We start from the raw sequence: 72,089 nt of genomic DNA on the forward strand, positions 1-72,089 counted from the left end.
GCCAAAAATGTACCAAATCGTAAAGAGCATTGACACAATGAAGAAACTGCATCAACTAACGGTCAAAACAACCAGCTGGCATCAAAATGGCAGGATCAAATTCACACATAACAATATTAATCTTAAATGTAAATGGGCTAAATGCCCCAATCAAAAGACACAGACTGCAAATTGGATGAAATGTCAAAACCCATCAGTGTGCTGTATTCAGGAGATGCTACTCACCTACAAAGAGACACATAGGCTCAAAATAAAGGGATGGAGGAAGATTTACCAAGTTGAAGATTTACCAACTCAAGAAAAAAATGCAGGAGTTGCAATCCTAGCCTCTGATAGAACAGACTTTAAACCAACAAAGATCAAAAGAGACAAAGAAGGGCATTACATAATGGTAAAAGAATCAATGCAACAAGAAAAGCTAACAATCCTAAATATATGCACACTTAATACAGGAACACCCAGATACATAAAGTAAGTTCTTAATGACCTACAAAGAGACTTAGACTCCCACACAATAATAGTGGGAGACTTCACGTGGTAAAATAAATGAACATTATTAGTTAATTAATTAAAGGCTTGAAAGTTGATGGGATTTCCCTCTTTCTGGTTTTTTTTTTTTTTTTTTTTTTGGACAGTCTTACTCTGTCACCCAGGCTGGAGTGCAGTGACATGATCTCAGCTCACTGCAAACTCCACCTCCCAGATTTGAGTGATTCTCCTGCCTCAGCCCCTGAGTAGCTGGGACTATAGGCATGCTCCTCCATGCCTGGCTAAATTTTGTATTTGTAGTAGAGATAGGATTTCACCACAATGGCCAGGCTGGTCTTGAACTCCTGACCTCAGATGATCTACCTGCCTTGACCTCTCAAAGTGCTGGGATTACAGGCATGAACCACTGTGTTGGGCCAGTATTCATCTTTTTAAACAAAATAGATTGTTAATTTTCTGAACTTTTAGGTAGATCTAACATTTTAAATAATAGCACAGAAATGAGCTACATATGGGCCAGTAACTACAGTTTCAGTCTTGTTATTTTAACTCCTGTGTTAGCATTAACCCTCATCTATGCACACATATGAGTATGGTTGTACTATACATACACAGAGCAAATATCAAGAAAATAAGTAAACTTACTCAAATAAAATGCTTATAACCTTTTTTTAAGATTTCAGCATTCTATTTTTTTTTCTTCAGAAACATCTAATAATGAAAGGAGGTGCTTTTTTAAAAATATGAAAACTATCTTTGTAATAAAAATAGTACTTCCAACACTTTCAAGTATGGAATTTGATGTCTAATCTCAAAGTTATACTAATAATTTCCCTTCAAAAGTTATTTGAATTAGTTGAAATCATTATAAACAAAGAAATACTACATATCCTTGATACACTTCCTCAATCACACATTATGTAAAAGAGGGCATTTTCTTAGAGATTTAATGCTTTACATATTCGTATTTTCTTTATTAGTTAGCAAGATAGCATTAGATTGATTTTTAATGTTATTTATATTTAGATAACTAACACATTTTATAAGATTTTAAATAATATCTGTGAAACAAAATCTTATCTTTATCTTTTAGAGGCATAAGGTCAATATTCTATAATAAAAAAAGTCAGTGGAAAAATTTTCACAATATATCCCCCAAATTTTCTCCAGACAAGCTTCGATGTCGTAATACTGTGACTCCTTTTGAATAAACATGTAGGTTCTATGTCGGCCTCTACCACTCCCGGTTACATTCTATCATATTAAAATAACATATGGTTTCAAAATGTTAAGATAAAATACATATTAGAAACTGTGACCAAGAACTTTGTCAAATGGGATTTTGGTTTACTTGACATTAAACTGCAGATTATTAATGCCGCAAAGATAATTTTTAGGTGGATTATTTGAGCATATATTTGTTTGGGTCTTCATGAGAGTGAGGAGAATGGTAAAATAATCAAAGACTGACATCTTTAGCTTTCTCCATTTTATGAAGCAGTGTATTTCATGTGTTTATAGCTGGATCTAACAAAAAGCTTTCTTTTTTTCACTTGATTTGAGCATTTGTTTGTTTATCTTTTCTCAGGCTGCTTCTACAAACACAAAGTTGCAATGACCTAACATATTACAGAACTAGCCTGTGTTTACTTTCCCCAGATTTGACCACCCACAAGTTGAGTCAGAGTTGTACTTTACATTTTCCTAAACCAAAACCACATGGAGGAAATGCACTTCCTTGGGTCTCTTTAAAATCATGAAATTAAGCCTTTCTTGGATTCTGTCTCCAACGAGCAATAGATAATCTTCTGTTTGTGAATACCTCTAAGTTATTAATCAGGGAGTGTTGTTGCAGCTGATCTAGAAAACTGCAGCCCCAGAAACACAGTCACAGAACTTAGAGCTGAAAAGAGTAACAGAAATCAATTAAATTCAAGTGCTTCTTATAGGTGGGGAAACTGTGGCTCAAAGAGGCTGAACTCTTGTGCATAGTTATTATAAAAACCAAGATGAAACTTGGTGACTGCGTTTCCAGCCAGAGCCTACTCTAATTAACCTTTCTATTCCAACTGAGCCCACTGCTATAACATTTAACTAAGCAAGGAATCAATTTGCTGATTTGAACAATTGCATCTTTTCTCATTTCATATCATCTGCTGAAGGTGCCCAGTAATGTTAGAATTAAATTTAATGATTGAACATTAGCATAAATTCTAAAATCTTTCTGACCCTTTATATTTTTCTCTAACCCTTTTCCTCCCTGAGGAAATGGTATTCTTGCAAGTCATTTGTGTCTTGAGCCCATTTATTTCTTCATCCTCTGATCTGAAATGGCTACAGGGATGTTGCCTTGTCCTGGAAATAAAGCAACTTCACGCTGACCTATTTTGTTAGATGTAACATTGTTCTCCTAGGCTTCAAAGAGTCTCTTAGTCCTTAACAATACATGAATTAATCTTCTGGACACAACTATATATTTCAGTTATTTCTACATAATGTTTCTGAATAATAAGAGTTTTCATTATATATTCAATTTATCATGAAAATCCTTACAGGTAATGACATTGAGAATTATCAGGCTTTCTGAAATTTAAAGCTGCAACACCTTAAAGTTTGGTTTTCCTAAAAGAACTCAAAGTCTGGTTCAGATTTTAGCATCATATCTAGAGCACTCCAAACTATGTATGTAAAACATTCTTCTTTTAAGAGGAAAATAATTATTCTTCATTATTTTAATCCTTAGAATGCAATGAAATAATTGATTGGAGACCACATAGGCAATTTCTCAAGGGTCTCAGAAGTTAGAGAGAAAATTATAGCCGGATTAGCTTGACTACATCATTAATTCAAAGGATCTCAGCCTATCATGCCAACGTATGATTTTCCTTTTGAGTAGTAACATTGAGAGCCATGTCTAAAAATGTTTCACTAAGAAACAATGCAAATTGAGTGAATTTTCTACCTCTTGCCTTTTTGAAAATCTTCCTCAATTACTACACTCTTCATCCAGCAAGTTACACTGCCTGTGGGTAGTAATGCTGTTATCATTTTCTTTTTCTCCTCTCATATGATAAATTGAGAAAGAAATTCTGTCCTAAAGATATCACTTAGTAGGCTTTCAAGTACTCAACTGGTGCACTTTTACTTACTGTTTCTCAGCAGACTAAGACACACTAAATTATTCTACCTTGCACTATTATTGCTTATTTAGATCACACCAAATTCTATTTTAACTAATACCAATTTGGTTTAAGTTATAGCTAATAGATAGTTATCTTGATCAGCCAGATGTGGCGTTATGATCTATGGTCATAACAACTCTCTTATGAGGCTCCTCTATCGTGTCCAAATCCAACCTCCAGCTCATTTCTTCGTGTCCTTCTTTATCCAGCCTAAAGTCCATAAAACACAGTTTTCTACCAATATTCTCAAACTCTCTTGCCCTACTGTCTCTAGGTGTTAACAGTCTATCTGGCAAAACTCAATCTAATTGTATTCAGATACCTACTTTCTCTGCTTCTGTTTCCAAATGGCTAAGCACTGCTGGAAAATTCACGTGATAGAACAACCTGAGTCTATGACAAATTCACAATCCCAGCCTTGAAAGAACATTCAATATTGCTGGAGAATTCAACTACAGCATCTCTGGACTACTTTCCTACTCTCAGCATTTCCTTTCTCTAACCCTCTCTACCTATATCAAACCCTAATCCCCACCCCCATTCACCCTCACTATGAGCAGATTATCTGGCCTCTAGTTCAGAGGGACAGTAATAATAGTAATGATAAATATGTACATAATGCTTATGATATGCCAGGCACTACTTTTTAAAGTTTACATATGTCAACTACCCTAGGAAAATGGTGCTATTTCTATCACCATTTTATAGAGGCACAGATAATATAAATATTTTGCCCACAGTCACACAGCTAACAAGTGGTGGTCAGGTTTTCATTCAGATAGTCAAGATTCTAATTAGAGTCTATGCCTTTGACCACTACATATTGCCTTCTGAAACTTCATGTCCAAGCTGCCTACAGCTCATAATGCAGCTCCCCCTCTTACTTGGGGCCAATCCTTCCCATCACCTGTGACTTGAGTTTTATGTTTTTATTCTCAGCAACTCCACATGATTTATTAGCTTTCTTATTTTGTGTGTAGATTCACCCTCTTCTCATTCACTCAACCATCTCTTCCTATCTGCCCACCCACACATACATTTTTTGGACAAGATGACTGTTCTTCCTTTTTACATTTTATCACTTTTTACCTTCTACTCAGTACTTTCTTCAGTCTTGACTCTCTACCCATCCAGCTTTTACCCAGCTTACAACTGGCGTCCATGGCACCAATTCCAACACAAAATTTTCACCCCTTATTTCATTTGAGCTCTCACCAGTGTTCCATTCTGTTGACTACTGCCTCATCTCTGAAACACTATCTTCCCTTGGCATATGTGAAACAATTTTCTATCTATCTATCTGTGTATCTATGTATGTATGTATCTATCTATCTATCTATCTATCTATCTATCTATCTATCTATCTATCCAATCTAGCTCCTGTTCTGTTTCTCTTGAGAACACTGACTGATTCATTTGTCTCTACTTCAAGTGTCTGTTTTGAACAACAGACCCACACATTACATGGGATATAAGCTTCATGGGGTCAGTGACTGCTGCTGTCTTTGTCTCTATTCTATCCTGGTGCCTAGAAGTGTCCAATAACAGTGGGTGAACAATGAATATTTTTTAATTAAAGAAAAAAATGATCTGCTTAACCTTGATCCTCTTTTGGTATTTCCTATTAAAGCAAGGCATCACTATTGATTCAGTGAAATTAAACAGCCTAGCAAAAATTATTGATATTTCTATTTCCCTCAATCCTCAGAGGTAACAGTTGCATTTGTTGGCTAAGACTCCTATAACAAAGTACCACAGAATGGGCAGCTTAAACATCAGGAATTTATGTTGTCACAGTTATAGAGGCTAGAAGTCAAATCTCAAGGTGTCTCAGTTTGGTTTCTCCTGAACCCCTCTCTCCTTGGCTTGTGGATGGTCAACATAACATCTCACTATGTCCTCACAAGATCTTTCCTGTCTATACACACAGTCCTGGTGTCTCTTTGTGTGTGTGAATTTCCTCTTTTTATAAGTATGTCAATCTGATTAGATTAGATCCCACCCTAACAGCTTCAAACAATTTAATTATCCTTTTAAAGTTTTTATCACCAAATACAGTCACATTCTGGGGCACTGGGGTTTGGGAGTTTAAAATATGAATTTTGGTGGGGATAAAATGTATCCAACAATCATCTATCAACAAACTCATTTGATGTTTTTCTAAACATATACTTCTTGAAACCACATACTTTTCTGTATCCCTTCTTAATCCAAGGTACCATTATATTTTAAGATCTCCAAAGGGTCTCTGATTTCTAGTATTCAAATACTTGTATAATATCCTACTTTCTAGTGCCAGCTGGACCTAAATACTAATAAATAGAATATGATCAAAGTTATGGAATGGTCTTTTTGAGAGTAGGTTACAAAAAGACTTGGGTCACTGCCACGTTCTCATTCCCTTCCTCTCTTCTTGCTTGTTCTGATGAAAGCCGGCTGTCACATTGTGAGCCTTTGAAGAGGCCCAGGTGGCAAGGAGCTGAGGGAGACCTCTGGCTATGGCCCACCAGGAAACTGAGACTCTCATCCAAGAACCCACAAGGAACTGAATGCTGCCACTACCACTTGACTGAGCATGGAAATGGATCCTTCTCCAGTCAAGCCTTGAGATAACAGCAGCTCTGGACAACACCTTGAATGTAAACTTGAGAGATAGCTACAGCCAGAGAACCCAATTAAGCCCTGGCCAGAGTGATGAGCCACAGAATCTGTGAGATAATAAGCGTTTATTGGCTTCAACCATTAAGTTTTGGGGTGATTTGGTATGCAGATATAAATAACTAACACATGTACTTACTACAGGAGTATACTAGCTTGTCTACCTACATTTATTCTGGCCTCCTTCAAATCACTTCTTCAAATGGCAGTCAGAGTGAGCTTTTCATAACACACATCAGTTTATTTTTCACCTAAATTCTTCAGTAGCTTTCTTTTTGTTGCAGACCAGCTGTCTAACATGGCAAACAAAGTCTTGCATAGCCTGGCTCCTCTCCACATCCCAGGCGTCATCTCACACTTAGTTTTGCACTCTGTCCAGCTATAATGAAATTCTTTAGTCCCTTCATATTCACTATGTTGCATCTCACTACAGGCCCTCCATATATGCTGTTTTCTCTGCCTAACATATTCACCTCTCATTTGTTTACTTAGTTAACACCTATTCTTCCTTTCAGATTTCAAAACCTCATTTTCTGAAGGAGTCCACTTCCCTCCAGGTCAAATATCCATAGCATTTGCCAGAGAATATTTTTACATATGATTCTGTAGAGGTTTTCCCTTCCACTCAAGTGCAAGCTGCCTGAGAAAAAGGATAATGTCTAGATTTTTTTTTTTTTTAAATATGGTTTGTAACATACCTGGACCAGTGTCTATCACAGAGTAAGCACACAGTAAATATTTATTAAACAAATAAATATATAAAATATCAGCAAAATACTATATATTATTCCTTTTGTCTTTTTATGAGTGTCCCAATCAACAATTTTCCCTCTTAAAAACTATGCAAGCTCAATAAGTATGATGCTATGATCTCTTACAACTGTACTTTTCTGACAAGTATTTATGAGATTAACTTATCTTTTTACAAAGACTATTAGAGAAATACTGAAAAACAACATTTCTTAATATATATGGCATTTAACCCTTTTGGATTCATGATAAAACCATGACAGACTGAAAGGATAAGACTTGGCATCTGATATGGAATTTGTCAGATTCAAAACATTTGTCTCAAAAATTGATGATAAGCTTTTTGTATTTGAAAATACCACCTCTTATTTTTAGCAAATTTGGATTACACAGCTGGATGACAGATGTATACATGTCATAACCTTATAGTGGAGCAAGAGCATGTTGGCTCTGTGATCACATTTTTTTGAATAGAAAGATTTCCATCTTTTAGATCATGATATGTATTCCATCTGGATGTTGTGGCAAAAACACTGCCCATGTGTCACATTTTTTTGGTGTCTAAATCATGTCATGTCCTTGATACGTTTGCCTCACCACTTACATGAATGTTAATTTGAGCACAGTTATTTCTCCAGCAGACTGAAAATCATAGATAACTTTCTATTCAAGACTAAAGAGAGATTCTCACCGTATTCATCAACTTAATGGTAAATAAGTGAATGCCTCATTTAAATTTGCTTATTTTTTCAACTCTGGGTTCCTCTCCCACATTTGTTGTAATATTTAGGTGTTTTCACATGCATATAAATGAGGCCATGCATGTTATTTAAATATGCTAATTAGACTGGGTACTAAATCACTGGTATACTCTAGTGATTTAGTGGCATAATATTCAGTATTTGCCTACAACAATAGTCATTTATACACATTAATAGGAATGTGATAGGGAATGCTGAAGACTCGTGCCAATGGGATAGTATATGCCTATTTTGCCAGAGGCAGCTACAACTTATTTTTAACTCACTAATTGTTGGTTCAGTGTTGCTAGGTATTGCAAGTTTTTCTAGAGAAGTTGGAAATTTGGATTTTATATAAAATGTCCCAATGTCAAAATAATCTTTTATAACTTTGTAAAACAGTTCAAATAACTCTTTGGGTTTTGTGTGAGATAATACCCCTTTTTGATATAGCAACAATATTGCATATTGGAAAACACATAGATTTTGGAGGGAGGCCAGGGTTTGAATTCTGGTTCATATAGTTTCTTGTATGCCTGGAAAATTTCTTCTAAAACTCTGTGTCTTCAGTTTTGAAATGAAGATACTATTTTGTTTGTTAATGTCAATAATATAAGTAGGTAATTAACAATAGCAGTTTTTCTTACTATGACGTACCATAACTAAACTTTCTTCCCACTTCCAAAGAGTCTCTGTTCATAATTATTTTTATCCAAGTTTCCTCCAACAACCTTAAAGCCATATGATTATACAATCAAAATTATTCATTTTATTCTGTTTATTCCACCTAACATACTCTACATTTTGACGATGGCAAAATAAGTTCTGAGTTGAAAATAAAGCAGATCCTCTACACAGCTCATCTGGAAGATGACATCCTGAAGGGGAGCATCTTTAAGTACTTCAGTTATTTTTATAAGAAGGATGGTGACCAAATGTGCTTCATCACCACTAAGGAATGATCAAGGGAAATGAACAAACTGTGCCTCTAAGGAATAAGGGTGGATATGAACGTATATGGAAGATGAACACTATGAATTATGGGATAACAAATAGAATTACAGTAGCATTGGAATTATTCTTCCAAGGATTCCAAAATCCAAATCAAAGCTCCTGTAAAAAGGGCTGTCTTATCTTCAAGATCAAGATAGGATATTCATAGGATCATTCAACAAGATGAACCTTTGTGTAAAGTAGGTTCACCAAGCTTCTATTTTATTCAAATTTCAATCAACTCTTGAGAAGTGAGAAAATATTTGCAAATCAAACACAGATATTGTATATAATTACCTGATTTACATATCGAAATGCTTACTGGAAACTAGATACAATCAATTCAATTAATATATTCATTGGCTGGTCCTACACAGTGGTGCTTAAAATGTCAGGTCAAATCAGTCCAAGATCCGGGTTTTCCAGATGTTTGGTGTTTTGAAAACAAAACATCTGGATGATGGGCTAAATGTTTTTTATTAAATCAGTTTAATATTTGGCATCATGTAGACACAGCCTAAAGTAATTATGTTCTATGTTAAATGTAAATAGCAAGCTCAACAAGCCTAATCAAGAATTCTTAATATGGAGTAAATTTTAGAAATGTTCTAGTTTAATCTCTTTGTTTTCTGGTAAGGAAACTGAGTCCTAGAAAAATGAAATGATTTAGCCAACATCAAATTACTTTTTGGAATCTCCATCTCTTATTTTAATATTCTTTATGTCATAGTTTTGCTTATAACATTGACAGAACAGGGCAGAGCATTAATGAAGAAAAATAGCCCTCACCAGAAGAAACTAATTAAATAATTTGAAAAGGATAACATAAACATGGAGAGAACAGAAATCAAAATGAATGAGTTGAAAGAATGGAGAAAATGAGAAAGAAAATGCAATGGTAAGTGGAACAACAAAAAGACAGGCTACCCAAAGTTAATCATTATATTAAGAGTCTCCATTTCATAACTTAAATGAATGTCCTCAGTTAAAACATGCAATGAGTAAACAGGGCAACAAAGCCACTGGAATTCCAGCAGAGGAATTTCTAGCTCGTTTAGTCCAGGTAAGTGCAATATTCCTTTAATGTCATGTAGAAACAACCCAAAATCTATTTGCCATGTTAGAATGTGGACATTAGCAACTCAGTAAAAAATCGTTCTATTTATCCAGACGTTTCTCTACTTGGTGCCAAGCAACACATTGCCCACAAATGTAGATAAAAGTGAACAGTGTAATAAAATCATTGAGTCTCATAGCCAGTGATTTAAAAAGAAAGCTTTGGAGTCAGAATGCCTGGGTTGAAATCCTGGCTCTACAATCTTTCACAAATGATATAACCATTCTCTGTGGGGTTTTTTTTTTTCCATCTGTAAAGATGGAAATAATAAGACTACCCTAACCAGCTTATTGTGAAGAATAAATGAAAATAACATGTAATTAATTTGGGAACATACTTTAAAAAAGTGATGATAGCCATGTGTTATTATTAGTAATTATTATTTTATTTTATGTATGGATAAAGAACACAAATGTTGTGTAGCAGTAGATTTAAATTTAGAGTCATGTCATACATCTCCCTAAACTAATATACTGAAGACATAATTTACACACAATACCACTCAGATATGCAGAACTGCTTTTGCATTTTTCTTTGGCCAAAAATGGATATTGTCTTCCTCATGTGTTGGTAAACAAGAGATAAACAAAACTATCTAATTTTTAGTCCTATTGGCAAACTCAGTCTCATTAGTTAATTTAAATGGTTTTCTTCATACCTCCTTCCCCAACCCTGCTCTATCTTAAGTCAAAATTTTGATATGGGAGCAAGAGACTTATGTAAACTTTTGACATTGACAGGGAGGGGTCCTCAGGTCTTCATTGTGTCCTCTGGATCTTCTGGGTTCTAAATGGCTCTGGCTTGCCTGACATTTACTTCAACAAGTCAGTGTCTGCTGTGAATTGTGTTTTGATCTCTCTTGTCTTAACCAGGGACACATAGTCCTCCTTAGCTGAGTAGGCTTTACTTCAGCTTTTCCAGCCTGCAGAACTTAAGCCTGGCTGTGACTCCCATTTGACTTTGATTCAGATAATCCCCTTCTTGACTTCTGTCTCTCACTCTGCCGAAGGTCGCCTCTTGCAATCTGTCCTTCCAGACTATCATCTGCTTCTTGCTCCCATTCATTCCATTCAAGAAGGCTAGTATCAGAGTCTTTCCTGTCTAACCACACAAATCATTACTAAGTTTAATGTTCGACCTGGCTTCAACTATGCAGGAAGCCATTTTACTGTGAAGCTTGAATACAGCAAAAGCCTTCTACCTTTCATTTTCCCTTATCTTGATATTTGTAAACATCTTACCTACCATCAACCCTAGGGTCACCAAGAAGGAAGGAGAAACAAAATAAGAACTTCACATCTACTCTCTTTCTTCTTGTTCTCATTCCTTTCCCAGGATTCCTTAGGGCTGGTAGAAAATAGATAGCCCTCATTTCTCTTACTTTCTGAAACTCCCTTGTATATAATTCTAAGAGATAATCAAACAAGTCTTACTCTTGAGAGGTATGCAGTTGGGGAGGCATAGATGGAGGAGGAATTTAGAAAATCCTTTCTCTGCCAACAATGCTTTACTGCAAAATTCTTACTTTTAATGTAAGAAACAACAAATTAACATTATCTTAGAGCATTCTTGCTCTAAGAATCTTATCTGTTTAAGGGATAAGGTTAAATACAATCAATATGTAAAGGAGAAAAACATTAATATTTTAAAAAATGCATTCCCTTGCATTGGAAAACTTACATGTGGAAATTTGTCAGTTTAACCCATACTTGAATTCCATACAGTAGCTCACTCATTTCTAGGAACATAGAATTCTGGAAAACAGCTGCTTTCTTATCCAAGATGAACTCTATTTTTTATACTCTGAGAAGAATGTATTTACATTTAATGTACTCACTTTGTGGCCAGCTGCTCTGATAATATAATTTTTTTAATCCTAGAAACAGATGAATAAAAATTATATATAATTATGTCATATTATTTATTATTTTTATTTATTTATTTTTTGAGACTGAGTCTTGCTCTGTCACTCAGGCTCCTGAGTAGCTGGGATTACAGGTTCATGCCACCACACCTGGCTATTTTTTTATATTTTTGGTAGAGACAGGGTTTCACCATGTTGGCCAGGTTGGTCTCAAACTCTTGACTTAAGTGATTCTCCACCTCAGCCTCTCAAAGTGCTGGGATTACAGGTGTGAGCCACTGTGCCATTATTATATAGTTTTTTAAATGGCATGGAAAACAAGTGAGGAAAAGTGAGTCTCATTCAATTAAGAATCCAGTGAAAAGACTGGCTTACAGAGCACTCCACATGTAGTTATGCTTAATGAATTTGTGCTAGTTGATGGAATAAATAAGACATTTATATATATATATATATATATTTATATATTTTACTATAAGTGAATGCTTCATGAAAGAATTGTAAAATTCACAACTGGGAAATACTGTAAATGATTCATTGTGGACTTGTTTTAGGGGTAAAATAGTAAAATATCCAACCCATTTTCATTAGCACCATCATAATAAACAATGTCAAATGATAGTACTAATTAGTATAACTAGTGACTAAATTGCCATTGAATAGTAACATAATTTAATTTTCTTCTTGTGAGCTGTAGATGTAACAAATCATTACCTGTGGCTTGAGCAAGTTCCTTGACCACTTTTGCCTCCATTTGCTCATCTGTAAAATGGAGATAACAATAGTATATAGCTCAAAGGGGATTTTTTTTTTTTTGGTTTTTGTTTGCTTTTAATAAAGCTTAAATATAAAGAATTAAATAGTACTTGGAACATACTAAATATGACTTGTTTATTATTATCATTGTTATTAATTAGTCACTGAGTTATAATGAACATTGACTCCTTGGACACAGCTTATGATTGTTTTCACTTTGGTTTACTAATGATCCAAGAAGTAAGCTGAGCAACCTATACTTGGAACATACACCATATCAAGGATACAAGTGGATACTTCAGCTCCTTGTTTTATCTTTTGTTGTTCATAGAGGAACACCTAACAATTATTTATCAATTTTAAACCATGAGATGTGAGAAATCTCCCACACGAGAGGATTCTAGTCTATTGGATTATGTGTTTTATGAGTGGTATAGAAAGGGCCATGTGACACCTTCTCCTTGTAGCAAACAATTTCCTGCTCCACAAAATACTTTCATAATGTGTTTCTTATTTCATCATTGAGCCTGCACATTTTTTTACCACAATAACCAAGAGAGGTGACTCAATCTCCACTTTACTGAGTACTTCCTGGCAGAGGTAACTCATTCGTGTATGGCTTAAACAGATGTAAGAAAACTGTAGAGGACTCAGTGAGTTGACTCACGTAATTTTGAGAGCCTCCTTTGGCTGTGGCCATAGCTCTCTGTATAACTTGCTCTGATATATGAAGATAAGTATTATGCTTAAATTATGAAAATCTGTTGGGGAGAGAGAAGTACTGGAGATGAGAAAATCCAGGGTCTAGATATTTACTTGCTTGTTTGTTTTCTTGGGCATTCAGAGACTATGTATAGGACTTAAAACTTAGAAAATTCTCAATATATACTCAAAAACCTTTCTGTAACCTACTTTTCACCTCTCAAATTCTAGTAGTTTTCTTACTTCCAGTTCAGATGTTGGTTCACCTCTCAAATTCTAGTAGTTTTCTTACTTCCAGTTCAGATGTTGGAAGTTGCAAGATTTCATTATTTCACCCTTTCAACCAAAACATTGGAAAAGCTACATAATCATAGATCAAAAAATATATATATCTATTAGGGAGAAAAGAATGCAAAGCAAATTAAATAAACTAAAATCCATAAAGTGACAAGCTCTTCCTAAGAAAGACGGGCCAAGGAGACTTCTTGTAACTGATATGAAAGGAGGAGGAGCAATCCTCCTAAGGTGGGGGCAGGGGAAACCAGCCCAACCTGAAATTTCTAATGACTGTGTGTGGGCTGGCATGACACACCAAATTCCACTGGAGCCCTAGACACAGAACAAAACTTTGCTACTGCCAATTCTTTCCCTCTGATCTGTACTGAGTGCTGAAAATAGAGATGGGGAAAAATTGAGAGAAACTTCCAGAAGTTACACAACATTGGAGGAGGAGTAGAAGAGCTGAGAAAACCACACTCTTCTTTGGCACTCCATGCTTAATTCAGAAGTCAAGATCAGGTGGAAGAACTGAGTGAAACCCCTCGGAGACGATCTCTGCCTTCAGAGTGGAGAGAGTTTTTATCTGTCTTCTAAAGGACCAGGGCAAGGCAGAAGAGCAAACAGAGATTTTCTAAGATGAGAGACAGCACTGGAGAGAAAAGAGAATTCTTCTACAACACAAAAGTTCGGCTGTGGGAGTAAAGCAAGGAGAAATCTCTCATGGTTTAGAAAGTGAGCTTACTATTCAGCTATGAGGAGCAAACAGAACTTTGAAATCTCATCAATGATTGAAGACCATAGTGAAGACGAAGTGCCAGTACTGCCCTCAAAACATTTGAATCCATAGTACACTTACTAAACCTAAAGCTGCAGCTAAACCCACACCCAGCTCAACTGAAAGCATACTGACTCATCTTTTACTCTAGAGGCCTGACAAGAGGGGAATCCTCCTTTATGAAGATGAATGTAAATTTACTTCAGTTTCTATTGTATTTTCTAACAACTTTATTGAGATTTAATTTATATGCCATACAAATTACCCATTGAAAGTGTTATAGTTCAATGGTTTTTAACTTATTTACAGAACTATATAACCATCATCACAATCAGTTTTAGAACATTTTTATCATATTAAAAAGAACCCAGTACTACTTGGTTATCACCCTCTTCCCCCACCTCACATTTCCTTAAGAAAACTCTAATATACTTTCTGTCTCTATTGATTTTCCTGCTATAGATATTTAATATGACTGAAATCATAATACATTTTTTGTGACTGGCTTCATTCACTTAGAATAGTGGTTTCAAGATTCATTCCTGTTGTATGCATCAATACTTCCTTGCTTTTTATAATACTGATGAATAATACTCCGTTGTGTGGATATCCCTCATTTATTTATCCATTCATCCACTGATATAAATTTGAGTTGTTTGGATATTATGAATAATGCCTCTATAAACATCTGTGTACAGGTTTTAGTTTCAACATATATTTGTACTTCTTTTGGGTATTTACCTAGGATAAAAATTGCCATGTCATATGGTAACTCTCTGTTTAATCATTTGAAGAACTGCCAAACTATTTTCCAAAATGATTACTCCATTTTGCAATCCCTCCAGCAGTGTATGGATACATAATTTCTTCCTCTCCAACACTTATTATTATCTGACTTTCTTTTTTTTTCTTATTTTTTTTCTTTTTTTAAAATTTTATTTTAAGTTCTGAAATACATGTCCAGAACATGCAGGTTTGTTGCATAGGTATACGTATATCATGGTGGTTTACAGCACCTATTGATCTGTTCACTAAGTACCTTCCCTTCACCCCCCATTCCCCAATGGGCCCCAGTGTGTGTTGTTTACCTCCCTCTATTCATGTGTTCTCATTGTTCAACTCCAACTTATGAATGAGAACATGTGGTATTTAGTTTTCTGTTCCTGTGTTAGTTTGCTGAGGAGGATGGCTTCCAGCTTCATCTATGTCCCTGCAAAGGGCATGATCTCATTTTTTATGGCTGCATAGTATTCCATAGTATATATGTATCACTTTTTCTTTAACCAGTCTATCAATGATGGGCATTTCGGTTAATTCTATGTCTTTGCTATTGCAAATAGTGCTGCAATAAACATACGTGTGCAAGAGTCCTTATAGTAGAATGATACATATTTCTTTGGTATATACCCAGTAATGGGATTGCTGGGTCAAATGGTATTTCTGGTTCTAAATCCTTGACAAATCACTATACTGTCTTCCACAGTGGTTGAACTAATTTACATTCCCACCAACAGTGTAAAAGCATTCCTATCTCTCCACAGCCTCTCCAGCGTCTGTTCTTAATCATTGCCAGTCTGACTGCTGTCAGATGGTATTTCATTGTGGTTTTAATTTGCATTCCTCTAATAATAAGTGATGTTGAACTTTTTGTCATATGTTTGTCGGCTACATAAATATCTTCTTTTGAGAAGTGTCTGTTCATATCCTTTGCCTACTTTTTGATTTTTTTTCTTGTAAATTTAAGTTTCTTCTAGATTCTTTGTCAGATGGACAGATTGCAAAAATATTCTCTCATTCTATGCCTGTTCATTCCAGTGATAGTTTCTTTTGCTGTGCAGAAGCTCTTAAAGTTAATTATATCCCATTTTTCAATTTTGGCTTTCATTGCAATTGCTTTTGGTGTTTTTGTCAAGAAGTGTTTGCCCATGCCTATGTCCTAAATGGTACTGCTTGGACTTTCTTCTAAAGTTCTTATAGTTTTGAGTTTTACATTTAAGTCTTTAATCCATCTGGAGTTAATTTTTGTATAAGATGTAAGGAAGGGATCCAGTTTCAGCTTTCTGCATATGGCTAGCCAGTTTTCCCAGCACCATTTGTTGAATAGGAGATCCCTTCCCCATTGCTTGTTTTTGTCAGTTTTGTCAGAGGTCAGATGGTTGTAGATGTGCAATGTTCCTTCTAAGGTCTCTGTTCTGTTCCATTGGTCTATATGTCTGTTTTGGTACAGTACCATGTTGTTTTGATTACTGTAGTCTTGTAGTATAGTTTGAGGTCTGGTAGCATGATGCCTCCAGCTTTGTTCTTTTTGCTTAGGATTGTCTTTGCTCGAGCTCTTCTTGAATCTACATAAAATTTAAATTAGTTTTTTCAAATTCTGTGAAGAATATCAATGGTAGTTTGATGGGAATAGCATCAAATCTATAAATTACTTTGGTCAGCTGCTAACTTTTGTGATACTGATTCTTCCTGTTCATGAGGTTGAAATTTTTCAATTTGTTTGTGTCCTCTTTTATTTCCTTGAGCAGTGGTTTGTAGTCCTTCTTGAAGAGGTTCTTCACATTCCTTGTAAGCTGTATTCCTAGGTATCTTATTCTCTTTGTGGCCATTGTGAATGGGAATTTATTCTTGATTTGGCTCTCTGCCTGTCTATTTTTGGTGTAAAGCAATGCTTGTGATTTTTGCACATTGATTTTGTATCCTGAGACTTTGCTGAAGTTGCTTATCAGCTTAAGGAGTTTTGGAGCTGAGGTGATAGGGTTTTCTATATATAGAATCATGTCATCTGTAAACAAAGACAATTTGACTTCCTCTTTTCCTATTTGAATACACTTTATTTCTTTTTCTTGCCTGATTGCCCTGGCCAAAACTTCCAATACTGTGTTGAATAGGAGTGGTGAGAGAGGGCATCCTTGTCTTGTACCAGTTTTCAAAAGGAATGCTTCCAGCTTTTGCCCATTCAACGTATTCAACGTTATTGGCTGTGGGTTTGTCATAAGTAGCTCTTATTATTTTGAGATATGTTCCATCAATACCTAATTTATTGAGTGTTTTTAACATGAAGGGATGTTGAATTTTATCAAAGACCTTTTCTGTGTCTATTGAGATAATCATGTGGCATTTGTCACTGGTTCTGTTTATTTGATAGATTATGTTTATTGATTTGTGCATTTTGAACCAGCCTTGCATCCCAGGTGGATAAGTTTTTGATGTTCTGCTGGATTTAGTTTGCTAGTATTTTATTGAGGATTTTCACATCTGTGTTCATCAGGGATATTGGCCTGAAGTTTTTTTGTTGCTGCTGTGTCTCTGCCAGTTTTTGGTGTCAGGATGATGCTGGCTTCATAAAATGAGTTAAGGAGGAATCCCTTCTTTTCTATTGTTTGTAATAGTTTCAGAAGCAATGGTGCCAGCTCCATTTTATACCTCTGGTAGAATTCGACTGTGAATCTACCTGGTCCTGGGCTTTTTTTTTTTTCTTTTTTGAATTTTTGTTTTTTTGGTTGGTGGGCTTTTAATTGTTGCCTAGATTTCAGAACTTTTTATTAGTATATTCAGTGATTCGACTTCTTCCAGTGTAGTCTTGGGAGAGTATATGCACCCAGGAATTTATTGATTTGTTTTAGATTTTCTAGTTTATTTGCATAGAGGCATTTATAGTATTCTCTGATGGTAGTTTGTATTTCTGTGAAGTCAGTAATGATATCCTCTTTATCATTTTTTATTGTGTCTAATTCTTCTCTCTCTTCTTTATTAGTCTAGCTAGTGATCTATTTTGTTTTTTCCAAAAAAAAAAAAAATCTCCTGGATTTATTGATTTTTTGGAGAATTTTTTCTGTTTCTGTCTCCATCAATTCTGCTCTAATCTCAGTTATTTCTTGTCTTCTGCTAGCTTTTGGATTAATTTGCTCTTTCTACTCTAGCTCTTTTAATTGTGATGTTAGAGTGTCAATTTCAGATTTTTCTAGCTTTCTCTTGTGGGCATTTAGTGCCATAAATTTCCCTCTTAACCATGCTTTAGCTGTGTCCCAGAGATTCTGGTACACTATCTCTTTGTTCTCATTGGTTTCAAATAACTTCTTGATTTCTGCCTTAATTTCATTATTTACCTAGGAGTCATTCAAGAGTAGATTGTTCAATTTCCATGTAATTTTGTGGTTTTGAGTGAGTTGCTTAATCCTAAATTCTAATTTGATTGAACTGTGTTCTGAGAGACTGTTATAATTTCAAATCTTTTGCATTTGCTGAGGAGTGTTTTACTTGCAACTATGTGGCCAATTTTAGAATAAGTGCCATGTAGCTCTGAGAAGAATGTATTTTCTGTTGACTTGGGGTAGAGAGTTCTGTAGATGTCTATTAGGTCCACTTGATCCAGAGCTGTGATGAAGTCCTGAATATCCATATTAATTTTCTGCCTCATTGATCCATCTAATATTAACAGTGGGGTGTTAAAGTCTCCCACTATTATTGTGTGGGAGTCTATGTATCCTTGTAGTTATCTAAGAATTTGTTTTATGAATCTTACTGCTCCTGTATTGGGTGCATATACATTTATGATAGTTAGCTCTTCTTGTTGAATTCGTTCCTTTGCCATTAGGTAATGCCCTTCTTTGTCTTTTTTAAAAAAATCTTTGTTGGTTTAAAGTCTGTTTTGTCAGAGACTAGGATTGCAACCCCTTCTTTTTTAACTTTCCATTTGCTTTGTAAATTTTCCCTGTATCCCTTCATTTTGATCTTTGTGTGTCTTTGCACATGAGATGGGTCTCTTGAATGCAGAACGCCAGTGGGTCTTGGCATTTCATCCAATTTAGCAGCCTGTGTCTTATAATGGGGGCATTTAGCCCATTTACATTTATGGCTAGTATTGCTATGTGTGAATGTGATTCTGTCCTCATGATGCTGTCTGGTTATTTTGCACACTAGTTAACGCAGTTTCTTCATAATGTCATTGATCTCTATATTTTGGTATGTTTTTGCAATGGCTGGTACTGGTTTTTCCTTTCCGTATTTAGTGCTTCCTTCAGGAGCTCTTTGAAGGCAGTTCTGGTGGTGACGAAATCCCTCAGAATTTGCTTGTCTGTAAAGGATTTTATTTCTCCTTCATGTATGAAGCTTAGTTTGGCTGAATATGAAATTCTGGGTGGAAAATTCTTTTCTTTAATAATGTTGAATATGGCCCCCAATTTATTCTGGCTTGTAGGGTTTCTGCTGAAAGGTCTGCTGTTAGTCTGAGGGGCTTCCCTTTGTAGATAATCTGGCCTTTCTCTCTCTGATTGTCCTTAGCATTTTTTTCCTTCATTTTGACCTTGGAGATCTGATAATTATGTGTCCTGGGGTTGATCTTCTCATGGAGTATCTTAGTGGTTTTCTCTGTATTTCCTGAATTTCCATGTTGACCTGACCTGCCTTGCTAGGTTGCAGAAGTTCTGGATAATATCCTGAAGTGTGTTTTCCAGCATGTTTCCATTCTCCCTGTTACCTTCAGGTACTCCAATAAATTGTGCATTTGTTCTTTTTATGTAGTCTCATATTTCTCAAAGGCTTCATTTAGTCCCTTTCATTCTTTTGTCTCTAATCTTGTCTGCATGCCTTATTTCAGCAAGGTGGTTTCAAACTCTGATATCTTTTCTATGGCTTGGTCAATTTGGCTATTGATACTTATGTATGCTTCACAAAGTGTTCATGCTGTGTTTTTCAGCTCCATCAGGTCATTTATGTTCTTTTCTACACTGGTTATTCTAGTTAGCAGCTCCTTTAACCTTTTTTCAAAGTTCTTAGCTTCTTTGCATTAGGTTAGAACATGCTCCTTTAGGTTAACCTTTTTTCAAGGTTCTTAGCTTCTTTGCATCAGGTTAGAACATGCTCCTTTAGCTCAGCAGAGTTTTTTTAATCCATCTCTGAAGTCTACTTCTATCAATTTGTCCATCCCATTCTCTGTCCAGTTTGGCGTCCTTGCTGGAGAGACATTGCAATCATTTGGAGAAGAAGAGGTATTTTGGCATTTTGAGATTTCAGCGTTTTTCATTGATTCTTTTTCATCTTCATGAGTTTGTCTAGTTTTGATCTTTGAGGCTGTTGACCCTTGGTGGGGATTTTGTGGGGACTTTTTTGTTGTTGATGCTGTTGTTGTTGTCTCTTTGTTTTTCTTTCAATGGTCAGGTCCCTTTACTGTAAGGCTGCTGTGGTTTGCTGGGGGTTCACTTCAGGCCCTGTTCATCTGGTTCATTCCTACACCTGGAGATGCCACTCAAGGAGGCTGGAGAACAGCAAATATGGTACCTGTCCTTCTGGGATCTCTGACCTTGAGGGGTAGTTCCATGCTACATTACCTAATATGTCATCTGTGTCTTACCTTAAGCCTCTCCTCTCTTTGATAACAGCACCATGAAATCTCCTAAATTATCAATTCAAAGTGTTTGTAGTAAAGTTTAACGATGGTTTAACGATGGTTTGCACATAAATGAAGGTACTATGCTACAAAGTAACCTGGAAATTCCCTGAACTTTAAATAGATCTAAGTACTTGGACAAAGGAGTTTACCTCCTGAGGCCTCAGTGACTTCATTGCAAAGTGAGATTAAATTTAATTGTCCCAAGTTCCTTCCTATTACTAAGATTTATCTGAATATTTATTATATGTCCATTTCACTTTTACAAATGCACAAAGGAAGATCAACTGAAATTTCAAAGATGTTCTCAAGCTCTAGGTATACAACATTTAAAAGAATTATGCCTGCAAAAGCAATGCTTTTCAAAAAATACTAACTGTATCATGACATTTGTAAACTTGGTCTGAACAATTAAGGAATTGACAGGCTTACAGAGAAAAATATCAAACAATTAAACTGTGTATTAAATCTCTCTTCATCATTCAAAATCACAGTCCATAAATCAGAGTTCTCTTACAATGAGGAAAATAATGGTACCATAAAAATGCCACACATACTCAATTTTATTTAGAAGTATGGCAAAAGCAATGCTAGATGCTAGAAGTTAGAAAATATTTAAATATTTATAGATTGACTTAAAAACTAGATAATTGTTTGTCCTCTTACATGTCTGTATGGTCCATTGACCAAAAGAGAAAATTGTGCTTCCCCTCACCCCCCAAAAAATTTCTTTCTGTTAAGTGCAAGGTTTACTAAATACTTTCCCTTTATGGAAAGAACTTTCTTTACCTCTTCTAGACATGAACTTTTTCATTTTCTATCCTGAGGTTTGCACATTTAAAAGCCTACAGCAGCCAGGCAGATGACTGAGATGAGTTTAGCATGCTAGGTGCATGATGTGGTGAAAGAGGCACCATACACTCTAATTAAAAGAGTAAAGGCTACTCACCTCTAGCCTGCTGTCTTGTGGCAGGCATTGGCTAATTGTTCATAAGCCATTTCTTTACCTCCCAAATATGCAGCTACAACATATTTCCCAGGCTTCATTGCAATTAGGTGAGCCATGTGACTGATTTCTGGTTCATAGGACTGACAAACACCCTATCTAGGCCTGAACCATAACACCTGCCCATGCATAATTCTCTGTTCTCTTTCTTTCCTCTACTGAATTGAGATGTCCAAGGTCCCAGAGGAAGATGCAATGATAAGATAAATGAGCTTGTGCTTGTCATACATCATTTGGTAGAGAGCCCATACAGGAAAGGCAGCAGATGAAGTACACCTTGGTTTAAATTGATAAGGTTTGGCTGTGTCCCCACTCAAATCTCACCTTAAATTGTAATAATCCCCAAGTATCAAGGGCAGGCCCAAAGGTAAAAAATCAAATCATGGGGGTAGTTTCCTCCATATTGTTCTCATGGCAGTGAATAAGTGCCATGAGATCTAATAGTTTTACAAATGGGAGTTCCCCTGTACAAGCTTTCTTGCCTGCCACCATGTAAGACGTCCCTTTGTTCTTCCTTCATCTTCCGCCATGATTGTGAGGTCTCCCCAGCCATGTGGGACCATGAGTCCATTAAACTACTTTCCTGTATAAATTACCCAGTCTCAGATATGTCTTTATTAGCAGCATGAGAATGAACTAATACAGAACACTTGCTTTGGAAAATTTTTAAAAATGTGTGTGTCTGTGTGTGTGTGTGTGTGTGTGTGTGTGTGTATATATATATATATATATATATATATATATATATATATGTAGTTAATGCTAAGTGTTAGCATGATTGGATGAAAGGATACAAAGTATTCATCCTGGATTTGTCTGTGTGGGTGTTGCCAAAAGAGATGAACATTTGAGTCAGTGGCCTGGGAAGGTAGATCCACCCTTAATATGGTGGGCACAATCTAATGAGCTTCCAGAGAATATAAAGCAGGCAGAAAAATATGAAGAAGCAAGAAGAGCCTAGCCTCCCAGCCTACATCTTTCTCCTGTTCTAGATACTTCCTGCCCTCTCACATCCAAATGCTTCAGTTTTGGGACTTGGACTGGCTCTTCTTACTCCTCAGCTTGCAGGTGGCCTATTGTGGGACCCAGTGATTACCTAATAAACTCATATATATATATATATGGGACATATATATAATAGAACATATATATGTGTGTGTATATATATAATAGAACATATATATGTGTGTATATATATATAATAGAACATATATATGTGTGTATATATATATGCGTATATATATGTGTGTGTGTGTGTGTGTCCTATTAGTTCTGTCTCTCTAGAGAACCCTAATATATATATATATATATATATATAGTGTCAAGCCAGTGAAAATTTGCAGCTGCTTATTATAGAATTTAGCCTAGTCTAATTAATTTATATTACTAATTTATATTACTATGCAGAAAAAAAGAGTTCATGGTTTCCATCTCAGTTTTTCAAGACAAATCAAGAATCTGAAAGGTCATGTAAAATTTCCCATGTAGTAAATATTAACAAGGAATTCAAATATTTTAAAACACTACTCAGCCTTAGCAAACATACTGTAAATTGAAACTGATCTTCAAGCTGTATGTACACCTGCTTTAGTCATAAAAGATCACTCACCATTTCCTGGACATTTCTTACATTTTCCTGCCTCATACTTTTGTTCACATTGTTCCCTAAGCCTGGAATGTCCTTCTCCTTCTGTTTCTTCCAGAAAAACATATTGATCCTTTAATTAGTAGGAATAGTTAAGGCTTTACTTGGTATAGATATTAAATTTATTGCTATATTATTAAATGTATTTATTATATAAAGAGATTCATTTACATAAGTAAACTTTCAGCAAGGAAAGATACAGCTTGGGAAACGTGTGAACAGTATAAAGAGAAGTAGAGGAAGGTTGATATGAGAGATTAAGAAGGATAGAGTAAATAAAATCTGAAAATAAGATACAGCTTTTCAGATTAAAAATTAACACCTATCTCTTTGTATTTTCTTCCCTCAAAGTTAGACAGGTACATGAAACTTTATACTTTACAGTCATTTGGCAGGAGGGAGCCATAACTTAAAGACATTTTGCAGTCAAGATTTACATCTTTTCACAAAAGTGATATACCTGGTTTTCATTGGAAGAAGGCAACGTCTTCTAGATTTATTGTATTTAATGGTCTTGTGTGAGAGATATTAGGTAGAGAAATATTAGAGCAATAAAGTGTAAGCGTTTGAACTGTGGTTAGAAAGAAGATACATTTTGTGTAGTAAAGCCTAAGTTTTGAGCAATTTTGCTGATGGAGATAGTTAATGTGTTATCCTTAATCTAAGGATTTCACAAGTACCTGTCTGAACCAACATGAACTGCAGAAATAGGGCAGAAGATAACATATAATATATGACAAAAAAGAAAGACTTAGAACAAAATAATCAAGTCTTTGTTGTTCTTGATTGAGGATTTCATCACTGTATAGAGAAAGATGATTGGTAGTTCAAGATAGAACCATACTTTTATTTGTCTAACCTAAATATAAACGATTAATTCACACAAGTAATTAGCTACAAATTAGTCACCAACAATTTCTCTCACACCTAAATGCATATTGCCCTTCTTCCTTCAAAGTACAAAGCCTGTATGCCATCCTCAGATCTGAGTGGTCTTATGACTTGCTATGATCAATAGAATACAGAGGAAGTAACCCTTGTCAGTCCTAAGCCTAGAACTTAGTAGACCCAACAGTGCTTGCTTTCACTTACCTGAAAGTTAACTACCATGAAAAGAAGTCTAGACTATTCACATGGAAAGAGTGGGGCCACCTGGAGGAAAATCAAGATCCCAGATGGGTATATATGTGAGCCCATACTCAGAATCCAGCACTGGAATAGAAAAGCCCAGCCATCCCAGAGAGGCCTGAGTCATTATACCACCTCAGCTGAGGTGCCAGGCACATGATTAAAGCCGTCTTAGAATGTTCTGCCTCTGCTAGATCCCACTTCTCCCACCCTCCACTCCCACCCCAACACTAACTACCAACAATAACACCACTTGGAGCACAGAAAAACCATACCCAATGAACCTTGACCTGCTCCCATTATCATGAGTAGATAGATGAATGATCATTGTTTTAGTATACAAAGTTTCAGAGTGGTGTGTTGTGCAGCAATAGATAAATGTTACCAGAAGTTTATGAACTCAGTATTCTTAGCAAAAACAAATAAAACAACATCAAAATAAAATATTACTATGTTCTATGTTGATAGGTATTTTATAAATATGCTGCTAAATGAGACAATTGAGTTCATGTCCTTTGTAGGGACATGGATGAACCCGGAAACTGTCATTCTCAGCAAACTGACACAAGAACAGAAAATCAAACACCGCATGTTCTCACTTTTTGGTGGGTGTTGAACAATGAGAACTCATGGACACAGGGAGGGGAGCATCACATACTGGGGTCTGTCGGGGGAAATAGGGGAGGGACAGTAGGGGGTGGGGAGTTGGGGAGAGATAGCATGGGGAGAAATGCCAGATATAGGTGATGGGGAAGAAGGCAGCAAATCACACTGCCATGTGTGTACCTATGCAACAATCTTGCATGTTCTTCACAGGCACCCCAAAACCTAAAATGCAATAAAAAATAAAAAATAAAAATTAAAAAAAAAGAAATTCTTTTTCAATGAGCTTTTATGAATGTACCACATAAATGAGAAAGGAGAGTAACAGATTTTAATTTTTTAATTATGTCATAAGTCTGTACAGTTATTCTTAGTCCACTTAGGTTGTAGCTTTGTGATGAGATTAGAAACAGTGATTTGAGAGAGTTGGTGAGAGAGGAAATTCTGAGGTTAGTGCTGGTTCAATTTCCTTTCTATGTTGAGGTAGCACATTACATGGAAGGAAAGCTTCACATAAAAAGGGGCAAGACGGGGGTCTAAAGAGAGAAGGAACTAGAAATAGGTCCCCCTTAAAGCCCTCAAAAAAGGCAGAAGTTACATTAATTTTGTTCCTCAGAAAATAATAATTTCCATATAGTTTTAATGGTCCATTCACATTCTTGTTACAGGATATTTTATATGATGCAGTAAATTAATGAAAATAATACTTGGATATATTAATGAAATCATAGGTTCAAATTGGGCTTAGCTACTGCCACGCCATGTGCATTGGACAAATCATGTCACTTTTATGAATCATAATTTCCTTTATATCAAGTTGTACATTAAAAAATACAATTAAAAAATATTTCTTGCAATAAAGGTCTGTAAGGTTTAAAACAATAAAAAATAAGAAGTAAATTAAGTGATTACTGCCCTTCCTTTGAACTGAAAATTTTTGATCCACAATTAGGGCTTAAAATAAATGCTTTACCTAGATGTTTAATTTATGTTTCTGTGGCAGTTGTTTTCATGGATTATTAATATATTTAGTTCAACAAAAAATACTGCATCTGTGATTCTGATAGTTTCAGGCTAAAAATTAATAGGAAAATGGCAGGCCCTTCTAGAAGGCATATAGTTTTGGAAAAGGCATTTTATAGATTTAATAAAGATATGAAAATTATATTTAAATTGCATATTTTAAAAATACATAAAGCTTTTAAAAGACTATGTTTAACCCTGGTATTTCTTGCAACACTAAAATCTGTCTGTTCTACTTGACAAAGATATTTACATGCCTAAGAGTAGTCAGTCATTCTCTTAGGAAATCCTCAACCAGCCATATGTGTGCTATTAAGCATTTTCATTTGGCTCTTCACTGCAATTAGCATTCCAAAGGTTATGCTGACTGGTTGTGGATACCATATGTTTGGCATCAGTCTTTAAAGTCCTGCCACATGTTCGTTTTGATAGCACAAGCACTATGGTGAAGGGAAACAAAAGCTTACCAAACATTTCACATCAACATCCAAGCCCTACTTTTAAAAATCAAGTATAAATACTATGTCCCTATTGTTTTCAATGTTCATGTTCCAAAATATATATTTAAAACAAATAACAATGAAAGTTGGAATTTAAAAATCTACCTTACATTTTCTAATCAGTTGGAAAACACTTAAGGTCGAAGTTTTAACTTTATCTAGAATTGAAAAATTGCTCTAAACTTTATCTAGAATTTTCTAATTAGTTGGAAAACACTAAAGTTAAAGTTTTAACTTTATCCAGAATTGATAACCACTGGGGTCTTTAAATCTCTTCTATCACGTCTTTACAGAAAGTGTGTGTAAGAACACTACTTTGTGAATATACAATAAGCAGTAGCTTCTAAATTGGGAAATCAAGTGAGAGTTTGGTTTAGTCTGCTTCCAGTAAAGAAAAGGAAGATTGCCATCAAAATGGTTCTTCAGTGCCTAATAAGATGGCTCAAAGGATTTGCTGTCCTTGTATTTGCCTTTTATTCAGTCATTTCCTGTTTGGCAAGCAAGTGGTCTCAGTTGATGACTGCCTTGTAGAGTTGAGTAATCAGAAAGAATGTAAAATTCTTAATAGGCATAGTGGGACCTAAAAGAAGCACAGGTGTTGGTAGTCTCTCTAGAAATGGTAAAATGAGAATTTTTAAAATGCTTCATTCTTTATATTTGCAGCCATTTATTGCCAGCCTGTAAGAACAATGAGAACGGCATTTCTCCATCTCTGTCTTTGCATCTGTAGAAAAGAAATAGTGAATTTACCTCACTTTATAATGGTTGAACGGAATGAGCATGGAGAATACCACCCACGTCTTAGGACTAGATTCTAAAGCTATTTGACTTACAGTTGGCAGGTGTTTCATCAAAGGTACAAAATACAGACCCTCCTTTGCAAAACTTCTGATTCTGTAAAAGCTTGAAGATTGAGAGAATTAATATGCCATGAAAACTTTGTCAACTGAAGCAAGAATCAGAGAGTTTATCTTTTACACCTGGTCAACCAGTGGACATAGATTTCCTGAATTTTCTCCAGGTTTCATCGGGATTACAGATGTTATGTTCATTAGGAATTGTGTTCCAGAGAGATGTTGATTTGTTTATTCTACACTTACACAAAAATATTTTTGAGCTACTACTAAGTGCCAGCTACTCTACTAGAAAAAGAAAATTCAGAAGAGTTCAAGACAAGCACAGTGTCTGCTCTCCTGGAGCTTATAGTCCAGAGGTGAAGCCATTAGACCTAAAAAAAAAAACAGTTATACAAATTGGTATGTAATAAAAATGGCATAAAGTAATGCAAACCTAAGGTGCTAGGAACTATGTGAATGTATTACTGGAGGATCTAAACTCATTCTAGGACTTAGGGGAGATTCCCCTAAGGAAGGAACATTTATTTCACTTAAGGTCTGAAAGATGAATAAAAAACAGCAAGACAAGGAGCATGAGAGTGGGAAGCTGGAATGTGTTTAGCTTGAGCACTGACTTTGGTAGTAGGGGAAGTTATTTTTCTCAGATTATCTCATTTAAATACAAATTTCAAAGGCCAAAATGCTATTTAGAAAAAGTACAATTTGAAAATCTACCTGTAGTGGCACAAACATATGCAAAGGAAAATAGTATGAAATAACTAGAAAAATGTTAAAATTGGAACAAGAAAAATATTGAAAATATTTTGAGGCATTCTGAAATTAAAATATGGATATTACATGAAACATTCAGTAGTCACATAAGACAATGTGTTGATTAAAATGAGCAACCTGACACATTTTGGTGTTTTTCCACCAGTGAACTAATGGAAATTGATGTTAATGTAGAAAGGCTGCTGCCAAGACCAACGTGGGGAATTGGAAGCACTCCTCAGCGATCCCTGGCGGCAGTACTGTTAAGCTATTTCTCTGCTGGCTCAGTATATTATCACACCCTCCTGAGAAGGCAAGGGAAAATCGTGCCCAATATGTTACTAGTGATATTCTGGGCAATCATTCTGCATCCCTCCTTTCTCGTTATTGCCAATACTCCACAGGCAATTTTCACCACTACTCTCTGAATACAGGAATCACCTGATATTAGCATTGGAAATATAATTTAGAATTATATGAAGTCTACCTTAATAATAAATGCATGATATGTTAATAATTTTTTAAAGAGGCCAGTGTGTCCCATTTTGCTATATAAATCCTCTTGACTGGTTTAGGAAACCCTCAAGTAGAACAACTGGACCAAACAATTGTCCTGCCACACGAAGGCACATGTGATTCAGGATGCTTCTGACATCATTCAGGCTGTATTTCAGAACTGTGATTGTGGGATAGACCAACTTACAGAGAACTATGGACTGTAGCTTCTTTGGTAATGATGCTGGCAACTGGTCAGGGAGATCCTAAGGTACATAGAAAACACTCTGAGGAATCCAAATGGTCATTGTGACCTAGGACAGATGAGTCAGCCTACTTTAAACATTTAAGAGCATTCCCATAACTTTTCTTTATCCTTGTGTCTCCAAGTCCAATAGATGGAAAAAATTGTTTGAAACATTCAAAAGCAGCCACTGGGGGAAGGATCAGGCTGTGTTTGCCTTTTGGAAACCTCAAAGCTTTGGCAGGTAGAGGCAAATGAAGAGGGGTGGGGAGCACCACTACAGTCTGAAAAAGGGAGAGCTGGAAGAATGGTGCCCACTAGCAATGGAGCCAAATTGTAAGGTCATAGGGAAAAAGAACTGGAAGTTACTTAGGAGTAACTGTACTAGAGCCAGTGTCTTCCCACACATGGCCTTGGGTGGCCCCTTGGTAGCACATTTGCCAGGCCTAGCCCCTCTGCTCTAATCTAGTACATTTAAATACATAGAGATGATCAGCAATTTCAACTATAGGAAATGCCTCCTCTGCCTTCTTGTTTGTTTCTCTTTAATTCTATTACTATCTAAAATGAACAATTTGGTAGCATTCGCACATCATTTCCACAACATAAGGCAGATGCTTTCTTTAGTCTCTAAAGCTTTAAATATTCCCTGCAAGTTACAAAATTGGATAGATTCTAAACATTTCCAAGTTCAACAAAAAATAATCCAGTGTAAGTCAAATGGCTGAGTCAAGCACAGATATACCATCTTAGAAATTTAGTTCCAATAATTCTTTTTAAAATAGTAGTAGTATTAGCAACACCTTACATTTATGTAATAGGTTTTTACAGAGCTTTCAGATGTACTGCACTTGTTCAAAACAACCAGTGAGGTAAGTGGAACAAGAGTTGTTATCCACATTTTACAAATGAGGAAACTGAGACTCAGAAAGACTGATGTGCCCAAAGAAATGCTGAGGGGGTAATGCCAGGTCTAGAAGCCAAGATCCAGATTCCAAGTTTATTCTTTGTTCCATTACTCAACACTGCCTCTTTTTCCATTTTACAGGAATCATCCAGACTTATTTTTAATTTGAAAGAAGAAGATAGATATTTGAGAAATGGCTTTAAGGTTGTAAAGAAAATTTTCAAGAAAGTAAAACTAGTGCAAACCATTATATAATGAGGTAGTACTTGGCTTATCCATATGTGTTACTATCTAATGCCTGGGAATCATTGAATGAAAAACACCTTTATATAGTTTACACCCAAGAGACTACCATAATTGACTTTTTTTTTTTTTTCTGAAAATAGCCATATATAGTCTAATGCTCTAAATCTATGAGACATTTCTAATAGTCTGTTTTCCATAGCCCCTAATCATAAATACAGCTTTCACTTCTCGTTTTAATTTCAAAATACAAGTTAAAAGACTGGTGATTTTTGGATCATTTAGTTTTTATTAACTGATTTTATTTTCTGTAGGAATAAAATATCTTTATAAATTAACACATTCAATGTACATAATTTATTTCCTTTTCATAATTTAAAGATGGACTTGACAGTTGTTAGTTAACTAAAAAGGTCAAATTTTTAAAAAATAGATCAGTTTGTTTCAAAAATAATTTAAAATATTCTTGTTAGAATTCAAAATCTGAGCTTAGATTCAAGTGACAGTGCATTAATCAAGAGTGAAATTTGTTGTGTGGCTACTTAAATAAAATGTTTTAATTATAATAAATTAGTAAACTTGCCTCTTTAGTTGCTTTACCATGAAAAATCAATAACATCTATCAAATTGCAACTTTACTTAAAATTCTATACCTTCTCATTTTCTTTGCAGATTTGAAAGAAAAAAGAACACCTTTATCTTAAGTTTAAAAAATAGTCAAGCTGTATTAATGCACTAAGGAGAATGAAATACACCAGTAGGCAGAAACATAAACTAAATGGCTAAGCTAGCAGCTCTGAGGGCTATGGTCCTGAGCTTGCAATCGAATATGAATCCAAGGACAGAAATTGCTCCTTTTCCTGACTTTGGAGGAAACATCAGTAACCCTGAAAAGAAACTGAAAGCCTAAAAAGAATTTTACAGAAGAATGTTTTTCTAATACTGTAGAGGACATAGAGAAGTCATTTATTATTGAAACAAGGAACTTTCCTCTCTTGGACAGGAAATTACATAATTCCTTGGAATGCAAGCCAAACTTTCAAAATGAGCAACTTAATTTTATCCTACTGAAAAGTAAGAATCTGTTAAAACAGGCCTTTAAATATTTTTCAACTTTATTTTTAATTGACAACAATTGTACATATTCATGGGGTACAGTATGATGTTTTGATGCATATAAGCATTGTGAAATAATCAAATCAAGGTAATTAGCATATCCATCATCTTAAATAGTTATCCTTTCTTTGTGGTGAGGACATTTAAAATCCTTTATTTTAGTTATTTTAAAATATACGATGCATTATTATTAACTATAGTCACCTTGCTGTGTAATAGAATACCAGAACTTATCCCTCCTACCTAACTATAACTTTGTACCCAGTAACCAATGTGTTCCCTTTCCCAGTTCACCTCCCCTAAAACCTCCAGCCTCTGGTAACCACCATTCTATTCTCTACTTGTATGAGTTCAACTATTTTATATTCCACATATAAATAAGATTATGCAATATTTGTTTTTTTGTGTCTGGAAGCTCTTTAAACATTTTAAGACCATATGAATGTCTTAGATGCAGAGATTAAAAGTACATGGGTGGTATGAAGTCATAAGCCCTGGAACAAGAAGGACTATATTCCACAGCATGGAATTTGGTGTTTTATCTTCAGTTTTATAAGTAAACATTTTTATTGAAATGAAGCCTGCTTATGGAAAAGTACATAAAACCACAGTGTACAGGTTGGTGAATTGTCACAAATAAACATAATCATATAACCACCACAAGTCGAGAAATAAAACATCACCAGCTTCTCCGAAATTCCCTTTATGCTCCCACTCCTGCCACTAGCCAATTTTCCACCACACAGATAACAAGTATTCTGACTTCTAACACCAATACTTATATATATGTCTTTCTGAATTTTTCATAAATGGACTCATAATCACACCATACAGTTTAAATTAATTGGGGGTCAAGTCTTTTATGCAGGTTTCTGATTGTGAGATTCAGTCATGCTGTTGTAAGTAACATGTTTCTTTATTTTATATGCTAATTGTGTCCATTGTATTATTATGTCACAATTTAGTTATGCTTTCTATTATTGGTGAGTGTCTAGATTATGTCTTGGTTTATGCATTATGAACAATGCTGTGAACATTCTTGTACTGTTTCTTGGTGGCTCATTATATTCCTAGGAGAGAATGTCTTGGGTCATAGCAAATGCATATGTTCAGATGCTGTCAGTTTTCCAAAGTTGTTTTACCAGTTTACACTTTTATTTAATTGCCCACATCCTTTTCACCACCTAGAATTGCCACTTTTAAAATTCCATGCTTTTTAATTTACAGTTCCCTGATGTCTAATATGTTAAGCAGCTTTTTACATATTTACAAGCTATTTGGAAATCTTTTCTCATGAACTCTGTTTTTTTCCCCACTTCTTTAAATTTGTCTTTCATTTTTTTTATTTATGGGGGTTCTTTTTTAAGGAAATAGTCTTATTTTATTTTAAATAAATCGTATTGTGTGTATTTAAGATATACAGCATGACATTATGGGATAAATACAGGCAGCAAAAAAATTACCATAATAAAGCAAATTAACACAACTGTCATCACATATAGTTACACATATTTTCGTTTGCTTTGAAGGCAAGAGCAGTTAAAATCTAATCATTTAGCATATGTCTCATATACAGTACAATTATATTGCTTGCAGTCTTCATGTTGTACATTAGATCCTAAACTTGTTCTTCCTACATATTTGCTACTTGTATGCTCTGAATTGTACCTCTCCACTTCCTCTTTATCCCCACTCCTCCTAACCACTATTTTGTCCTCTATCTGTATATATGAAATAACTGATATCATGCAATATTTTTATTTTAGCATCTGACTTATCTCACTTAGCATAGTGTTCTACAGGCTTATCCATATTGTGGCAAATGGCAAGATCTCATTATTTTTCAGAGCTGAGTAATATTCTATTATGTATACATACCACAATCTCTTTATCCATTTATCTAACAACAAACAATTAGGTTGTTTTCATATCTTAGCTATTATGAATAATGCTGCAAAAACATAGGAGTGCAGATATCTTTACAAGATGGTGATCTTATTTTCTTTGGGTATATTCCTAGAAGAGGGATTGCTGGGTCATATGGTAGTTCTATTTTTGATTTTTTAGAAACTGCCATACTATTTTCATAATGGCTATACCAATCTACAGTCCCACCTACAATGTGTAACAGTTCCCTTTTCTTCACATCCTCACCAACATTTGTTATCTTTTGACTTTTTGAAAATAGTCATCATAACGGGTGTGTTGTGTTAAGAATGGTCTTTCATAGTGGCACTGATTTTCATTTCCCTGATGATTAAGGTTATTCAACACCTTTTCATATACCAGATAGCCATTTTTATATCTTCTTTGGAAAAAATTCTATTTAAGCCTTTTGCCTGTTTTTGAATCAGGTTATTTGTTTTTCCACTATTAAGTAGTCTAAGTTCTCTATAAATTTTGAGTATAAACCTCTTACATAAATGGCTTATAGATTTTTTTTTTTCACAACCCATAAACTGGTATTTTTTTCAGAGTTATCTGTCTTTTTTATTATTTATTTACTTAAATTGACATAATTGCATGTATTTACTGTGTACAAAACGATGCTTAAAGTATATATACATTGTTGAATAACTAAATCTACCTAATAAATATATGCATTAACTTACAGGCTTGTCAATTTTGTAGTGCCAGTGGTAATGTTTACTCTTTTAGCATGTTTCAAGAATACAATATATTATTAACTATAGTCACTATGTTGCACAACATATCTCTTAAACTTATTTCTCCTATGTATCTTTTTTTTTTTTTTTTGAGATAGTCTTGCACTGTCACATGAGCTCGAGTGCAATGGTGGGATCTCGGCTCACTGCAACTTCCACCTCCTGGGTTCAGGAGATTCTCCTGCCTCAGTTTCCTGAGTAGCTGGGACTAGAGGCACACAACAACACACCCGGCTAATTTTTTAAAATTTTTAGTTGAGACAGGGTTTCACTATGTTGGCCAGACTGGTACCAAGCTCCTGACCTCATGATCAGCCTGCCTCGGTCTCCCAAAGTGCTGGGATTACAAGGCATGAGTCACCGTGCCTGGCCAAATATTGTATTCTTTAACCTACATCTCCTCAACCTCCTCCTGTTTTCAGTCCATAGTGACCACCATTGTACTCTACTTTTATGAAATAAAGATTGTAACTTCCACATATGAGTGAGATCATTTAGTATTTGTCTTTATGTGCCTGGTTTATTTAACTTCACATAATATCCTACAGGTTTATTCATGTTGTTGAAAAATAACAGAACTTTCTTCTTTTTATGGCTGAGTACTGAGTAATATTCAATTGCATATGTACCCCATAATTTATTTATGCATTCTTCCTTTGAGAGATACTTGGGTGGATTTCATACCTTAGCTATTCTGAATAATTCTATAACAAACATGAAGGGTATAGATATCTCTTTGATATACTGATTTCATTTCCTTTGGCTATACAAACAGTATACTGTTTTCCATAATGGCTATACTAATTTACATTTCCACCAATAGTGTATAAGAGTTCTCTTTTCTCCACATTCTTGCCAGCATTTGTTATTTCCCTGTCTTCTTGGGAGAAATGTGTATTGAGGGCTTCTGATCATTTTTTAAAATGAGGTTACTTGTTTTTCCACTATTGAGTGGTATGAGTTCTTTACAAATTTTGAATATTAATCCTTTATCAGTTACGTGATTTGTGACTATGTTTTCTTTCATACTCTGTAAGCTACCATTTAATTTTGTTGATTGTTTTCTTTGCTGTGCAGAATGTTTTCGGTTTGATACAGTTCTCCTTATTTATTTTTGCTTTTGTGGCCTGAACTTCTGTGTGATATCCAAAAAAATCATTGCCAAGGCCAACGTCAAGGAACTTTTAATATTTTGCTTTATAGGAGGCTTTTTTTTCAGTTTTTGGTCTTATATTTGGTCTTTTAACCATTTTGATTTGATTTTTTTATGTAAGCTATGGAACAATTTCATTCCTTTGCATTTGGAAATCCAATTTTCCTGGAACCATTTAGTGAAGATGCTGTTCTTTCCCCTTGTGTCCTATTGGAGCCCATCTCAAAAATTAGTTAACTGTAAATGCTTGCATTTATTTCTGGGTTCTCTAGTCAGTTCCACTAGTCTGTATATCTGTATTTATGTCAGTATCAGAATGTTTTTATTATGATAGTTTGTAATATAATTTTAAGTCAGAAATTGGAATGTCTCTAACTTTGTTTTTTTTGTTTTTTTTTTTTTTTCGGAATTGACTTGGCAGTTTGGGGTCTTTTGTGGTTCTATATGTATTTCAGGATATATTTTTCTGTTTCTGTGATGAATGTTATTGGGATTTTAATGGGGATTTTGTTGGATCTGTATATTGCTTTGGGTAGTGTGGACAGTTTAACAATATTAAATCTTCCCATACATAAGAATGGGATTTCTTTCCAATTGTTTGTATCCTCTTCAGTTTCTTTTGTCAGTGTTTTCTGTATTTTCTTGTAGAGGCCTTTCATCTTCTTAGTTAAATTTATTTCCAGGTTTTTTTTTTTTTATAGCTATCATAAAAGAAATTGCTTTCTTTATTTCATTTGCAGCTAGGTTCTTGTTTGTATATAGAAACACTACTTATTTTTTATGTTGATTTTGTATTCTGCAACTCTCGTGAATTCATTCATTAATTCTAAGAGTTTTGTGGAAACTTTGTGTGTGTGTTTTACATATGGCACTATGCTATATGCAAGTAGACATATGCTTCTTCCTTTGCTTCTTCCTTTCTGATTTGGATGCCTTTCATTTCTTTTTCTTGTCTGAGTGTTCTTGCTAGTACTTCCAGTACTATGTTAAATAGAAGTAGTGAGAGTAGGCTTCCTTGCCTTGTACTGAATCTTAGTGGAAAAGATTTCAGTTTTTTTTCCCATTGATTATAATGGGAAATGATATCTGTGAACTTTTCACAAGTGGTCTTTATCACTTCGAGGAAATTTTCTTCTATACCTGAACTGTTAATGGTTTGTAACAAGAAACAATGCTGAACTTTGTCATGTGTTTTCTGTGTGTCAATTGAGATGATCATGTGATTTTTACCTTCCATTCTGTTAATGTGATGAATGACATTGATTGATTTGCATGTGTTAAAACAGTCTTTAATGCCAAAGATAAATCACACATGGCCATGATGTATAATCTTTCTGATGTGTTGTTGGATTTGACTTGCTGATATTTTATTGAGAATTTCTACATAAATTTTCATCAAAAAATTAGCCTATATGTTTTTTTTCTTAAGATGTCTTTGGCTTAGGTATCAAAGCAAAATTAGTGTCATAAAATGTGTTTGAAAATATTCCCTCTATCTCTATTTTTTGAAATAGTTTAAGATGCATTACACATATGTATACTGTGGCACTGTTCACAATAGCAAAGACTTGGAACCAACCCAAAAAGCCATCAATGATAGATTGGATAAAGAAAATGTGGCACATATACACCATGGAATACTATGCAGCCATAAAAAAGTATAAGCTCATGTCCTTTGCAGGGACATGGATAAAGCTGGAAACCATCATTCTCAGCAAACTGACACAAGAACAGAAAATCAAACACCACATGTTCTCACTCATAAGTGGGTATTGAACAATGAGAACATATGGATACATGGAGGGGAACATCACACACTGGGGCCTGTTGGAGGGTAGGGAGCTAGGGTAGTGATAGCAGGGGGTTTGGGGGATAGGAATGGGATAGCATTAGGAGAAATACCTAATATAGATGACGGGGTGATGGATGCAGCAAACCACTAAGGCATGTGTATACCTATGAAACAAACCTGCATGTTCTGCATATGTACCCAGAGCTTAAAGCATAATAATAAATAATAATAAAAGAATTCATTAATATTAATTTTTCTGAATGTTTGATGGAATTCAGCTGTCAAGCTATATGGCTGTAGTCTTTTTTTTTGTTAGGAGGTTTTTGACTACTTATTCAATCTATTTATTAATATGTTTTATTGGTCTATTTAGACTTTGCTCCTGACTTCATCTTGGTAGGTTGTATTTTTCCAGGAATTTATCTCTTTTCTCTACATTTTTCAATTAGTAGGCATACAATTTTTCATAATTGTCTCTTGTGATTCTTTTTATTTCTGAGGCATCTATTGCAATGTCTTTACTTGCATTTTTTATTTTATTTACTTAAGTCTTATCTCTTGTTTCTTAGGCTAGTTAAGAGTTTGTCAATATTTAAAATAAACTCTTAGTTTTATTGATTCTTTATATGGTTGTTCTGTTCTCTATTTGACTTAAATATCTTATTTTTGTCATTTATTTCTTTTTTCTGATTTTGAGTTTAATTTATTCTTCTTGTAGTTCCTTGAGGTTTAAGTTTAATGTTATACTATTTAGTTGAGATCTCTTATATCTTTTCATTTATAACGTAGGTATTTGCTGTTGTTATAAACTTTTTTTTTTTTTGAGATGGATTCTCTCTTTGTCACCCAGGCCTGAGTGTAGTGGTATAATCTTGGCTCACTGCAACCTCCATCTCCTGGGTTCATGCAATTCTTGTGCCTTAGCCTCCTGAGTAGCTGGGGTTACAGACACCCGCCACCACACCTGGTTAATTGTTTTGAGTTTTTAGTAGTGATGTGGTTTCACCATGTTGGCCAGGCTGATCTTGAACTCTTGACTTTAGGTGATACACCTACCTCAGCCTCTCAAAGTGCTGGGAGTACAGGTGTGAGTCACTATCCCCAGCCCGTTGTTATAAACTTACTTTTTAGATCTGCTTTTCATCTACTTCGTGGGTTTTGGTATGTTGTGTTTCCATTGCAATTTGTCTAAAGACATTTGAATCAATTTCCTCTTTGAGCCATTGGTTGTTTAGGAGCATATTGTTTAATTTCAAAATATTTGTAATTTTCTAAGGTTCCTACAGTCATTGATTTCCAGTTTTATACTATTGTATTCTGAAATGATAATAGATATTATTTTAATCTTCTTAAATATTTATGGCCTAACATATGGTCTATACTGGAGAATACTTCACATGTGCTAGAGAAAAATGTGTATTCTGCTGCTGTTGGATGAAAAGTTGTGTATGTATGTGCTATGTATCAAATATGTCCCACCAAAGTTTTTAGGTTTTTGTTTTGGAAATCTAATTCCCAACGTAACAGTGTTGGGACCTTTAAATGATGATTAAGTCACAAAGGCTTTGCCCTCATGAATTGGGTTAATGTTGTAATCAGGGTAGTCAGAGGCTTATTGTGGGTCTGGGCTCCTGATAAAAGAATGAATTGAGCCCCTTTCCTCTCTAATACATGCACGTATTCTCTTGCCCTTCTGCCTTCTGCCATGGAATGATGTAACAAGAAGGCTCTAATCAGATTCATGCCCATCAGCCTTATACTTTCCAGCCTTAGAACGGTAAGAAATAGATCTCTGTTCTTTCTAACTTACCCCATCTCAGATAGTCAGTTATAGGAGCAAAAAATGGACTAGGACATCCTGTTAGGTCCATTTGGTCAAAGGGAAATTCAAAATCAGAATTTTCTTATTGATTTTTTGTCTTGTTGATGTATTTATCTTTGAAAGTGGGACACCAAAACCCACTAGTATTATTTTATTTCTGTTTCTCCCTTTATATCCATTAATATTTGTTTTACGTATTTAGGTGCTCCTCTGCTGGGTGCATAGATATTTATAATGATTATTTCCTTTTGACAAATTGACCTCTTTATCATTAAATAAGGACCTTATTTGTTTCTTGCAATAATTTTTGATTTCAATTCTTGAAATCAAAATTTTTTATCAGATGTAAGTATAGCCACCCCTGTTCCCTTTCGGTTACGATTTACATGGAATATCTCCTTCCATCCTTTCCCTTTCAGCTTATGTGTACCCTTAAAGCTTAAGTAGGTCTCTAATTGACAGCATATAGCTAGATCTCTTTAAAAAAAAATTCGTTGAGTCATTCTGTCTTTTGATTGGGGAATTTAATTCATTCAACTCAAGGTTACCTTTGATGGGTGAAGATTTACTACTGCCATTTTATTATTTGTTTTCCAGTTGTTTTGTAGCTGCTTTGTTTCCTTTTTTCTCTCTTGTCTGTGTTTATGATGTGATTACTTTCTGTAGTGCTAACCTCTTATTCTTTCCTCTTTATTACTAGCTGTTGTAGGTTTTTTGTCATTGTTTTGTGGTTAGCATGAAACTTCTATAATGCTCATGATTATAATCTATTATTTTAAGCTGATAATTTAACATTCATTGCATACAAAATCTCTAGGCTTTTACGCTGCCCTTCCACAGTGTATGATTTGATGTCACAATTTGCATCTTTTTATATTAAACATTTCTTAACAAGTAATTGTAGCTTTAGTTATTTTTGGCCATTTTGACTCTAATAAGAGTCAAAACTTATCTTCATACTAGAGATATGTATGACTTATTCACCACCATTACACTATTTAAGTATGCTGGATTTGATCACGTGTTTACTGGTATTTGTGAGTTTTGTACTTTGTGATAAACTCATATATGTGTTTAAGATTTAATTATGTATAATTCACATGTATTTATATGTATTTGTGTTTATTATCCTTTTTTTCCTACCTGAAGAATTCCCTTAAGCACTTCTTGTAAGTTAAGTCTAATGGTAATGAATTTCCTCAGTTTTTGCTTGTCTGTGAAAGGCTTTATTTCTCCTTCATTTTGGATAGATAATTTTGCTGGGTATAGTATTCTTGGCTGATAATTTTTTTTTCTAAGAGCACTTTGAATATTTATCTCATTCTCTCTTGACGTTTAAGGTTTCTGTTGAGAAATCTGTTTATAGTCCAATTGAAATTTCCTTATATGTGAAAAGGAAAAGCATTAGTACTTAATTATTTTCCCTTGCTGCTTTTAAAGCTGTCTTTGTCTTTGACTTCTGAAAATTTGAAAATAATAGGCTTTGGACAGTGCATCTTTGAGTTGAATCTGTTTAGAAACTTTTGAGCTTCATGAACCTAAATATTCATAACTCTTTCAAGATTTAGAAGGTTTTCATCTTTTTTATGTTAAATAAGCTTTCTGGATCTTTGTCTCTTCTCCTTCTGTAATTTTCATAATGTGAATATCTGTTTGCTCAGTGCTGTCTCATAAGTCCTCTAGGATTTCTTCACTCTTTATCATTCTTTTTTCTTTTTTCCCTTCTGATGAAGTTATTTCAAAAGACCTACCTTCAAGTTCACAATCTTTCCTTGCTTAATCTAGTCTGCTCTTGAAGCTCTCAATTGTTTATTTATTTTATTAATTACATTATTTAGCTCTAAGATTTCTGCTTTAAAAAAAAAAAAGTACCTCTTTTTTGAGTTTATCATTCAGATGATGAGTTATTTTCCTGATTTTAATGAATTATGTTTTTGTGTCCTTTTATAACTCACTGAGTTTCCTTAAGATTATTAATTTGAACTTATTTCAGACAATTCAAAATTTCTATTTTTGGGAGGTAGGCTACTAAAGAATTATGTGTTTCTTTGATGGTGTCAGGTTTCTTTGCTTTTTTTATATTTCTCATATCTCTTTTTTGATGTTTGCACATCTGCTGGTGCAGTCATCACCTCCTTTATAGAGTGGCTTTCATACAAGAAGACTTTCACCAGCAGTTGGCCCTGAAGGTGCCAGCTGGGCAAGGTATGGTTGCTCTGGTTCCATGTGGACACAGTGATATACCCCTGTGTAGCTTCTTCAGTTGAGATCAATGTTAATAATGCACACAGGTGCTTCAATGATCTAGGCTTCAGGAGTTCGTGGCAGTGGCAGTGGCTGCATAGGTTACAAGGTCAGGGGCTTTAGAGATACTCCTATTCTTGTCATCCTAATGTGTGGAGTCTTAGCTGAGAGGGTCTTTCTTGGTATTGGATCTGACACAGCCTATAGGCAGCCATAATGGCACTGGGATTGAAGGCACATGTGCTCAAAGCAGCTGTGGAGTGGGTTCTTAGGCTGTCTTGAAAATTACTATAGCACCTGTGTCCCAAGGCACACAAGTACTCTTTAAGGCATGAGTGAATACAGTTCTCCCACTAAGCTAGGGGTCTATTGTTCTGAGGCACACTTCAGCAGCTCAGGCCCGGGGGCTGAAATGTAGCTGTGGTTCTGACCTGCAGGGGGAGGCACAGCACAGGCACAGTTCTGGGGAAGAAGGAGTACACTGGAGGCTAGGTCCCTGGGAGCAGGGTTAAAACTGCAGTTTGGGACCCAGAGCCATCAGAACATAGTGGCAGCTCAGGCTCTGGCGGATGAGTGGTGACTTTGCATCCTAGGATGGTGGTACATGACAGTAGATATGCTACTGGTGGGACCAGGTACTATCGTGTCCCACCATCCCAGGATCCAAAGTGAGGCCAGGTTCAGGAGCAGCAAGGACCCAGGGATAACAAAATGCTACTCTGGCTTATGCCCTGGGAGTGTGAAGAGCAACACAGCAACCACTCCACTCCCTAAAAAGGCCGAGTGCTTCTGCAGCTTGGCCTGTGAGATACTAGTCCAGTTTTAGATAGGTGGGGCACTGCAGCAATTCAGCCTAAGCTGAGTGGCATAGCTCAGTCTAGGCTCTCATTCTGAGGCATAAAGCACAATGTCTTTTCAGTCACTAGAAAGCACATCTACGTGCATCAGCAGAGCTTCTGGATCCCTGGAAGTGGGGCAACTGTGCTGCTGGGAGTTTCAACTCCTCCAGTGTGCCAGAGGCTCAGAGCTCCTGAGTGGAAGTTGCTGCCTCACCTATGGTGTGGGAATGTGTGACTACTCTGGTGTGCCAGAAGCTTGAGGTCTTTTAGGAGTGGGGCATTGCATTTGTTTTAACCCAAGAGGAAGGTGTGCCAGTGACTGGAAGGATGGACTGGCTCTGCAGTACCTTGGCTCTAGGATGTAGGGGATAGCAGCAGATATGCTTAGGGATGGCAGGCTACCAGATGCATGTGGTGCAGTGGCACTGAGCCTCAGGGATGGAGTGGTGCAAAGCTACCTGACCTGGAGCAAGATGCATTCTAACAGTAGCTCCATTTCCAAGATGGTGCAGAGCAGTAGCAGGGCAGACCATAGCAGGGTGCGAGGGGTGGGGGTGTTGGGGCAAGTTACAGTATCAGCTCCTTCTCTGGGGCTAACTCAGAATGTAGACTCTAGAGATCTCCCTCAAGTGGGCCTCAGAGCCTGTGAGGACTACAGGTGTTTCCAGTAGCAAAGACTGTAAGTGTCCATGGTGGTGCTTGGGGCTGGTGGGGTCTTCTTGCTTATCAGAATGTCCCTCCTTGTTCTGAACTAATTCCAATTGGGAGAATGAGGTGATGGAAGCAAGGTGTTTCATTTCTTCTCTATGGAACCGCTGTGGGTTTCTGTGCTCTACAGGATTTCGGCTGCTTCTTTGCTATTCTCTAGTGCTCTCCTTTAGTGTTTTTGGTAAAATGTAGTTTATTTGTTGTTTGAATTTTTTCATGGGGAGAAAGAGTGCTAAAAAGTTTTAGTCAGCCATCTGGCTATTGTCACTCCAATGGGCCTTTTAAAATTTCTCTGGAGATTTCTTTATCCATGGGTTATTTAGCAGTATTTTGTTTGACTTCCAAGAATTTAGGATTCTTTTTTCAGTTACTTTTCTGTTATTGATTTCTAGTTTAATTCCATTGTGGTCAGAGAAAATAATTTGTATGATTTCTGTTCTTTTTTTGTTCAGATGTGTTTCATTGTCCATGTGGAAGGAAGTTCTATGTGAGCTTGATGAAGAACATGTATCCTGCTATTGTTGGATGAAGCATTCTGTAAAGGTCAAGTACGTCAAGTTGAGTAATGGTGCTATTCAGGTCACCTACATCCCTATTGATTTTCTGCCTGCTGGTCTGTCAATTACTGATAGAGGAGTGCAGAAGTCTCCACCTATAATAGTACATTTGTCTATTTCTCTTTTGAGTTCTATCATGATTTGCCTCATACATTTGGGTCTGTTTATAGATGTATGTATATTTCTATTGACCTTATCTTCAAAATCACTGACTTGTTTACTTAGTTTTGTCAAATCTATTGAGGAGTGCATCAAAACCAAAATCATTTCTGGTTTTGATTTGTGGTATTTTCTATTCTGGCATATTGTTTACTTTTTCCCACCCAAAGGACGTTAGAGCCTTTAACATCCTGTGTTGGGCCATTCTTGCATTGCTATACAGAAATACCTGAGAATTAGTAACTTATAAAGAAAGGAGATTTAATTGGTAGACAGTTCTGCAGACTGTACAAGCATGGCATGGATATCTGCTTGGCTTCTGGTGAGACCTCAGAGAGCTTTTCTCTTGGCAGAAGGTGAAGCAGGAGTAGGCACAACACATGGTAAGACCAGAAGCAAGAGTGAGCATAGGGGAAGGTGTTACATACTTTTAAACAAACAGATCTCATAAGAACAAACTTACTATCATAAGGACAGCACCAAGGGAGATGCTGCTAAACCATTCATGTGAATTCTATCCCCATTATCCAATTACCTTCCACTGGGCCCCACTTCCAACATTGGGGATTACAATTCAACATGAGATTTGGGGCCAAATATCCAAATTATATCACATTCTAATTATAGTTCTTTAAAATTTCCTGTCATAATTCTAACAGCTGTGTCATATTCTAGTCTGTTTGGAAAATGTTTTGTCTCTTCAGAGTGTGTTTTCTTCTTGCCTTTAGGAGTGCCTTGTAAATTTTGCTGAATCTCTCACATGTTTGTCAGGCAACAGGAACTGAATAAATAGATCTTTATAGTGACAATTTATATTAATCTGGCTGGTAATTGGGCTGTGTTTAATGTTTGCTTCAGTTAATATCTTAGTTTTTGCCTTATTTCTTGACTTTAGTCTTCCTCAAGTACTTCCCCTCAGAGAATCTGTCTTTTGCAGCTTTTATAGTACTAATCACTGAGATTATACTAGAACCCTGCTGACATGGTGGTAAGGCATGGATGGAGAAAACATTCTATAATTTTCCAATTAAATCTCAATCAAGATAGGCACATGACTTTCATAAATTGTGTCTCCAGTGACATACCTTTTCCTTTCTATTTTATCTTCTTTATTAACTCCCTCTCTTAGCTGCAGCATTCTTGACCTATTTACTCAAACCACTAACACCTTTGACTGTGACTATATTTGCGTCACTACCACCACCACTCCAATACCCCGGAGAGACATAAATGCTAGCGGGAGATAGTGCAGAAGGAATTTTCTTCCCTCAATTAGCAGAAGGCTCTGACAAAGTACTTTTCCCTAGAAAATAGGCCTTTTTGTGGAAAAGTCTCTTAGTGCATTTCATAATTATTACTCTTCTCCTTTTCTTCCAGAGCCAAGAGAGGATCTTTCTCAGGTGTTCACAATTTTCACAAAAGTGGGCTTCCTAGAGGTAAGGCCCACAAAATAGTGGAGACTGGCTGAAATTTCTCACTCTAATGTTATTCCTCACTCAGCCTTTGACAGTTTACCAAATTTACCATTTAAGTGTTCCAACCAGTTTATGGCTCCTGTGGCTTCTACTCCAAGTAATCAGACCTTGACGCTGATGCTCTGGCTTTGCCTGTGTCTTCAGATTTTGGCATAGTGTTTTTTCCTGCAACCTCAAATATCTGAGGAGACAAAGAAAAGCCACTGATTTTCAGTTTGTCTAGCTTTTTATTATAAGGATGGAAGTTACAATTTACAAACTCTTTACATATCAAAGCTGAAACTAGAAATCTAATGTGTGTTTTTTATATAATCTAGGTAAGTATCATTTGTTGATTACATTTATACATATATTCTTTAATTTTTAGCTAAACATTTTATTTTTTAATGTGGTTGGAATGAAGAAAACTTCTAATTTTAATGTCATACAATTAGTCTTTCCTTTATTAGTATTTTGTGCCTTTTCCACTATGAATAAATTTTACAAAGATATTCTTCTATATTCTCATCTAAAGCTTTTTTTGTTTAACATTTCATATTTAAATTTACAATGCCCCTGAAATTGGTATTAGTATATGGCATGGGATAGGGTCAAGACTATTATTTTTTCCATATGCTATGTAGTTGACATGGCACCTTCATTGAAAGCACAGTGCTGTCCCCACTGGTCTGGTCTTAAGTCAATTGTCCATATAAGTGAGAGTGTCTTTCTAAACTCTAATCTGTGATGTTGATGTGTCTATTTGTGTTTGTCTAGCATATTATTTTAACTACTCTTATAATAAAGGTAGTTAACTGTTTAACTATGCTTAACTACTTTATAGTGCCTTGATATTCAGTAGTATATGTCCCCCAATTTTGTTCTCCTTTAACAAAACTGTCTAGATCCAGAGTTGCCGAAGCTTTTTAAATAAAGGGACAAATAGTAAATAAACGTGACATTATGGGACGCATAGTGCAATTATTATGTCATAGTTTTTCAACTCTGCCATTGTAGCTCAAAAGCAGCCATAGACAATATGCAAAATATGGATCTGATAGATTTACAAAATGAGCAGCAGGTCCAAATTTGGCTCACAGACCGTGATCTGCATAAACCTGCTCTAGACCTTTTTCAATCCTGTTGCCGTTTTAAACGGCATTGTAATGAAGCCATTTAAAAAAAGTTAAGGAGAGGGTTGAATATTCCAATCCATGAATGTGGAATATCTCCATTTATTTATATATTTTAAATTTAAATTTGCCATAATATTTTGTGATTTTTCTGTCTAGAAATTGTGCATATCTTTTATTGGACTTTATGCTAGGGATTTAAATAGTTATAAATAACTTTCTGTATCTCTTGAGATTACTATAATTTTTCTCATACTACATCAGACTATAATGACTGATTTGAAAAAATGATTTACCTGTGGTGTTTGGAAATTTCTTTGAGGAAGAGTTTTTAATTACAGAATCAATTTCTTTAATACCATATTAGTATATTTTCATGCTGCTGATATAGACACACCTGAGACTGGGCAATTTATACAGAAAAAAGGGTTTAATAAACTTACAGTTCCACATGGCTGAGGATGCCTCACAATCATGGCAGAATGCAAGGAGAAAGTCACATCTTATGTGGATGGCAGCAGGCAAAGGGAGCCTGTGCAGGAAAACTCCCATTTTTAAAATCATTGGATCTCATGAGACTTATTCACTATCATGAGAACAGCATAGGAAAGATGCACCCCCATGATTCAATTACCTCCCACTGAGTTCCTCCCGCAAAATGTGGGAATCATGGGAGTTGCAATTCAAGATGAGATTTGGGTGGGAACACAGCCAAACCATATCATTTTGTCCCTGGCTACTCCAAAATCTCATGTTCTCACATTTCAAAACCAATCATGCCTTCCCAATAGTCCCCCAAAGTCTTAACTCATTTCAGCATTAACTGAAAAGTCCACAGTCCAAAGTCTCAACTGAGACAAGGCAAGTCCCTTCTGCCTACAAGCCTGCAAAATCAAACGCAAGTTAGTTACTTCCTAGATACAATGGGGGTACAAACATTGAGTAAATATAGCCATTCCATTTGTCCAAAAAAAGGGGCTACAGGCCCCATGCAAGTCTGAAATTTAGCAGGGCGGTCAAATCTTAAAGCTTCACAGTGATCTCCTTTGACTTCTTATGTCACATCCAGGTCACACTGATGCAAGAAGTGGGCTCCCATAGCCTTGGGAAGTTCACCCCTGCAGCTTTGCAGGGTAAAACTCCCCACCCCCCGACTGCTTTCATGGGCTGGTGTTGAGTGCCTGTGTCTTTTCCAGGCACATGGTGCAAGCTGTTGGTGGATCTACCATTCTGAGGTCTGGAGTCTGTGAAAAGAGGCCACCCTCTTCTCACAGCTCCACTGGGTGGTGCCTCAGTAGGGATTCTGTGTGGGGGCTCTGACCCTACATTTCCCTTCTGCACTGCCATAGCAGAGGTTCTCCATGAGGGCCCCACACCTGTAGCAAACATCTCCCTGGGCATCCAGGTGTTTCCATACATTCTCTGAAATCTAGGTGGAGGTTCCCAAATTCCAGTTCTTGACTTCCGTGCACTCACAGGCTCAACACCATGTGGAAGCTGCCAAGGCTTGAGGCCTGCACCCTTTGAAGCCATGGCCCAAGTTCTATGTTGGTTCCTTTCAGCTACAGCTGGAGTGGCTGGGATGCAGGCCACCAAGTTCCTAGGCTGCACACAGAACAGGGACCCTGGGCCCAGCCCATGAAACCACTTTTTCTTCCTAGGTCTCCAGGACTGTGATGAGAGAAAACTCTGTGAAGACCTCTGACATGCCGTGGAGACATTTCCCCTATTGTCTTAGTGATTAACATTCGGCTCCTTGACAGTTACGCAAAATTCTGCAGCCAGTTTGTATTTTCCCTCAGAAAATGGGATTTTCTTTTCTATTGCATTATTGCAAATTTTCCAAACTTTTATACTGTTTCCCTTTTAAAACGGCATTCTTTAACAGCACCCAAGTCACCTCTTGAATGCTTTGCTTCCTAGAAATGTCTTCTGCCAGATACTCTAAATCATCTCTCTCAAGTTGAAAGTACCACAAATCTCTAGGGCAGGGGATAAATGCCTCCAGTCTCTTTGCTAAAACATAACAAGAGTTACCTTTGCTCCTCATCTCCATCTGAGACCACCTCAGACTGGATTTCATTGTCCATATCACTATCAGCATTTTGGTCAAAGCCATTCAACAAGTCTTTAGGAAGTTTCAAACTTTCCCACATTTTCCTGTCGTCTTCTGAACCCTCCAAACTGCTCCAACCTCTGCCTGTTACCCAGTTACAAAGTCACTTCCACATTTTTGGTATCTTTTCAGCAGTGCCCTGCTGAATAGTACCAATTTGAATACTTATAAGACTATTCAATTTTTTATTCCTTCTTGTGTGCTATATTTTTTCATTCTAGAAATATATACATTTCATCTAAATCTTCTGTGTTCAATAAGAAAGTATTAGATATTTAAATATAAATTACTTAAAGTTAATAATTTAGAAATTGTGTTTTTTAGTCATGTTAGTCATATTTCAAGTGCTCATTAGCTAGCTACAGGTGGGCAGTGGCTACCATATTGAATGATGTAAATTATAATATATTTCTTCATTGTGGAGGTTTCTATTGGTTAATACTGATTTAAATGTTCAAATTCAATGACATTTAAAATATAACGTCTTCATCTTATTTCGGTGATATGCACCAGTTTAATTAAAAACTACTTTGGAGAACAGTTTCTATTGCTGGACCTTGTTATGAAATTTCTGCAGAATTCAAGATACATCATTATAGATATCACTGACCTTAAAATAGGTAAGTGAGATACCCTTTCTAAAATGTCAATGGCATCTATGATGATATATCTTATATGCTACTGATACTACAAATTTATTCATTATCATTCATATCAGGATTGGTGTTTATTCTAAGCAGTCAACTCTCAGCTTTGTTTTATTTTCCTGTCTCATCATGTATGCTTGTTTTCCATAATTCTGTTAACTTATCTTTGTAATTATCAATATCTCTATTTTTCTTGGGTTTCATTAGTGTTTGCTTCCTAACTTCTTCAGGGTCAACAATTAGATCATTATTTTTCAGCTTTTGTTATTTTCTTACATATGGATTTGAAACTATACTTTTTCCTCTAAAACGAGTTAGCCATATTTCACAAGTTATAACATACTATATTTTCTCATAAGCACTTACTTTCAAATATTTCCAATTTTTGCTGTGATTCAGTTTGTTAGTTATTTGGAATTGTGTTGTTTAAATATTTGTGCATCTTCTAGATTTTTTCTAATATTGATTTCTAGATTAATTAACAGCGGTCAGAGGACATACTCTATGTGATATGAGGCCTTTAAAATTTGTTGAGGCTTGCTTTCTAGAAAAAATGAAAGTCATTTTGACAAACGTTTTATATGTATTTAAAAGAAAATGTTTATTTTGTAATTTTTGAATACAGCTTTCTATATTTTGTCTATTAAATATTGTTATAGTTTGTATATAAACCAACATTTGTAAGAACATTGATATATTGATACACAATACTATGTCAGAAACAAACAAGAAATGAACAAGAACATTACCCCTCTTCTTTCTTGAAATTTTGTACTTTCAGGCTCACCAGTTTTAGACTATATCTTAGCTCAAAAAGTAACTCTAATTATGGGAATTTCAGACACAATCTTGTCAGTAAAATGATAACTTTAGACTTGTAATAGCTAAAATACCTAATTGTGGCTGGAGAGAAATGCTGAGTATTTTTAATTTTTAAAGAATTATAGTTCTAAAACCTATTCTGTGATATAACACATATATAGAAAATGCTTCATAATAATAGGAAATGCTTCATAATAATACATTGTAGGAAATGCTTCATAATAATACATTCTTGTTTATATTCTAGGAAATGCTTCATAATAATACACTCTTGCTTATATTCTGATTAAAATCAAGGTATTCTCTGAATAAGATTTTATTGCATGACTGTTATGAATAATTCCATAAATAAACCCTAGTCAGTTCATTAAAAATATGTTTTTCCTCTTTCTAAATTATCAATGAGATTTGGATTTGTGTTTTCTAGAGGAGTCTTTTTTTTTAATCCTAAGAGAATCTAAAATTTGAATCATCACAGATTTTCTTATGCTTGATTCCAATTATCTACAGTTTTACAAAATACTTTTCCAGATATTACCACTCAATGACTGGAAAGGTTCTAACCACGATTTTCCAAAGTTTAGTCATCCTAGTTTTGTTGTTCCCAAATACCTGTTGCTTTAAAACATTCAGAGCTGAAATTAAGTCATTCTTTATTTTTAATGTTATTTTGTGACTTTAGTTGAAAGATTTGTACAGATGGGATTTATTTCATTACCTGACTTTATGATTTCTCAGGAAAGCAAACAATAGCCTAGAGGCTGATTTAGTCTACTAAGACTAGGCAGACTGAAAAAACATTTTTTGGTAAAAATACAGCAGACATTGATACTGTGATGGCTTGAGAAGGAAAATATACTTTGGCTTTTATACAAAACACATACCAAACAGCCAATCTCTCCCTAGCCAATAAATGGATTCTCCTGGAGGTAATGATTTAGATCAAGCAGCTGGAGAAAGCAGAAATACTTCTAGGCATAAAAGCGTGTTTTAATTGTCCTGTTAATGACTTATATTGTGAAAGAGGTTTTAGAGAAACAATATATAATATACATGTAGATTTTTAATGGAACTGAACACTCACTAATTGTAATAGCTATGCCATGTTTTGTGTACTTTCTCAAGTTGAATTGTTTCTATGTGATGTGAAATTATGTAATGGGAAGAGAAAAATAAATTCAGGCACCCAGATACAGGAACGTGATAAACTTTTATTTAATTGGAGATTTGTTATATAAACTAAGACTGACTTGTGTCCATTCACACATTTTGTTAATCTAAATATATGGCAATATTCTTAATTGGAATGGAAGAACAGGGTATATGTCTACTTCTTTATTACAAATAATGAATTATTATAGGCAACTCATTTGGTAAATAATTCAATATGGAAGAAAATCTTACATGGAAATCCTACTATACACTTTGATACCAATTCTCCTCCTAGATCATTATTAATCTACTATTGTGAAAAACTCCTTGTTTTGAAACTCAGTAAATCTAGAAATACCACACATTTCCTTTCCTTGTATGTGCCATCGTATGACCACCTAGGCACTTCCAATCGTTACTGGTTTTGGCAATGAACTTACTTTTCATTATCTCTTCAAGTCTCTCCATCATCTTGTGGGACTTCAACATCTACGCATCTAATTTTTAGTTTTGGTACATCGCCAACATAAACACTCTTCTCCACTTGAATGACCTGTTTCCATATCATATATTGAATTTTCTCATTCCTTGGAACTACTTTGCTTTGAAATATTAAAATAAAATTTCTCCATCATCTTGTGGGACTTCAACAATCTATGCATCTAATTTTTAGTTTTGGTACATTTCCAGCATAAACACTCTTCTCCACTTGAATGACCTTCTTCCATACCCATATATTAAGTTTTCTCATTCCTTATAACTACTTTGCTTTGAAATATTAAAATAAACTCAAATCTTACATAAAGATCTTACTTCCATTTCAAAAATCCTATCTGGTATTCTCTTTCATTCCAATTACTCTGGCTCATCAATCTGATTAAGTTTATTTCATTTAACTTTCTGTTCCGTATCTCCCAACCTCATCTCATTTATAAAATGAAAATTTTACAATTTTCTCATGTTGGAAATAAGAATAATGCCATATGTACCTCACTGGATTGGTGAATACACTGAAAATAATTCACATTTATCATAACATAATAAAGAAGAAAAAAGATTTACTAATTTCAATAAAGGCAGCAAAGTGATTTGACAAAAATCAACATGAATTTATTATTTTTAAAATGTCAGTAAATTAGGAATAGGTGGGTATGTATTAAGTTTAGAAAAAAGGACACTTACAGGAAACCTAGAGCTAATATATCATTTAATTATGAAATGCTGGATTTTTTTCTTCAAAGGTCAGCAACAAGGCAAGGAGATTTGTGTCACTTTTGTTTAGTGTTACATTAGAGGCACTTGCCAATGCAATAAGGCAAGAAAGCAGAAGTAAAACGCATATATTTTTAAAAGTATAACTCCCTCTACTGGAAGGTGGTATAATCATTTACATGGAAAATACTAAGGAATTTACAAAACAACTATTAGAACTACAAGGAAATTTAGCAGAGTGGTAGGATTCATGGGTTGGAAGATTAAATTTAGTTAATACGTTACTTATCTTTAAAATGATTTGTTGATTGAATATGATCATAGTAACACTAAAGATATTTTAAATAAAAATTGGCAAACTGACTCTAAAATTTATATACAAATACAAAGAACCTAGAATACTCAATGTAATCTGAAAAAAGAAAAATTAGAGGATTTTAATTGGCTTGAAGAATTATTGCAAGGCTTAAATATAATCAGAAAGGGGTGGAACAGGTATAAAGATTAAAAAAAAATAGATCAAGAAAAGAGAATACAGAGTCCAGATTAAAGAATATATATTTCAGTCATTTATATGACTTATATGTCTTATATGATTATGTAATTTTTTGGAAACCACAACAGCAATATTTTAAAATAAATAGATCTATATATTTTTAATATGTGCAAAAATTAAAGGAGTTTAAAAAAGTGGTATTAGAGCAAGTAAATATTCACATTAAAAAGAAAGAAATTCCTATCACTGCTTCAAAAAATTTAAAGTAAGATGAATCAGAGGCCTAAACACGAAAGATAAAACTCTAAGGCTCATAGAAGAAAATATAAAAACAGTTTTTATTTTTATAAACTTTAAAAGCATTAAACTACAAAGCAATAAACAGAAGTAAAATTGATAAATTAGACTACATCAAAATTAAAACTCCTGCTAATCAAAAAATACCATTAAGAAAATGAATAAGCAAGTGATAGACTGGGAGAAAATATTATTTGTCCCTCTCTTTTTCATTATATATATACATATATATATATAAAATTTGAGTTATATATATGTATATATATTGTGAAGATACATATAGATGCAGTGTATATAGAATATATTGTATTTTATATATAGTGAATACATGCACACACACACATTCTTACATATATTTTAAAAGAATTGGCTTCCTGGCTAAATAAAGAACTCCTAGAATTCAATAATTCAAAGAAAAAAATGATAACATTGGGTAAACTATTTTAACTGATACTTTTCAGGTCATCAGGAAAATAAAAAATAAAACCACAATGTGATACACACTCACCAGAAGGACTAAAATTAAATATAAACTAACTCTGCAATCTTAAAAAATTACAGTAGAAATCTTTAAGTAGTAGTATCATATTGGAAAAAAAGATCTAGCAATTTATTGAAAAGATAGCAAATATTTCATATATGTCCTTTATATTAGTAATCATGAAAATATTTTTCACTCATTAATATGTTCTAAGCAATATTTTCTCAAGAGCATGGTTAACTAGAAATATTGGAAATCCCTAAGTAATTACCAAGTTATTTTGTGTCAGATGAATGAAACTTAAAGTCAGTATTAAAGATTTTATGCAATGCAGAAAAAGTAAAATAAATTTTTTATCATTTGCCTGTCTTAGAAGTATGAAATAAAAATTGCTTATGTGCTCATTGGGTTATAATTGAGCATCTGTCAAATTATATATGCTTCAATGTTTCCACTCTGAATGAGTGCTGGCTAGAAGTGGCTGATTTTATATCCTTTCTTGTTTAAAAGAAAGTTAGGAATATTGCTACCATGATACTGACATGATGATATTCAGGTATTGCCTTTAACTGACTGTGTGTTGGGGGGTTGAGGTAGAAATTATTCTTAGGTACAGAGTTGGCATACTCATCTGGGGTCTACTAACCATGCTGCCTTCAGTATTGGATCCAAGGGTCCACTCCTTCCTGTGTTTATTTTTTCCCCCTAATTTGAATCACCCATGTGCCCTTTATGACAACACACAAAGCTCATTCCACAAACTTCAAATTGCCTCTAAGCTTTGAATAAAATTCCACCAAAATTTCCAGCACCTACTACTAGAAGCCTATGAATGTGGAAATAAGGGAAGTCAAGGCTTATGAAACTCATTAAAAAGAGTCCAAGGGTGCAGAGGACTTAGATGAAAGACAAACAAAATGATCCTCAGGAAAAAAAAGTTCAACACTAAGTTTCAACATGGGTTGGGACTTGATAGTGTGTGGAAGGGGCTTAAAAGTAAGTGGGGACTTATAGGTAACAATTTTTAGGAGGTATTGGTGGAAAAGATTCATATTACAAGGACAAGTGGTGATATCCCTTTGTGATGTTTCTATACAGAGAAAGAACAAAGAAAAAATGATCATCCAACAGGGACGATTGAGGAGGAACAAGGCATGCAACCTCTCTGCCCCCAACACTATCTTTTCCAGAAACTGTAAAAGATGACAGAATTCACAGATAAGGCTTCTTTCAAGTAAGAAGAGAAAATAACTTTTATCTAAGGAATGCAAGTTCTTTTAATTATCAGGCCCAGAGAGACATCCCTCCTTACTGCCTGCCTTGAGCTGTGTATTCGTCTCTTAAAACTGCTTGCTGTTGCCACATGTAGCTATAAATTAACCTAATAATGCCACACTGGACACTATAAACCACGCTGGATAACTTAACAATGTATTGCTAACCACTAATCAATGTTATTTCTGTAAGCCAATGAGAATTCCTGACAAACAACTTTGTATCAGCTCACTCCCCATCCCCTTTTTTTGCCTTTAAAAATCTACTTGTAATTGCTGGTAATCTGAGTGTATATTCAGAGAAATTTAAAACTGCACTCCCGGGTTGCTCTCTTCAAGCTTGGTCTAAATAAGCTCTTTACTTGTATTAATTTTGCCTCAGCTTCTTCTAATTAGGGAGACATGAGGTAGGAAAAGTCTCCCCCTCACTAAACAACATGAAGCAGGAGGAAACTGAACCACTGTATTCCATAATGAAGCAAATAGCTCCTGAATAAGCTTTTAGGAATATAAGAAAATGCCTTGGCTCAGAAATACCGAATATTTTCATGTTTGAGTTGTGTGAGTTGTTTTTTCTCCTTGTTAAGTATTTGCTTTTTGGGGGGCTGGGGTTGGGAAAGCAAAGTTTGCTATTGCCCTTTGATTTTTAAGTTTTAGATGTTATCTATTATCTTTCTACTCTAGAAGATAATTTTGAAGATTTGATATCAACTATTGTCTGCTATTCTGTAAGATGAAGATATAACACTTTCACAACAAAGTACATCCTTGGGAGGTCCCTCAGGAAGGGTGTGTGCATCTAACAGAATGCTCATAGTAAGACCAAACAAAATATCAACTTTCATACTTGTATTCTTTGCTCATGTTTTTTTAACTTATGTTGAAATGCTCTTTCTTCTCATCTCAACCTGGCTGATCCCATTCATTCTTCAAAATCAAGGCTTAATAACATTTCTCCATAAATATTTCCTGAATCTCTTCACAAACTATAATTTAAAGCTATAATTGGTAATTTTATAGCACTTTGTGCACATATTATCATCATGTATTACTTAACATAATTTTTGCCTGACTAGTTCCAAACCCTCTAAGATTTAATTTTGAAAGCATGACTTCCTCCTGAGATCTTTCTCAATGTTCTTTCCTGGCCTCCTTCTACCCCCAGTTCAAGTTATGTCAGGTGTCCCTCCTGAGCTCCCAAAATGCCCTGTGCTTATCTACATTATCATGTTACAAACATGGTGGCTTTTACTTCCAGTAGATAATAAATTTAAGGAACAAAGGGCTATTTTCTTAATATCCAACCCTGGTGCTTAGACCTGGGCTGGAAATATAGCTAAGCCTTAATAAATAGATGTTATTCTATACAATTGTCACTTTTCTTGATTCTGAAAGTAAATGGTACATATATTTAAGTCTGGGACGGGGTCTCATTTAAATTGCAGTATCAAAAAGACAGCCTATAATGCACCTGATACTTGATAAAAATTTCTTGAATAAAATAATTTTATGATACCTATATCTTGAGTTAATCTGATGATTTAATTTAAAGTTAATTGCAGCCAAAAAGAATATTAAGCTGCTTTATCTATACCAAATTACCCACTTGCTGCACAAATTAGAAGCTTCTGCTACTAAATCAAAGTCATAACAACTGTGTTCTATAAGGACTGGAAAGCAAATGATCATGCATCATGTTATGTTCTTGGCACTGTCTCAAGTTTTCTGAGGTGAACTTCTTAGCAAAATTTAACAATGTAAAAACCACTAAATGCTACTCTGCTAGAGTTTTGACTACTTTTTTCCTACCTTGTGATCTAGAACTTACTACCATAAGAAAGTGAATAAAGCGGGAATCATATGGCTACTAAAAGCAGAATCAACTGACCAGTCTATATCCAGAGGGTTAACTCAGCCAGACAGATAGTCACACACAGTTAAATTTGAGAGATGTTATATGTCATAAGGGTTGAATACTAGTGTTTGGGATAATTTTGATTTCCTGTAGTTGGTTTCTATAGTTTTCAGGGTGCAAGTCATTAAGAATTTTTTGTTGCAATAAACGGCTGTCAGAATGCCTACTTTTGTGGCTACCCACAAAAATATGACATCAAGTTATTTTATGAATAAGCATCACATTCTTCAGTGAATAATCTATGGGAAAATATAAATTTCACAATAACTGCAAGCAATATATTCTTCAAAAACTTTCCAAATGTCTGAAAAATTTATTATTTATACATTGTCTTTAAAAGTTAAATTTATATATAAATAATATATATTTTACTTATGTATATATATTTTTATATCCTGAAATAATCAATGAAAATCCAAAAATTAAAAAACAGAATTTATATACACATGCAGAATTAAAATTTGGAAATAGTTTCTTTTCATTGTTAACTATGCAAAATAAAATAATCTGAAATATTATCGAGTGAATATTTGTGATTATATCTTTAAGGTATAAAAGTTCACTAATGATTTGGTTCATAATTTGGCCATAATTATAAGTTACTCTCATATAATTTATGAAAAGTAAGGGACAGAAGAGATCACTTGATCTCATAGTTATTAATCAAAATATGAGAAGATGGAGATTTTTCAAAATATGCCCTCTAGGACACTGTCCCTTCATATCTGATTTATAAGGTTTGAGATAGAAGTATACATGTGTGTTTCTGTTGTAGGCTCCTGGCTCACACCCATTGACAAGGAAATTTCTTCCTTTTAGAGTCAGATAAATTGATTATTAGAGAGATTAAATAATTTGACAAAGTTATAGGTATAAATATTTTAAAATTACAACAATATTCTTATATTAGAATGGTGTTTAATTATTAAAAATATGAAATATGTATTAGTGGCTTTAAATCCCAGAACCTATTGAAAATACATAACTTACTAGAGGATATAAATCAGTATGCTCAGATGAACACATGGATTAAATGCTCTATAATTTTTTTTATATATTTTATTAGAATGATTTATTTTCTTTGAATGACAATGTTTCTTGTTATCTTGAATAGTGGATTTACTTTGCATCTGACAGAATAGAAGGACTCATTAAAATATTAACTTTTAAAAATTGAGGTAAAATTTAAATAATATAAAATTAACCATTTTAAAGTAAACAATCCAATGACATTCAGTGCCTTCACAATACTGTCCAACTACCATCTCTAACTAGTTCCAAAACATTTTTACCATCTCCAAAGGAAAAGTCCATACTATTTAGCAACTGTTCACAATTTCCACATCCTTCCAGTCCCTGGCAACCACCAATCTGCATTCTCTCTCTATGAATTTACCTATTTTGGATATTTCAAATAAATGGAGTCATGCTTCTGTGTCTGGCTTTTTTCACTCACCATAGTATTTTTGAGGTTTATCCCAATTGTAGCTGTGTCAGTCCTTTATTACATTTTATGGATGGACACTATTCCTAGTATCATTATACCACTGTTTGTTTATCCATTCATCTGTTGATGGACATTAGACTGTTTTCGTCTCTTACCTATTGGGAATATTGTTACTATGAATGTGTGTGCACATGTATTTGAGTACCAGTTTGTTTTCAATTTTGGGAGATATTTATAGAATAATTACCTTTATGGTAAGTAAAATACAAATTTTTAAATGAGTTTTTACAGACTTAAAATGAAAAACAAGATATTAAAAGAAATATTAAAACAAAGGTTTGTCACACTGACAGTCATAAGTGGACAAATAGAGTGACATTTATTGCCTTCTATCTTGGAGTCTCTCCATGTTTTGATTCCTTTTGTCCCACCTCCTTTCACCCTTTACCTTCTACTGTCCCATTTCCATCCCCATGTCACATGTTATCTTATGTAAAGAAATGAATGAAGGTAAAATACTATTAATCTGTTTCATTTGTTAGGATAACTTTCAGACTTATTTTAACCTATCAAGACGCAACATGTCTGATTTTATAAGACATACTCTTGTTTATTTTAGTCAGATTACTCTCAAACTCCTAGTACAGTGCCTTGCCAAATAAATGAATATATAGATAAATGCATTTTAAATGTAATAAAAGGCACTGTATTATATGGCTATTTTGCAACAATACTAGCTAAGCTTCATCTAAATGAGATATAAAAGCATGTACCCCCTTCCTTTAATAAATTTATGTAATCAAAAAATTGAAATATAGCATTTTAGACATTGTTTTTACTGTATTCTGGAATTGACTTCACTGAATTTGTGGAAACGATTTAAAATACTCTATCAATTTATCAGGTCTAGTTAAGAATCATGAAATAATAATGGTGTCTGTAAGAAATATTAATTGCTCATAAAAGTAATAATGCTTAAACCATTCTAGGACATGAACATTAAGGAAAGCCTGAAATATCATCTTTCTAAAACCAAAGTGGTATGGAAAACAAAACAAGTACTTCATATTGTAATGCATTACTCCTTTTAAGTGGATGAACTAAATGGTTTTCACTTAGCTTTACATATTCAGCCCAATTCACTCTTCTGACTTAAAGTTATAAAGGTTGTTAACATTGATATGTTTGAATAATTATATAAATAATCACAGTTTACTTCTTATAACATGTTGTACAGGCATGGTGGCTGACACCTGTAATTCCAACACTTTGAGAGCCAAGGTGGGAGGATTGCTTGTGGCCAGGAGTTTGAGATGAGCCTGGGCAACATAGCAGGACCCCATCTCTACAAAATATTTTTCGAAAATTATCTTGAAATGGTGGCATGCGCCTATTTCTCAGCCACTGAGAAGGCTGTTGGAGAATCATTTGAGCCCAGGAGGTGGAGGCTAAAGTAAACCTTGATTGCACCACTGCACTCCAGTCTGGGTGACAGAGTGAGACCCTGTCTCTAAATTTTGAAATGAATAAATAAAATAAAATATGTGTCTGGCTTACTAATCTCATTAACATAACATAGGATTTAATTTTTAAACATAGTTCATAAAAATCAGTAAATTTTTCTACTTTATTACTTCCTTCTTATGTCATTATCTTAGATTATGGGAAGAATAAACCTTCATGATTTACATTAGGTTTTCTTTTAAAGAAAGATACGTTTACCATCAAAGCAGTTTCCCTTCCAAATTTTATCAATATTACTGCTTTTGTGTAATTTACTTGATACAGTCTCTGTTTCAACCTGAAGCTCAGCAAGAACTGAAGTGGAGAGGGGTGCCTATTTTATAAATGGTACCTCTGATGGCAAATGGATTGTTAAAATAAGCATTGCTTAAAGTTAAAGCAAAATGTATTTCCCTATGCTTAATGATTTGTTTATATTTTTCTTTAAATCTATATACTAAATACTAAATTATAATAAAATGTATCAATTATATATATTATTCATATGCATATAAACAAATTTAAAATAACTCAGTTTAATAATTTTCAAGTCTTAAAATATATAGTCAGGGTAATCTATTTCTCTTTTGGCATTTTTTCCTCACCATTTCAATTTCAGTCTGGATTTTATTATAGAAAAATAACTCTTTTTTCCCTAATTTTTCTAGCCTGCCCCATGTGATGAATGGTGCTCTTTTTACCTATGATATCACTGCAGTCTGAATTTGAGAGACATAGCACATGTTGTAGACTTCTGCTTTTCTAATTACTGAAAGCCAAAATACACTCAGTAGTATTTAAGCACAACTAAGAAAAGAATTCCTATTAGGTCAGAAAGCAGGAAAGGGAGGCTTAATGTTGAATTTACCAGTTGGAGCTATAAAACCCCAAGTACGTTTTGTGATTTCTGCACGTCTTACCTAGGCCCAAGTAGGTCTGACAGAGAGCCACGGAGCACACATTTCCTGTCTTAAGTCAAGGTTGGGCCCAGCCCCAGAAGCTCACAGTATTACACTGACTATTTCCAGACTTTGGCCAGTACTAAGCCTCATCTCACTGACACATTCCTAGACTGATTCTGTGACTTAGAAATGCTGAAGGTGTCTGGGTTGTTCAACCAATCTGAAATTTACTGCTGAGAGTGAGAACTAAGTTCTCTGTCACCTGGGCCTGAACCACAGAGACACATGGTCTAAATGTAGGGAGCATTCAGTTTCAGACAATCTATGCTTTACCTAGTTTTGCAGAAATATTAGTTAAATGTGAAATGTTTCTCCGGGAAAAATGGTTTCCAAAGTCTTGTTATAAAAATCCAAGCCAAGTAGGAACTTAGTCACTGGGAACCAGGAAGGGCATTTCAACATTTAGGAAAATCCTTCACAGAAAATTACAATTCCCCACAGAGTTTTGGAAAAACACATGTTGGTTACTTACTTGCCATGGTAAGAAGAATACCAAAGTCAACTTAATGTCTTTGAAGAAATGAGTTAGAAAATGAATAAATAAGAAGACCTTAGTTAAGATAACCACAGTTAGTCATCAAAATATTTTTCTGCCTATGACATATTCAATGTGGTTTAAAATTGTCTAGTAACAGTTATATTTTTTATACATATGGTTTTCAATTTTTTTCATTAAACCTGACATGAGAATATTTTAAAAACTTACTTCAGTCATAGAGCTATATCATCCAGTACCAGAGAAATCCACTGAAGCACAAGTGAGAATTCTGCACACTCTTAGGAAGAATGCCTTGAAAAGAAAAAGACATACCAACTATTTTTTTTATTAAGTAGCAGTTTAACATCATTTTAATTTACTTTTCTATTATAAAGCAAAAAGAGATAAATAATATTGTACTTCACCTGCACTTGCTCCCAGTAATCTCCCATGCTCAGCGAGAAATAAATATTGTGATAATAGCAGTATATGTGATTTATAAACAAGGCAAGAGAGGCCCCCTTATTCCACAGTGAAAGCTCCTCAGCAGCAGAGCTATTGGGCCACTAAATACTCTCTAATTCAGCAAGTCTTCCTGATGCTTCCATTAGAGCATGGTGTATCTGAAAAGTTCAGCCTTACCTTGGTTTAGTCACTGTTTCTCTCATGTGGAAGGTTCTTACAGCCTCAGTGTGAGGGCTGCGAGGGATTCCTCAGGAATCATGGGGGATGTTATGGCCGTTACAAAAGAACTATGTTACTATCTTTTACAGCATATGTGTATTCTAGTAATTTGGAAAGCAAAAAAAATACAGTAATATTTCAATTAAATTCTGTGGATGTAAACCCTTTACTCACTTTTGTTTTTATTTTATTGAATGAAGTTACCAAGTTTATAATAAACTGTACTACATCTTGACCTACTTTACACAGCTCAGTAAGAACATTCTGCCAACCTGCTGAAGTACAAGGCCACACAATACTGACTAGTCTCTGTGTGCTGCCCTTTGTCTGTGACGAGGTAAGGATAAATAGCACGGCAGATAAGCAGTTATAAAGATGGTCTTCTGTTCATGACAGCATCATTTGTCTTTTCTTAGTATACTATTTTCATCCTCTATAATGGCCCTTATTTCCCATCAAAATGTTGGCTCTTTCCCTGTTTTCTAGCCTGCAACCCCAATCTAAATAGGAATAGATCTCTGACCAGTTGTTTGAAATGATTATTGATTTGCTGGTTTATCATATTTCAATATGAATAGAGAAAAATTAAAATAGGGAGAGAGGGAGGGTGATTTATTTTCTTTATCACATTAAACATTGACCCAATTGATATTTTCTGGTATTTAAATATTCCATAAATTAGAATTTTCACCTTTTGTTATTCTAAAACTTATCTTTATATCTGCTGTTATTGTCTTCCGGTAGCAAAATGTTTAATATTTTTTCTGTAATTAGAACTTACCTTTTAAAATTATTGAAGTTGCACTATAACAAATGTTACATAAGCCAAACTTTAAACGTCTTTGTGATTTTGCTTTTAAAAACATGGGAAATATGAAAAGTAATTACATGAAAGTTAATGGAGGAAATATGTTTATCACATGGTTTTCATAGTACCTTGCTTTTAATATTAGCTTTCCTTTTGTAGATATATGGGAGCCCAGAGTGTGTACCTGGGCTGAATTAATATTTTTACAGAACCTGACCAAATAAGGGAACAAGAAAGACTTTTACTTATGCAACAAAGAATGAAATTAAAGGTGATTCAGGGGCAAAATCAAGTCCAGATATTTTTTCCAACCAACTCAGCAATCAGGAAAAGGCAGAACTGGAGAAACTGAGTATGAGGCAAATGAAGTAGAACAGGATTTGAGTGGCCTGAAAAGGAGCCACTATTATTATAAATGTGGCCTCCATATCTCAGTGGCTGGAATTAGCTGTTAAGAACACAACCATCAGGACATTGTGTAACACCATGACTCATACAGCTCATTTAATTTTCATACAAATCCAGTCTGAATATATCGCTCTCTGAATGCTACCATCAGACTTTCTACCACTGCTGACTGAAGAGCCTCATATTGGTGCTATCACCATGGCCTCTTGCAGAATTTTACATATGTTCCAGTCCTTAGCATCACTAGCTCTTGATTCAAAGTCTCTGAGGAGTGTACATTTTATTAGTGGACCTAGGTCATGTGTTTACACCTAAACTCCAAGTGAGACTGGGAAAGAAAGCAGGTATCTTTAGAGTTCATAAAGAAAAGAGCACTCCACTTGCCAACAGTACTCATAAAACGAGGAGTTCCACCAAAACGTGAAGGAGAGTTAGGAGATATAGCATTTTTTAAAAAAAATAAAGAATGGCAAATATCTATGAAAGTTTATATATTTGGCTAATAAACATCAACATGTATCCATTCTCAGGTACAACATAAAGTGTTTTTTGCCTACATCATATATTGATAGACAAGACAAAGACTTTGGAGTTAGTGTTTTCAATTACAGGTCCAAGATTGCTAAGCAAAAATTTCAGTCTAGTCTGGTAATGATTCAGATATTTAACTGATACGTAAATTGTAAAATTAGCTACTGCTACCATATAGCCATGTAATGGCAGAGAAAAAGGGAGACAAAAGGAAAGAATGAAAATTAGAATACATAAATATTTATATGTCACAGGAAGAAAGACTATAGAGACCTTGTTTCATCAAAAAATTATGAGGTCATAACTGGTATTTATGTCTTTCCTCTTCCACTCCATTTCATGATTCTCCCATTTCACGGGAGATTTTACTAAGGGTGTGACAAAATACTTGACAGTCTTATCTGTAGAGCATTACTGTAGTCTTTCTACAATTTTTATCATGACATATGGCATTTCTAGGAGATATTCCAAGGAACACTGTATGTTTGTCATTATTCTTATTCCTATTGTATTACAGAAACCTATTAAATCTTAGGATCAAACACCTTACAAAACTACATCCTCTTTTTCTTTTAAACAATGTCAGCTGGAGGTAGACTTAGGCTAAAATTGAGGTTTTCAACGGAATGAAATATCCCTGTTCTTAATATCTGCGAACTGATAGAACATACAGTAATAAGAGTAGGAAGTAAAATATTGTGAGAGCAGCTATAATAGTTAGAGATATTCTTATATTCAACCCAGATCCATCCCAGAATTTTGATTAGTGGAGAAACAACAATATTTATTTTTAGCTCAGAATTTATATCACACCACATACAATTCTACCTCTCTCTCCTCAAGCTTTGTCTCCCAGCTGGCACAGTAATTGAGTCTTTTTGTGTTATTTCATTGTCCCTCGAGACATGCTGTTTCTTGGTAATAGTGTAAATGGTAAGTAAAATCCTTGGTTATTAGCCAGATATGTTCTGTGGAATACCACAAAGTTGAATAATACAACCAGTAAGCACATTGATGGAGGTATATTAGAAGAAATTTGCAAATAGGGAAAGAAAAATAAACAAGCAGCAAAATGTAATATAAGAATCTACTGTAATGTTAACAAATCATGGCCTTCTCCATAATAATGAAATTCTGTATGATCTAACAAGTGGCTGATAGACCTTCAGGTGGTGGTACCGTCACAGAGGCTAAGAATTGTACATTTCTTATAGAAAGCAGCTAGCCAAGTAAGCCTTGGTATGGAAGATCAGTATGGTTGAAACCATGAATGAGATAGCTTACCACCATGAGCACATAGATCTAGGACTGAAGTGAGGGAAAGAGGGCTGGTCAACATGTATACAGTAGTTCTTCATTTCCATTTAGATATTAAGAACATCCTCCACAATGGATGTTTGCATATTCTGAGCCTACTTTGAAACATCCATAAATGTTCACAAATTTCTTTTCATCCATTTTTAAATTTTATTCCTGATCATCCATATATATCATCAATAATCGTCAATGAATACAAATCTTAACCTCAACTCATCTCAGAAAAAGTGTAAAAGTGTTTTGCAAGGTGTTTGGTCCTAAGATTTAGATCTGCCACTCAAACTTTTGCCAAAGGAAATGTTTTCTAGTTCCATTATCCCTTAGAACCCATCTAAGTAGTTTTGTGCTACAGAATAATACTTCCAGCTGCTATATGCATGTGGCATGGAGCCCTAAAACACACTGAAATATTTTTCTGTTTAGTCAATTGATGGTAAGAAATTCCCTAGGAGGTCATTTGTGATAATAAGTTGAGAGAATGGTAAAACTGGAATAAGAATTGGACCACTGGGAATGTGAGTCACCAGTTCATGCAAATTATGTGCTTCCAGAACTGTCTTCACCCAAATTTTATCTATTAGAGTTCCACTAATGTTCATTCCAGACCTTATTGGTAGATGCATCAGATAACTCATACTTCATGAGCACAGGGAGTTTGACCATCTAATAGTCTCATGGTTAGGCATTCAGTCCTTTAGTTAGTTTGATTTTTCAAATAGACTTTATTTTGTTAGAGCAGTTTTAGGTTCACAGCAAAATTGAGTGGAAAGTACAGTACAGACATTTCCCATATGTAAACTGCCTCTACATATGCACAGCCTCATTCATTATCAACATCCTCCACCAGAGTGACACATTTATTACAATTAATAAACCTACATTTGTTTAGTTTTTTGACTGCCTAAACAAATACTTTATTGTTATTTTTTATAATTACTTTTCTTTTAAGTTCCAGGGTACATGTGTAGGATGTGCAGGTTTGTTACAAAGGTAAACGTGTCATGGTGGTTTGCTGCGCCTATCAACCCATCACCCAGGTAGTAAGCCCAGCATGCATTAGCTCTTTTCCCTAGTGCTCTTCTCCCCAACCCTCCTCTGACAGGCCTCTGTAAGTGTTGTTCCCCTCCCTGGGTCCATGTGTTCTCATTGTTCAGCTTTCACTTATAATCATCCACAGTTCATAGTTTACCTTAAGGTTCATTCAGTATTGCACATTGCATGGGTTTGGACAAATGTATAAAGACATGTATCCACTATTAAAACAGAACACAGTATTTTCACTGCCTTAAAAATCTTGTGGGTTCTGCCTATTCATCCCTATACAGATGTTAGAATGTCTAATTATGAAACTTTCCATTATAAACAAAAGGAAGAGAATGATATAACAACTCCTCAAGTACCTGTATGTCCCAAACTATTCAATAATAAATATATAGGCGTTCTTGTTTATCTATGCCTATCACTTTCACCACCAACTAGATGTTATCAATTTAACCATAAATAATTCAGCATATATCTCTAGAAGACAAGAAATATTTTTGAAAACTATATAATGATAGCACTATTGTATCTAATAATTAACAATAATTCCTTATATCCAGCAAGTTTCAAATTTCTCTTACATCTAAATATGTACATTTTAAAGTTGGCTTAATAAAATGAGAATCTAAATCAGTTCTGCACAGCACATTTGGATATATTGCCTATGATTTTTAATCCATAATAATCACTCTTTCTTTTCTATTGTCTTTAATTTGTTGAAGCAACCTAGACTTTTGTCCTGTGGAAGTTCTCATAGTTTGGATTTCTCTGTTTTGCCTTGCAATGTTTCCTGTTTGTTTGAGACAGGGTCACATTCAGGGTAGAGTGTAGAGGCATGATTAAGGCTCACTGTACCCTCTATCCTCAGCCTCCAAAGTAGCTGGGGCTACAGGAAAGCATCCCCCATGCCTGGCTAATTTTTTTTGAAATTTTATGTTTTTCTCACTATTGCTCAGGCTGGTCTCAAACTCTTGACCTCAAGCAATCATTCCACCTTTGGCCCTCCAAAGTGCTGGGATCACAGGCACAAGCCATCATGGCTGGCTGGCTGGCTGCAATGTTTTTTTTTTTAATATATTCCTCATTTTCCTGTATTTCCCATATAATGGAAGATACTCAAATTCAAGGATATTCTATAGAAGAAAAAAATGCAATTCTACTGCACTTTTAAAAAATGTTGCTATCATAAAAAAGACAAAAGAAGACGGAGGAACTGCTACAGATTAAAAGATGCTAAAGAGACATGAAAACTAAAAGCAATGCATAATGAGAGAGATATTTCATTTTGCTATAACAGACATTATTGAGACAATTGACAAAATTTGATAAGGTCTGTAAACAGTTCATATTATTATATGACTATCTCCTCTTGATTTTTATCACTGTACTGTGACTTAGTAACAGAATGTCCTTATTTTAGAAAAACACACTGAATGTTTAGAGGGAAAGTGTCATAACTATAACTTATTTCTTAAATGTTTTAGAAAAGTGCACATATGTGTGAATATATATATAAATATATACATATATATGTGTATAGACACAGTCATGTACAACATAATAATGTTTTGGTGAATGATGAATGACAATATGCAATGGTGGTCCCATTATGGGGCTGAAAAATTCCCATTGCTTATTGACATCATAGCCTTCATTACATCATAGGGCAATATATTACCTTTTTTATGTTTAGATATTTAGACACAAAAATACTTACTGTTGTGGTGAAATTGTCTACAGTATTCAAGACAGTAACACAAGGTAGAGGTATGTAGCCCAGGAGGAATAATCTTTACCATAGAGCCAAAGTGTGTAGTAGGCGGTACCATCTAGGTTTGTGTAAGTACATGCTATGATGTTCACACAATGATATAATTACTTGAAGACAAGTTTCTCAGAACATAGTCTTGTCACTAAGCTATGCATTAATGTATGTATTCACACTTAAAGAGAGAAAGAGAAAGAATGAAGAAGAGGAGGAGGAACAGGAAGAAAGATAAATATGGCAAAACGTTAACATTTGGGTAAACTGGATGAAAAGTATATGGAAATTATTTGTACTATTCTTGCAACTTTCCTGGAAGCCTATTATGTTAAAATAAAAGTTTAAAAACATGGTAGATCTGGTACTTTATGAGATTCATGTTCAACAATTTGGCAAGGTCATTTCATAGATAGTTCATTGGGCTTCCTACTGTATCACATCAGGAAGAAACAGTATGTCTGGTTGTCTTTTAAAGTGAAGCTAAGGTTGATAGGTGGGATTAAGTGGTCATGCTTATCCTGTTGTAAAGATGTCATCAACTTTTTCACCTAATAGTTTAAAGTAGCTGTTGATAATTGCCTAGATGCATTAGTTTATTAGGGATTGCAAAACAGTTATATTCTTATTTTATCATTCCTTCTGCATTTCTAAACTAGAATTCTCCTACAAATAATTTTTATATCTCCACTATTTACATTAGCTTAAAGTAGTGTTCATTTATTAAAGATAACATAGATGCCATCTTTCCTTTTTTATAATAGTTGAAGTAAATGAGATGGTGCCAGTGAAATAATATGTCACAAGTTTCAAAATTAACTAAAGGGCCTTTTGGGGTATACCTATAATGTAGCCTGTCTAATATAGGTCAGTGCTTTGCTATTAACTATGTTTCTTGACATCAAATTTTCTCATCTCTAACCTAAGGAAGGCCTTCGAGTTGATTCCTAAGTGCTGTTTTAACAAAGCCCTCATAGTTTTTAAGACTCTTTACTTTCTGGTATGAAAACATGTTTAGCCTTATCTTGTATATTTCTAGCATATTTCTATGTGGAGATCCGAAACCAATTATTCAAGGATTCTTGGTTCCTCTTAGTGATAAAAAGTTTCTAGTCTATAACAGTTTTCTATTTTTGTGTGACAAATTTCCACAAATTAGTCTCTTAAAACACACACACGTGCGTGCACACACACACACACACATCCACAAAATCTTAGTTTCTGCAGGTCAGAAATTTAGGCATGACTTATCTCAGTCCTCTTCTGAGGGTATCACAAGGCTGAACTCAAGAAATTAGCTGTACTGAATTTTTACCTGCATGCTTGACTAGAGAAGAATCTGCTTCCAAATTTATTTAGGTTGGTGTCAGAATTCATTTTCTTGTGGCTGTAAGACTAAAGGCACAGCTTATTATGAACTGTCCAAGTCTTGGATGCCACAAGCAATTTCTTGCCACACGACCCCCTCTCCTAGGTAGTTCACATCACAGCAGTTTGCATCTTCAAGGCCAGCAGGAGAATCTTTCTCATTAAAACCTACTAATAGGGAGTTTGTAGTTAATCATGAAAGTGGCATCTCATCATCTTTGTCCGTTCTCTTAGCTAGAGGCAAGTTCTGCACACACTCAAGGAGGAGGGGATTATATAAGGCCATGATTCATTGCAGGTCACTTTAGGTTTTATCCATCATGAGGATTCATACCAGGGTACTTGTAATCACTGCTTCTGATTTAAACATTGCTTTTAGGCCTTTTCAGCGGCATGAGTTAAAAAATACATTTATTAGAAAAAGAAAAATAAATTGTGGATTTATTTATGATATTTACTTAACTTTTTTAGTTTCATATTACTATCTTTTTATTCTTTGAAAATCTTGATTCCTATATATTTTATCATGATTTACTAATTTTCTATTATATCCATATAGGTACAGATGTATACATATGTACACAAACACATATATGCCTATGAATTTTGAAATATTCTGTTTAATATAATGATTACTGTATTAGTCAGGGTTCTCTTAGAGGAGCAGAACTAACTGGATACATATATATATATGAGTTTATTAATATTAACTTACATGATCACAAGGTCCCACAAGAGGCTTTCTGTAAGTTGAGGAGCAAGGAGAGCCAGTCCAAGTCCCAAAATGAAGAATATGGACTCCAGTGTTTGAGGGCAGGAAGCATCTAGCATAGAAGAAAGGCAGAGGCTGGGAGTTTCATGTTTTTCTGCCTGCTTTATATTCAGTGGAAGTGGATTCGATTGTGCCCACCAAATTAAGGGTGGAACTACCTTCCCCAGTCAACTGACTCAAATGTTTATCTCTTTTGGCAACACCCACACAGACACACCCAGGATTAATACTTTGTATTCCTCAATTCAAATTGACACTCAGTATTAACCACCACAAGTCCACCCCCTGTCAACTTGAACCCATACCCATCTCCTGAGGTCAAACATAATCTTCAAATAAAGACAGTAATAAAGTCATAATTATACCTAACATAGTACAACTATACTTCCTACAACTAGAAATGCACCAATCCCCAACCCAAATACTATTACATAAAGTTAACAATACTTAAATGCTGATACAAAGTCAATAAATCTTATGCCACATAATAAAGGAAAGGAAATAAAATGAAGATTACTTTCTTAGTATAAGTGTACATATGTACAAATATGTTTTTAACAAAAGGGAGGAAATACTCATGACAATTACAGTCCTCATTTCTGTAGCTGGTCATGTAGTCATAGCTGGTATTGATGACTACCTTCTTCTACCCATTCTGTATTTCCTTTGTCTTCAGCAAGCACCTCAGCAGATTTTGCATTTTTTTCCTGGTGGAGTGACCCAAACCTTCATTCCTGAAGGGTCTGGGCTATTTGTAGTCCTGCCTGCATTGGGCCATTGTAGTTTCCAGTTGACCTTAATCACAGGGCATGGTAACACTGCGAGATGCCCTAATGGATGTCCTGTATTCCATGCATGCTGTTCCTTATCTCCAGTTGTGGAGTAGTATGCTGATTTCCTCTTGATAGTCCAGGCCAATCACCACAGCCAACACTGTAACTCCTTTCTTAGCCTGTTGATTTAAAGGTAGAAGGAACCCAAAATGTTCAAGTGTCAATCTTAGCTTCCAGTTTAATGGAATCGTTGTGTCTCCTGGTGGCAGCATTTCTTCTTCTGGAGCCAAGACTTCTGGGCAGCAGAACGTAATGGTGCAGGAACAGGAAGCAAAAATTTTACTACTGGACCACTAGGGGTGATAGTGAGTGGTGCCACTTCCACTTCCGCCCCTTGAATCCTGGACCCATGATTCCAGCTATGGGAGAAACAGTACCATACAGTGGAGACTGATTGAGCATACACGGCCTTCTGGAGAATTTTGCCCCAGCCCCGCAAAGTATTGTCACCTAGTTGGCATTGTAATTGTGACTACAAAAGGACATTCCACCATTCTATCAATCCAGCTGCTTTAGGATGAACAGTTTGGACCAGTGAATTCCATGAGCATGAGACCACTGCCACACTTCTTTAGCTGTAAAGTGAGTGCCTTGGTAAGAGATGTTACTGTGTGGAATACTGTGATCATAGATAAGGCATTCTGTGAGTCCATGGATGGCAGTGTTGGCAGAAGTGTTGCATGAAGGGATCGACAAACCCATATCCCAAGTAAGTGTCTATTCCAATGAGGACAAACCTCTGCCCTTTCCATGATGGAAGAGGTACAATATAATCAATCTGCCAACGGGTAGCAGGCTGATCACCCCTAGGAATAGTGCCATATTGAGGGCTCCATGTTTGTCTTTGCTGCTGGCAAATTTGGCACTCAGCAGTGGCCACAGCCAGGTCAGCCTTGGTGAGTGAAAGTCCATGTTGCTGAACCCATGCATAACCTCCATCTCTGTCATCATGACCACTTAATTCATGGGCCTGTTGGGCAATGACAGGAGAGGCTAGGGAAGGAGGCTGAGTGGTGTCCACAGAATGGGTCATCCGATTCACTTTATTATTAAACTCCTCCTCTGCTGAGGTCACCCCTTGGGGGGCACTCACATGGGATACAATATCTTCACAATTTTTGACCACTCAGAGAGGTTCATCCACATACATATTCCCCAAATTTATTTGTCACCAATTTTCCAATCATGCTTCTTCCAAGTCCCTCACCATCCAGCCAAACTGTTGGCTACAGCCCATGAACCAGTATATAATCACCCATCTGGCCATTTCTCCTTCCATGCAAAATGCACAACCAAGTTCACTGCTCAAAGTCCTGCCCGGTGTGAAGATTTCCCTTCACTACTGTCCTTCAGGGATATCCTAGAAAGGAGGTGTAGTACTGCAGCTCTCCACTTTCGGGTAGTGCCAGTCTATAATGCAGAACCATCTGGGAACCAGGCCCTAGTCTTCTCTTCCTCTGTCAACCAGTCATAGGGAACTCCCTATGAGGTCATTCATGCAGGCTTGGCAAGAGAAGGCAGAGTGGCAGGAATGGAGATCATGGGCATTTGAGCCACTTCCTCATTACTCATGCTTTCAGGACCTGCTCGAGCTCCATCACATACAGAACACTTCCATTTGATGATGAAATACTGCTGTGCATGACCCACTTTATGATTACATGGGTCAGAAAGCACCCAGTGTATGATAGGCAGTTCAGGTCACATGGTGACTTTATGACATACAGTCAAACTTTCAGTTTCCACCAAAGCCTAGTAACAGGCCAAGAGATGTCTCTCACAAGGAGAATAGTTATCTGGCAAAGACGGCAGGAACTTGCTCCAAAATCCTGGAGGCCTCATTTGTGATTCACCTATGAGAGCCTGCTAAAGGATCCAAGCAGCATCCCTATCTGCCTCTGACACCTCAAGCACCAAGAATCTGCTGGGTCATGTGGTCCAAGTGGCAGAGCAACTTGCACAGCAACCTGAATCTATTGCAGAGCCTTCTCCTGTTCTGGACCCCAATCAAAACTGGCAGCCTTTCATA

General features: G+C 35.2%; 1 long non-coding RNA gene across 1 annotated transcript; it reads left to right on the plus strand.

Annotated features, from left to right (window-relative positions):
• The first annotated feature begins 9,827 nt into the window (after positions 1-9,827).
• On the plus strand, positions 9,828-44,581 carry LOC105725138 (uncharacterized). Its single transcript, XR_001109218.2, has 3 exons — positions 9,828-9,875; positions 42,884-42,979; positions 44,525-44,581. It is a non-coding gene; the product is annotated as an uncharacterized LOC105725138 (long non-coding RNA).
• The last annotated feature ends 27,508 nt before the right edge of the window (positions 44,582-72,089 follow it).

The sequence above is a fragment of the Aotus nancymaae genome, unplaced genomic scaffold (assembly GCF_030222135.1).
Source record: "Aotus nancymaae isolate 86718 unplaced genomic scaffold, 86718_ANA_hifiasm-v0.15.2.pri h1tg000008l, whole genome shotgun sequence".
NCBI classification, from domain to species: Eukaryota; Metazoa; Chordata; class Mammalia; order Primates; family Aotidae; genus Aotus; species Aotus nancymaae.